Source organism: Nansenia antarctica, assembly GCF_963989245.1.
Source record: "Nansenia antarctica genome assembly, chromosome: 3".
Taxonomy (NCBI): Eukaryota; Metazoa; Chordata; class Actinopteri; order Argentiniformes; family Microstomatidae; genus Nansenia; species Nansenia antarctica.
Window position 1 is genome coordinate 83,076,212 of NC_137688.1, and position 72,089 is coordinate 83,148,300.

A 72,089-nucleotide genomic window follows, 5' to 3' on the forward strand; every position below is an offset into this window, starting at 1 on the left:
CACACACACACACACGCACACACACGCACACGCACGCACACACATGCACGCACACACACACACACACACACACACACACACACATCGCACACACACACGCACACGCACACACACACACACACACACACACACACACACAACACCCTGGACCTCCTGGCATCAGGTCCACATTTTAGTATCTTTATTTGCGTTCACATTTTACAATAAAATTCTTGAACACAAACATTATAGCTGCATCAGCATAGGACACTCGGGGCCCTATTATGCACTTCATAAGTCTTAAGCAATAAGACGAGGCGGTAGATCTAAACTTAAGACGTGGAGGCGTGGTCAAGGCCACTTTGCTATTATGCGTGCGGTAGTGGGCGCCTAAGACCCGGCGCTAAGCCCAGAAATTAGTCATGGGTGTGTTTTGGGCGTCTTCTCAATCAACCCAATCAGCGTGCCAGGTGCCATTCCCTTTAAGAACCGGCTGCGTTAAGTCATAAGCGCTATGCTATTATGCAGTTCATAGGCGCTAGACTTCATGCACGTTTTGAAACACGAGCGCGCCTCCGCGGTTTGCGCATGCGCGCTGACCCACTTCTTAAGAAGTCGGTCGGCGCGCATGCGCACACCGCGGAGGCGCGCTCGTGTTTCAAAACGTGCATGAAGTCTAGCGCCTAAGAACTTTTCAAACCACTTCTTAGCGCTAGGCGCAAAGTCAGATCGCATAATAGCAGGGGCGCCTAGCGCACTTCATTAACATATGAACACTCCCACAATGAGTAATATATGCACGGGAGTCTTACGTCTTATGTGTGGGCGCCTAGCGACACCTGCATAATAGCAGTAGCGCGTATGAAGCGCATAATAAGGGTGGCGGTAGGTCTTAACCTGGCGGTGCGTCTTAATTAAGACTTAAGACGGCAAGTTAAGAAGTGCATAATAGGGCCCTCGGTGTGTTTCAGTCTGAGTCTAAGACAGGTAACACCTTCTCCTCCATATTATGTGCTGGCTGCCAATTATTGCAGATAACACACACACACACGCACGCACGCACTCACGCACACACACGCACACATACACACACACACACACGCACACATACACACACTCACATACACACACTCACATTCTCACACACACACATGCACGCACCACACACACACACACACACACACTCACATTCTCACACACACACACACACACACACAAACACACACACACACTATCACACTCACACACACACACACTATCACACTCACACACACACACACACACACACACACACACACGCACACACACACACACTCACACACACCTTCACTCCTCTCCCTCTCTCTCTCTCTCTCTCCTTAATTGACTGTGGTTTGTATCTGACCTGAGGGTATCTTGTCATTACAGTATGGAGCTCTCATGATGAAGTACAGCTCTCCTATCTCCCTGTAGAGTAGTAACTAACACTCTGTGTACAGTAGCTCACCATTGTCCAATAGTATTATAAAGATAGCCTTGAAAAGTATCATTTATTTGTAGATTTTTTTTTTTACTATGATTGCCATTGCATAATTTTGTATTATTATACTCTTTTTTTACTGTATACTATACTGTATCCTCACAAACGTTGTCATTTGTAATAAAAAAATCATTTTTTTCCAGTATGATGACTCCTGTCTCCTGATTATGTTTACCATAGATCAGTGGTTCTCAAACCTCTCCTCAGGGACCCACAGCCGCTCCACATATTTGATCTGTTCCACCACCAGCACACCTGAAGTACAAAGCAATATTTATGATGTGTACTTGATAGGTTAATAATAATAATAATAATAATAATACATTTTATTTATAAAATGTACATATGAACTTTACATATGAAATCTCAGAGTGCTACAATTAAACACAGGAAGATAAAAAATAAAAAAGGTTGAATCAGGTCTTGGTCTTTGGTCTTTATTGTTATTGTCATTGATATAGTACAGGTACCATACAACGAAATTTGGGAGGGGGGGCTCCCCTGGTGCTAGGAAAAAAAAGACTAAAAACAAGAAGGGAAAAGAGCTGGTTTACATAAATAAAGGCTATGTACACTATCCACTATACTATACAAATAAAACACTGTGCTGTACTCTATGCTATGCTATAAATATCCTAACATTTCCTATCTCTGAACCTTATGTACACGAGGGTTGTCATATTGCACATAGTGTTATTGCACATACATTTAAAGTGTCGCAGTTTGCAGGTTTGTCGCAGTTTGCAGGTGGTGGAACAGATCAAATATGTGGAGCGGCTGGGGGTCCCCGAGGAGAGGTTTGAGAACCACAGATCTATGGTAAACAGTGCTAGATCAACCATCTGTTAATCTCAGGACCAGTTCTACCTAAATTACCTCCTGTTTACAGCAACCCTTAAACGAACCCTCATATCCACACACATTAAAGAAGCAGTGGGCTAAAATGTAGTCTAGAAACATGAGCTCAGGTTATACCAGCTGCGACTTTGGTCACAGCCGGGCTGGTCCTGTGAGACCCCTGGAGGTGACCCCTGGACTGACCCCTGTCCTGTGAGACCCCTGGAGTGGACGCCTGAGCATGCTACTATGGTCCTATATCGAAGTGGTTGTGTCATTTGCAGATGTGCGATTCTCTTTGGGGGACCCAGAGACATACTGTAGATGGAGTATCCAGAACCTATTCGAAGGATCCTCGAATATCAATGGATATTCGTGGGACTCGTTGTTTTTTTTTCTCACTCCCGACAAAATTGCCCCATGTTTCTATATCAGATGTTTCGAAACTTCGTGGATATTCTGGGGGATGAATTGCGGATCTTGAATGTGGAGACAGTAACAGGGAATGCTCTCAACCTTACATCAATATAACATTTCTGACAAGGAGGAAGTAACTTCGATTCCCCCCCCATCAATACGTTTTAATGATCAGCATCATCGTACACCAATCCCTCACACGCGTCGTTGGTGACAGGGGGGAGCTCAGTCTGCTTGTTAGTTGACTAGATGGAACAGTTTAGTTCTGTCTGAACATCGAACTAGAAGCTTAGAATATCTGTCTTGTTTTTTCATGTTTCACACCTGAAAGGATGCGGGAGAGATTGTCTCTCTCCTCCGGGTCTCCTAATGGCTCTCCCGTCCGGCTGCTGTTGCGGTGGTGGTGAACGACGATAACGCGCGGCTCCTGAGAGAGAGAGGTGTGTGAGAGGGAGAGAGAGAGAGAGAGTGTGTGGGTGTGTGTATGTATGTGAGTGAGAGCGAGAGAGAGAGAGAGAGTGTGTGTGTGTGTGTGTGAGAGAGAGAGCGAGAGAGAGAGTGTGTGTGTGTGTGAGAGGGAGAGAGAGAGAGTGTGTGTGTGTGTGTGTGTGTGTGTGTGAGCGAGAGGGAGAGCGAGAGAGAGAGTGTGTGTGTGTGCGCGCGCGTGTGTGAGAGGGAGAGAGAGAGCAAGAGAGTGTGTGTGTATGTGTGTGAGTGAGAGTGAGTGAGAGAGAGACAGACAGACAGAGAGAGAGAGGCAATGGCACGGCCGTCCTAATGGCTTGCCGGCCCGGCTGCTGCTGCGGTCTGGCCGAGGACAACGCGCGGTTCCTGCTGCTGGCCCTGCTCATCCTCCTGTACCTCCTCTGCGGCGCCGCGGTGTTCTCCGCGCTGGAGCAGCCCAAGGAGCGGCAGGCGAAGGAGCGCTGGGCGCAGCGCCTGGAGAGCTTCACCCAGACGCACAACCTCAGCCGGGCCGCGCTGGAGACGCTGCTGCGGTCCTACGAGGAGGCGAACCTCGCCGGTGTCCGTGTGGACGCGCTCAGGCCACGCTGGGATTTCTCCGGTGCGCTCTACTTCGTCGGGACCGTGGTTTCCACCATAGGTAAGAGATATCTTAGTGGATCCCAACTACGTGATTTCTTGTCCTGTTTCTTAACTTTTAATATAGATTCGCTTCAGATGTTTTAGAGTAGGTTTTGATGCCAAAAACCGCTTTTACGCACGGGCGGGGAAGTGTCAGTGTGATGGATGATTCGGTTAGGATAGGTGAAGCACTTTTTCTTCTTTTTGATCTACTCCAACAGTTTGGATTTGAAATTACAATGAGGTTAAAATAGAGATTCCCAGCTTTTATTATTTATTTATTTTTCTGAGCGGGGCAGTCCCACTCATATGTGACTGCTGCTGGTGTTTCTGGACACCTCTCGGAAATGAGAAAGACGTCAAATTCGTCTTTAAAGTTTTTTTTTTTTTTTTTGCAGGTTTTCGGTTTTTTAGCTAACATTCAACGCGAAGATGTGGTGTACCCACTCGTTATTTTTCCGAACAGTTTTACGTTCATTAAATAAGTGTAATCTATAACACAATTACTTCGTTTCTTGTTGTTTGATGGGGATTCATTATCTTTGATGGGGATTTTCTGTGCTTAGTGATTTCCGGTGTAGCAACTTTCAAATACTCATGTCGTCTTCAATTTGTTTCCGATTTCAATGTATGATGCATCATTTGAAAGCTTACAATCTGTAGTTTAAGCACATGTAAAAAACAGAAAAATGATTTCACCTACAGGTAGCACTTTTCATTGGCCTGTGTCAAAATATTATTTTTCATTGTTATTGGACAGATATAGTGAAGACAGACAGGAAAGTAAGGAGAAGAAGGGGGAGAGGGCTTGGGGACGGATTTGACCCCATACCGACATGGGCATAATGTGTGCACTGTAGATCGCGGTGCTAGACCACTGGACCACCACAGGTCATGGTGCTAGACCACTGAACCACCCCAGGCCATGGTGCTAGACCACTGGACCACCCCAGGCCATGGTGCTAGACCACTGGACCACCCCAGGCCATGGTGCTAGACCACTGAACCACCCCAGGTCATGGTGCTAGACCACTGAACCACCCCAGGTCATGGTGCTAGACCACTGGACCACCCCAGGCCATGGTGCTAGACCACTGAACCACCCCAGGCCATGGTGCTAGACCACTGAACCACCCCAGGCCATGGTGCTAGACCACTGGACCACCCCAGGCCATGGTGCTAGACCACTGAACCACCCCAGGCCATGGTGCTAGACCACTGGACCACCCCAGGCCATGGTGCTAGACCACTGGACCACCCCAGGCCACTCCCAGCTTTTATTTAATGGTATCTGTGTACATATTGGTTTCACCATTCAGAAATGTGTCGACAACACTTTTTATGTATAGTCCCCCTGTTTCAGGCTACCCAAAAGTGATGGGACAGATTTATCATGTCCATATTAAGCACTCATGTTCTTAAAACTCGTGAGCTTAGAATGATAAGGTTCTATCTCCGTTTAGGGCAGTTCAGAGATATTGAGCGTCAACGTTTTTACATTCCATTATGTTTTGTGACATGGATCCTTTTGTATTTTGTGAATTACTAACTCAAAAATTTCAACATTTTTAAAATAACACCACACAGGCATTAATAAACACCTAACGGATCAGATTATGTAAAAAAACAAAATGTTGACAAAAATGGAGATAGAACCTTATAATTCTAACGTCACGAACTGCCTGAAGTCTTTGGGCCATTGATCCCACCAGACGCTGGGTGTCTTCTCTGGTGAGGCTCTGCCAGGCCTTTGCTGCAGCAATCTTCACTAATAGAGTTAGTTAATTAAATGCACGTTTAATTGGATTTAAATCTGAAGATTCGCTCTGGCTAGTAGTCAGGAACGTAACACTTTTTGGCCCTGAAAAGCTCCCTCGTTTCTATGGCGATATGTTTTGGCTTATCGTCTTACTGTATGATTTGGTGAGGCTGCATTCTCTTGTTATGCACCCAGATCGTGGAATGCACTGCCAGTTTACATTAGGGATGCAACCTCAGCACATTATGTTCAAGTCAAGACTAAAAACCCATCTTTGGGAATATTGCCTTTAAATGACTAAATAATTCTATAGGATTATATAATGATTGGAGCACGTTGAGCTGCAACGTTTGCAGGAAAAGCGCTATACAAATAAAAGTTATTATTATTATTATTATTATTATGATGATGATGATGATGATGATGATGATGAAGCGCCACCATGGCAGTGCCATGTCATTAGTGGACGGGCGGCCTGCGTCCCTATGTCAGACAGATGGGTGGCCTATGTCAGACAGATGGGTGGCATATAAAGCTGGCTAAGGAAGTGGAGATATTGCGACAGTGACAGGAAAGATAGTGGCAGAGGAATTGGAAGAGGGTGACTTTGGACCTGCTCGCCAACAGCCAGAGCAGTGTGTTGTGTTTGCAATAATTAACACACAACACACACAATCGTAGCATCAACTCACCTCACTCCTCCTCCTTCCCGTCTCCCCCCCCCCTATTCCCCCCCCCTCCTCCCCCACCTCTCTCCCCCTCCTCCCCCACCTCGCTCCGCCTTCCCCCACCTCTCTCCCCCTCCTCCCCCACCTCTCTCCCCCTATCCCCCACCTCACTCCTCCTCCTTCCCGTCTTCCCCCCCCCTATTCCCCCCCCCTCCTCCCCCACCTCTCTCCCCCTCCTCCCCCACCTCTCTCCCCCTCCTCCCCCACCTCACTCCTCCTCCTTCCCGTCTTCCCCCCCCCCCCTATTCCCCTCCCCCACCTCGCTCCGCCTTCCCCCACCTCTCTCCCCCTCCTCCCCCACCTCTCTCCCCTATCCCCCACCTCTCTCCCCACTATCCCCCTCCTCCCTCCCCCCCAGGGTTCGGCATGACCACCCCGGCCACCATGGGGGGTAAGATCTTCCTCATCTTCTACGGCCTGGTCGGCTGCGCGGCCACCATCTTGTTCTTCAACCTCTTCCTGGAGCGCATCATCACCGTCCTGGCGTACGTCCTCAAGTCCTGCCACCAGCTCCAGCGCCGGCGCCAGGGCGTCTCGCCCCACGACGGCCACCGGGGGGCGCCACAACATCCGCCGCCGCGGGGGGGAGACAGAGACAGAGATAGAGACAGCCTGGCTGGGTGGAAGCCGTCAGTCTACTACGTGATGCTGATCCTGTGCGTAGCGGCCGTGGTCATCTCCTGCTGTGCCTCGGCGATGTACTCTGCGGTGGAGGGGTGGGGGTACCTCGACTCTCTCTACTACTGCTTCGTGGCCTTCAGCACCATCGGGTTCGGGGACATGGTGAGCAGCCAGAAGGCTTCGTACGGCGAGAATCAGGCGGCGTACCGCCTGGGGAACTTCCTGTTCCTGCTGATGGGGGTGTGCTGCATCTACTCGCTGTTCAACGTCATCGCCATCGTCATCAAGCAGGTGATGTTTGTGTTGTGTGCCATGGTGGGCCAAAATATTGGCACTTCTGTCAGATAATAATGCACCACTTGTCCCCTGAAAATTGCTGCAATTACAAATGCTTTGATATTCACATGTTTCTTTCTTTTGTTTGCATTGGAACAACGAGAAAAAAGCAGATATCAATCGCTTCCTGTAACCATGTGTGCAGGGGGGCTAATATTGATGTCCATGACTGTATAATGGCCTCACGATTTACTGCACCTTCGTTGAGTGCTTGAAGATTGCTGTTTTGTTTTGTTTTGTTTTATTTTTATTACATATTCCTGAATTTCTTATGTTTAAAAAACAAACAAACAAGGCAAGGCAAGTTTATTTGTATATCACATTTCATACAACAGGGGCAATTCAAAGTGCTTTAGATACATTATTTTAAAATACAGCAAGAGGAGCATAGTAAGAAGATTTTAATTTACAATGAATAAAAGCAAATATAAGAAGAACATAGATAAAACATGTAATAAGACAATAGTTAATGGATAAAAGCCATTGATAGAAGTGTTTGTGTTTAATCATACCTGCTGCAAAACATGATGGTTTTTAGCTTAGATTTAAATATTTTAAGGATTTGGGCCTGTTTGATCAGGTAAGGAAGTTTGTTCCAGGAGCATGCAGCAGCGTGACTGAAAGCTGCTGCACCGTGTTTTGTTTTCACTCTTGGAATGATTAGCTGATTAGTCTCAGCTGACCTTTGGGACCTTGCAGGAATATAGGGTGGGAGGAGATCTGATATGTATTTTGGTCCAAGACCATTTTGTGATTTGTATGTAATTAGGAGGATTTTGAATTAAATTCTCTGAGAGACTGGTAACCAGTGCAGGGATCTCAGGATTGATGTGTTCAAACGTCTTTGTTTTTGTTAGGACCCTAGCAGCGGCGTTTTGGATGAGCTGCAATTTACGAACAGCTCCTTTAGATAGGCCTGTTAGTAGACCATTACAATAATCAAGTCTACTCAAAACAAATGCATGGATGACTTTTTCGAGGTCTTGCCTGGACATGAAACCTCTCATTCTTGTAATTTTTTTACAACAAAAAAAATACGAAATCCAGCAGACACTCAACTGGTTGCTAAGGAAGCTGGACTTTCCCTGTTGCCGAGGCTGCTGCCGCTGCTGTCCGGCGCGGAAAAGGGGCCGGCCGCGTCGCAATGCCGTGATGCCTAGTGGAGCCGGACGCCAGCAGGTCTGCCGCACGGTCTCCATAGAAACAGACGCGGTGAACGAGAGCGAGGTGGAGGGGGGGGGGGGCAGGCGACTATCCGGGGAGATGATCTCCATGAGGGACTTCCTGGCAGCCAATAAGGTGAGGGCGGCACAAAACATTTACATTTACATTTTTGCCATTTAGCAGATGCCTTATTCCAAAGCGACTTACAATCGATACATTTGACTGAATCATATATCCACCAGTCGTAGCAGGAAGAGTAATCTTTCTCAGGCCAGCAGCCATTGGCAGTCGTCGTAATAGAAGAAGACACTGGAGAAACAGTACAAGGGGCGAAGTACAAATCTTAGGAGACACAGTATAGGGGGAAGCGGGTGTCTCAGGAGACGCAGTGCTGGGGGGTAGTAGATGTCTCAGGAGACGCAGTGCTGGGGGGTAGTAGATGTGTCAGGAGACACAGTGCTGGCGGGTAGTAGATGTCTCAGGAGGAGCAGTTAAGGTGTAGCCTGAAGAGATGGAGGTCTTCAGTCTCCGACGGAAGATGGGATGGCTCTGCAGTTCTGACAGCCGTGGGAAGCTCATTCCACCAGCGGGGAGCCAGTGTAGTGAAGAGACGTGACTGGGCAGCGTGACTGCCGTGTTGGCGTAGAGGTGGTGGGGCCAGTCGGCCAGCAGAGGTGGAGGAACGGAGTGAACGGGCTGAAGTTTAGTGGGTGACCATTGTCTGCAGGTAGTCTGTATTTGCTCTATTTCTTTCAATATTTCCTGTCTATTTAGACAACAAAGACCACTCATAACCTGCTGTAACCTCCCTCTAGTTCCACATCATTTGGATGTGTGTCCTGAGCATCTAATAAACTAACGTGTGCATTTGTCTTGAAAACATATTTCTAATTAATAATTGTATAAATATGTTTTAGGGCATTTCTGCTTTATTGGGATAGAGACAGTAGAGATTGACAGGAGGGATGGGTGAGAGAGAGGAGGGATGACAGGAAGGATGGGTGAGAGAGAGGAGGGATGACAGGAAGGATGGGTGAGAGAGAGGAGGGATGACAGGAAGGATGGGTGAGAGAGAGGAGGGATGACAGGAAGGATGGGTGAGAGAGTGGAGGGATGACAGGAAGGATGGGTGAGAGAGAGGAGGGATGACAGGAAGGATGGGTGAGAGAGAGGAGGGATGACAGGAGAGATGGGTGAGAGAGAGGAGGGATGACAGGAAGGATGGGTGAGAGAGAGGAGGGATGACAGGAAGGATGGGTGAGAGAGAGGAGGGATGACAGGAGGGATGGGTGAGAGAGAGGAGGGTCGATGGCCGGTATCGAAGCAGGGACCCTGCGGTGACGTGGCATGCGCCTTAGTGAGCTCCGCCACCACTACGTGACACATCAATATTGATGTTCACCTTCCCTGACAGGCTGATACTGGTCAAAGTCTACAGGTCTACTAAACTCAATACCCCCCTCCATAAAACCACACAAACCCACATGAAATGATGGTAGCACAAAGGCGCAAAGCAAACAGCCAATACCGTACCTACATGATTCCTGAGTTAAACCCTGAATAGGAAGACCATAAAGATTACACTGCAACATAGAGAGCTGTGCAGTATCCGTCTGGTGTCCATATGGTTGTGGTTAATTCAAAAAGCTAGCGAGCGTGCAGATGTCAGCTTTCAAATCAATGTCTACAAACAGTACCCATAACCAGCTTGCTAGCTGATTACTTCAGACCTATGAATGTGAATGTATTGATGCACATTTACTTTTACTGCATATTATCCTCCCCTTTGCTAAACATATAGCTAACACACTATAAGGACATGATGGTGATTGGTCTATTAAAATGAAGTCAACATGGCGTTAAGACTGGAGCCAATACTTTATATAGAACGGGGGGGGTAAACAGGGACAAAAGAACACAGGACAGACATTAGACATTTCCACAGTTGTTTATTCAACACACACATTGTACAAAGACCATACAAAATGCAGGAAAATGATACTTTACACTGGAGGGTTGAATTTTAAAGTGGTACGATTCAGCTGTAATCATTCAGATGTAATCATTAAAATATCCGCTAAACTACCCTAATGGATCTGTAGCCATTCAGCTGTGAAATGAGCTGACAGAAGATCATTATAACTGGAGATAATTTACACCACATCGATATCCCAATCCATGATGATCATATTCTCTGTGTAATAATAACTAACATCTGGCGGGCCTGAGCCTGTGACAGAAGGAGAAACAGGAAACACATGTTGCTCTGCTTCGTTTTGGACGTCGAAGGGACAAACACGTCCATAAGCTGGTATTCACCATAATTAACCCTTCAACACATAATCGTCATCTTTTGTTACACAGAAACAGATGCCGAAAGTAAGGGGCGGGGGGGGGGGGGGGGGAGGAGGGAGGGAGGGAGGGGTCTGTCTAATGATTGGCATGATCGTGGGTGGTGTTATATCTGTCATTCGTCTCACCTGTCAATCAATCATAACCGTCTGTCTGAGGTTAGTCAGGCGGCTGAATACAAGTTCAAGCACCTAAAGAGGCGGTTTTAAGATGTACAGCATTTCGGAAACAAAATGCTATCTTTGTGGTAAAGGAGGTAGTCGTGTGAGGATGCTAATGCTGCTAATCTGTGTACATCCAAAGAGACAAGGAAGTGACATCATCATCTCTGCGTTTTTCCGTCCCGTCGTCCCCAGGTGAACCTGGCCATCATGCAGAAGCAGCTGTCGGAGGCAGCCAATGGGAGCCTTCGGCCGTCCGGCTCGGCCCACAGAGAGAACGGCTTCTCGGGGGGGGTGGGGGCCCTGGGCGTCATGAACAACAGGCTGGCTGAGACCAGCGAGGACAGATGAGGCCTGGGGCGGGGGGGGGGGGCACGGACAAAGACACTGCAGATCAGACCGAAAACAACTTCTTCTAACAGAAAAGTCACCCGCTGTTAAAAGTATGCATGATTTCTCTATGCGCATCGGAAACTACATACGTCATGTTGTTGAGTGTCCGAAGATGGTTTGATTGTGTTTACAGGTGGATGGACAGGTGACTTCTCACTGTAGACCAGTGGTTTCCAAATAGTGGGTTTTTACTATTTAAGCTCGTCCTCCCCTATGGGTTATGTCTGAAGACGATTGGTTTTGTTGTTTTTCTTGGTGGTTGTGCCACAGGAAACCTCATTCACAGTGCATGAAGATAAAACAAAGACACTGCCCACTGTAGAGAGGAACCAATGCAAATATCGATGTTCAAGGTGTAGCATTTACCTGTCGTTTTTTTGTGTGCGTTAGGGCTGCTTTTCTTTTGGAAACACTGAAAATGTGAAAAGGTACAATATGCTATGTTTTCTGATAGCGGTAAATGTGTGCATGTCCGTGTAAACCGACACAGTGCATAGATGGTACGTTAAGGCCTGTCCTCGACCACGTCAACAACATTGAAAAAACGTTATTTGTCATAGCCATCTAGCATTATACGTTTAAGCATCTACTCGATAGACTGTTTAAATGGAGCCTACCCATCTCCTCATCTCATTCTCTGTCTCTAAGATATCACAGTATCACCTATGGTATATTGTACATGTTTTCACCTTCCCCTTCACCACCTTTCACTTTCATTCAAGCTTCTTAAAAGTTTCCTAATGGTTGTAATGACTATGTGAAATTGGTAACGATCAAGAAAAGGAAATATTTCATTTATGAACGTTGTTTTGGTCTAGAAAAGGCTTTTTTTATTTATTTTTTTTTTATTTATGTTTTTGGAGTGCCAGGGGTGTTCTAGGGGAGGGGCCAGGGGGTGTTCTAGGGGAGGGGCCAGGGGTGTTCTAGGGGCCAGGGGTGTTCTAGGGGAGGGGCCAGGGGTGGACTAGGGGAGGGGCCAGGGGTGTTCTAGGGGAGGGGCCAGGGGTGTTCTAGGGGGGGGGCAGGGGTGTTCTAGGGGAGGGGCCAGAGGTGGACTAGGGGAGGGGCCAGGGGTGTTCTAGGGGAGGGGCCAGGGGTGGTCTAGGGGGGGGGGCAGGGGTGGACTAGGGGGGGGGCCAGAGGTGTTCTAGGGGGGGGGCAGGGGTGATCTAGGGGTGGGGCCAGGGGTGATCTAGGGGAGGGGCCAGGGGTGTTCTAGGGGTGGGGCCAGGGGTGATCTAGGGGAGGGGCCAGGGGTGTTCTAGTGGAGGGGCCAGAGGTGGACTAGGGGAGGGGCCAGGAGTGATCTAGGGGTGGGGCCAGGGGTGATCTAGGGGAGGGGCCAGGGGTGTTCTAGGGGTGGGGCCAGGGGTGATCTAGGGGAGGGGCCAGGGGTGTTCTAGTGGAGGGGCCAGAGGTGGACTAGGGGAGAGACACCGATGCCTCTTAAATTCTTCTTATGTATATAGTATATGATATATGTAATATATGCCATTTAGATCAGTGGTTCTCAAACCTCTCCTCGGGGAGACCCCCAGCCGCTCCACATATTTGATCTGTTCCACCACCAGCAAACCTGATTCTACTGATCCTAATTGCTTTGTACTTGATTAGTTGAATCAGGTGTTCTGGTGGTGGTACAGATCAAATATGGGGTCTCCCCGAGGAGAGGTTTGAGAACCACAGATTTAGCTGACGCTTTTGTCCAAAGCGACTTACATCGCAGTGAGTGCACACATGTCAGTATATACGGTCCCAGTGGGAATCGAACCCACAACCTAAGCGTTGTTAGCGCCGTGCTCTACCACCCATCTGACCCACAGAGGACCACACCGGCTCTTACGCGTGCTGTCTTACATCTGATGTAACAAAGAAGGAGAGGCTAGCTGTAAAGGACACTGTTGGAGAGAAACAGAGTGCTACCAACACCCCCTCAGTCTCGCATGATTACAGTGATTAGACTCTGGGTTGGGAGATTATCAAGCCTACCCAGCACGCCTTCCTGTCGAGTTCAAAAGAGACGTTGTGATGATTCAGGAAAAAACCACGAGTTTGAGTAGTCCGTAATATGCAAGCGTCTAAAGAGAATCCGTAATCAAGTGCTTTTGTCTCAAGGCTGCCTCTCTCCTCTCTCTCCTCCGATGGCGATCTGTATTCAACAGCAGCACGGTTGTTGTTTTGAAGGCGAAGGTTTTCTGTTACCTGTTGCTCTGAATTGTTTATCGGCTGCCTGGAGTGTGTTGTGTGTGTGTGTGTGTGTGTGTGTGTGTGTGTGTGTGTGTGTGTGTGTGTGTGTGTGTGTGTGTGTGTGGGCTGGGAGACCAGGTTCACAGAGGGAAGCCAGCGTGCGTGGACGGTCAGCCCCACAAGCATGGACGTAGAGGGGACGCAGAGGGGACGCAGAGGGGTGGCGACCAACCTGAATTATGGATGATGCAGGACATCAAAACGCTTTGTTCTTTCTTTATTTTTTTCCGTTTCTCTCTGATCTCTTGAGGAGAAGCCGCTTTGGATTATTGTTTTTTTCTTATTTAGTATTTTGCAACGTTTTCACGTCAAACCCAGGAGAGAGACAGAGAGAGAGAGTGAGAGTGGATGGAACCGGGTTGTACAAATATGGAATGGAATGGAATGGACTTTATTTGTCATTGCTACAGTACAGGTACCAAACAACGAAATTTAGGATTTTTTTATTTTTTTATTTTGCCATTTAGCAGACGCTTTTATCCAAAGCGACTTACAATTACGAATTACAGGGACATTCCCCCTGGAGTAACTGAGGGCTAAGTGCCTTACCCAAGGGCACACTAGTAGTGGTGTGGCTTCAGGCGGGATTTGAACTCACAACCTTCTGATCACAAGTCCAACTCACTATCCACTAGACCACCACCACCCCTGAAAATTTAGGAGGGGTGGCTCCCTATAAATATGGACATGTTTATAATCTTGTCTTCCCATCTCCCTCCCTCCCTCCCCGTCAAAAGGCCTTGTGTGCTAGTTGAAGTGAAACGACGCAAGTCGTCAGGTCACAGTGGTTGGTTGAGTCAGTGGTCGTCTGAACAGAGCGCAGAGCTGAACAGAAGGTTTTTTTATAAGAATGAAAGCAACTGTATAAAAGTTATGTTAAGATCAATAAATCTATTTGAATTGGTTGGGGCTGTTTTCTTTACTGATGCAATGGTGCAATCATTATGATATCACAGTATTTGATCATGTTCAATATTCTGCTGCTTCACAGTGTACTCTGGTAGGATCGTAGCCTCCGGGAAACGTGTTCATATGACCTGTCACTGTGGGATGTTATACAACAACATTATAACATTAATTATTTATGATTTGGCACCTCACGGGAGGTACTCAAAAACGTCAACACACAGTCTTCATTTACCTCGCATACAGCTTATCCTTGTTTAGCACACACAGATTAATAGCTTTAATTCTTTCTTTTTTTGACTAAATTGAAGCTGTGGGATTAACCGTTTCCCACAATCTTCAAGCGACAGAGCCGCTTGCCAACAGGCCCCTAAACCCCAGATGAACAGGCCCCTAAACTCTAAATGAAAAGCCACTGGTGGATACACCATCTCTGGAAGACAATTGTGTAGGTTGCCATGGAAATCATACGTTCGGTTCTGTGGCATCCTTTGTTATGATTCAAGCCATCGACTGTGACAATATTACAAATGCATCAGAAACATATCCCTGAAAACCCTCAATAAATCCATGACATGTAATGACAACGTTTTTGGGGGGTTTGTTTGTTTTTTCTCCCTCTGGAATGTTCCTGTATGTTTAACAGTTTTATTTGTAATTGTTATTTTATTTAATGTTTATTTTATTTTATGCTATTTAATGTGCCTTGCCTAAAAATATAGAAGGAATGCTTACCTGATGCATTGTTGTTTTGTACATTTATGGACATTAATTTATCTTCTTTCCGACACATCAGAAAAATAAAATCTGTGACACACACAAACACACACACTCTCTCTCTCTCTCTCTCTCTCTCTCTCTCTCCATGTCCTCCACTCATCCCTCCTTCCCGTCTCACTCTGTAGAGATGAAATAGTTCTCTCCCTCCCTCCCTACCTCCGTCTCTCTCTCTCTTTCGCTCTCTCTCCCCACGTGTCCAAACCATGAGGGTAACACTCATTTTCTTGAGAAAACAAGATGGGGGTGTTGTGTGGGTAAGAGACTTCTAATCCCCTATATAATACCACCCACAACCTCCCTCTGTCGCCTCAGTGATAGGGTGAGTTTGATGGAAAACACACACGAACACACACACACACACACACACACACACACACACACACACACACACACACACACACACACACACACACACTAGGGCAGGGGTGGCCAACCCGCGGCTCTTTAATCCATTCATTCATTAAAAGTGAGTGGCTCGCTCTCTGTGTCTCAATAGGCATCGTTTTGGTTTGGCAATTCATGGCACTCGCCAGGCACCTGTCTTAAAAAAAATCCCCTGAAAATTGCATCTGAAACACGTGTTGTCATGTTGGTGATTTGATCCACAACGGTAACTCAACATCCTCCTGTCCTCGAGCGGGACGGAGGATTCTGCTCTGACTGGTCGCCTAGCAACGGTCCCTCAACAAGCCACGCCCACGGAGTAACGGTCATGTTCAAACCTTGTCCGTGATCGTCGTTAATTCAGGTGGGTTAAACAAACTGTATAAACGCCATAATACTGTTGGTTCAAATGTAACATATTAATGAACAAGTTCATGTCATGTTCTGTCAGTACAAACATGTTCTAATTAAATGTTATTTGAGTGAAAAACCCTTTAGACCTCACGTCACCCGCGATTGTGAAGCTAACTGTAACAAGCTAGTTAGCGAATGTTAAAGGGTACAACAACACAGCTAGTTTAATGTCAACCATGTCTCTATTCTCAATAATTTCTGTAATAATTTGTGTGTGAGTAAGTTATATTTGTGTGCAAGCATGTTTTTGATATTGTCAATCGTCTCACTTGTAATAGGTGAGCTGGTACAGGGCTTGACATTAAGCTTTTTCAGGTACTTGTCCTTCGGACAAGTGAACTTATCTTTTACTTGTCCGAGAGCTCAAGTTACTTGTCCAAATCCAAAGATTTTGAAAAAGCAATAATATGAATAATATATTATACTCTCACCGGCCACTTCATTAGGTACACCTTTTCAACTGCTTGTTAACGCAAATACCTAATCAGCCAATCATGTGGCAGCAACTCAATGCATTTAGGCATGTAGACATGGTCAAGACGATCTGCTGAAGTTCAAACCAGCATCAGAATGGGAAATAAAGGTGATTTAAGTGACTTTGAACCTGGCATGGTTGTTGGTGCCAGACGGGCTGTTGCGTGATATTATAGTGTCAATATGGACCAAAATCTCTGAGGAATGTTTCCAGCACCTTGTTGAATCTATGCCACGAAGAATGAAGGCAGTTCTGAAGGCAAAAGAGGGGGTCCAACCCCAAGGTGTGCCTAATGAAGTGGCCAGTGAGTGTATGTGTATGCAAATAACACATTTGACTACTATTGATTTGATAATGATGTATCCTTAATTTTCAAATGTATTCAATATTTTGTAATTATTTAAAAACGTAACCCCTAACCCTAACCCTTTTAGATTAAGATTGGCCACAAAAGGGATGAATATCTAGGAATATTTACAAAAAATGTGTGTAACTATAGTCCCTCCCCAATCTTATTTGCTAGCTTTTGGATAGTAGCCTATCCTATATTCAAATTGAGAAATCTATAATTAGTGTCATTCTGAAGTTCGTATTGCGATGTGCTGGTCTTAAAACTTCAAACCTAAAATATACGATCGCATCGAACTACATGAAAATAAGACATAGGCATTGAGAAGAAGCGAATATGCGTTCACGTGACAGGAGACCCACAACACTATGGCTGCGTTCGTAAACTCGCTCTGGAATCTGATCAGCACTCATGGAATGCCTTTTGTCCAATCACGTCTTTATGACGTTGAACGCAGTGTGCGCTCTGGCGCTCTGAGCGAATTTACGAACTATGAATGAATGATGAATGAATGGTCTTTATTGTCATTAATACAGTACAGGTACCATACAACGAAATTTGGGAGGGGGGGCTCCCCTGGTGCTAGGAAAAAAATACAAAAAACAAGAAGGGAAAAGAGCTGGTTTACATAAATAAAGGCTATATACACTATCCACTAAACTATACTATACAAATAAAACACTGTGCTGTACTCTATGCTATGCTATAAATATCCTAACATTTCCTATCTCTGAACCTTATGTACACGAGGGTTGTCATATTGCACATAGTATTATTGCACATTAATAATAATAATAATAATAATAATAACTGTATTTATATAGCACTTTACGTCAAAGTGCTTTACAAGTACAATAGGTAAAAAACAACACATTTTAAACAATATAAAAACAGCTATTTCAATTTAAAAACACACACAATTTCGCACCACAAATATAATAGGTAAAAACAAAAAAATTAAATTTAAATTTAAAAACACACATACATTACAACAGCACAAAAAACTGCCTATGACATGTAGACAACGCAAAACAGGTGGGTCTTTAGCTTATTTTTATTTTTAAACACTTCTACTGATTCAGCCTGTCTGATGTCTAATGGAAGACGGTTCCAGAGAGTTGGTGCCCGGAAAGAGAACGCACGCTCACCGATTGTCTTTCTTCTAACCCTAGGAATAATGAGCAGGGCAGAGCCTTGTGAGCGGAGAGCCCTTGAGGGCACATATGGGACGAGAAGGTCCTTTAAATAAGAAGGAGCAGTGCCATTTATAGCTTTGTAAGTTAGCAGGAGCAACTTGAAATCCGCTCTAACGTGGACAGGGAGCCAATGAAGGGAGGCCAGTACTGGTGAGATATGGTATTTCTTGGACCCAGTCAAAATGCGAGCTGCATTCATTTAAAGTGTCGCAGTTTGCAGGTTTGAAATGTTCACAGTTGTGTTTCAGTATTGCACTTGATTACAATCTAGTAGCTGCCATCAAATTGTCTAGATTGTCCAGGGCCTAGAACCTAGGTCTTTGCTGTGTTCAGGGCCTGAATGGCCCTAGGGTAGAAGCTGAGCTTCAGTCTATTTGTCCTTGCGGACATGGTCCTGAACCGCCTGCCCGAGGGCAGCCGGACAAAGTGTTCGTTCCCAGGGTGGGATGGGTCTCTGGAGATCTTGGAGGCCTTCCTGAGGCAGCGTGTGTTGTACAGCTCTTCCAGAGAGGGGAGGGGGGCGCCGATGATCTTCTGGGCCGATCTCACGACTCTCTGTAGCGCTTTCCTCTCTGCGGCTGTGCAGCTGGAGAACCACACGCAGATGCAGTAGGTGAGGATGCTCTCCACTGTGCAGCGGTAGAAGGTCACAAGCAGCTCCTGTTTGAGGTGGTATTTCCTGAGGACTCTCAGGAAGTAGAGCCGCTGTTGTGCCTTCTTGATGATGGCTGCTGTGTTGGTCTTCCAGGACAGGTCATCCTGTATGTGCACCCCCAGGAATCGGAGGGTTGAGACTCTCTCCACGTTCCCTCCATCGACGAGCAGGGGCTGGACCTCAGATTTTTTCCTCCTGAAGTCCACGATGATTTCCTGGGTCTTTGACTGGTTCAGCAGCAGGTTGTTGACCTTGCACAGCTTGCCCAGCTGCTCCACCTCATCCCTGTACGTCGTCTGCAAACTTTATGATGGAGTTGCTGGGGTGGACAGGGGTGAAGTCGTAGGTGTAGAGGTTGTAGAGGATGGGGCTCAGCACGCAGCCCTGGGGGGACCCAGTGCTGAGTCTGAGGGCTGTGGAGGTGTGGGAGCCCACCCGCACCCTCTGGGGGCGGTCAGACAGGAAGTCCTTGATCCATGCACAGATGGAGTGTGATAGTCCCAGGTCTAGTAGTTTGGTCACTAGCCTGTCTGGAAGGATGGTGTTGAAGGCAGAGCTGAAGTCCACAAAGAGCAGTCTCGCGTAGCTGTTCCCCCTCTCCAGGTGGGATAGAGTGGAGTGGAGAGTCGTCGCGATGGCGTCCTCTGTGGACCTGTGGGCTCTGTAGGCGAACTGGTATGGATCCAGGTTGGGCGGGAGGCGTGTGACTATGTGGGCCCGGACCAGTTTCTCGAAGCACTTCATGATGATTGGTGTGAGTGCCAACGGGCGGTAGTCGTTTAGGCAGCTCACCGTGCTTTTCTTCGGGACTGGGATGATTGTTGAGGTTTTCAGGCAGGGTGGGATGGTGGCCTGGGACAGGGACTGGTTGAAGATGTTGGTGAAAACCCCGGCCAGCTGGTCGGCGCAGTCCCTCAGCACCCGTCCCAGGACGCCATCCGGCCCTGAGGCTTTTCTGGGGTCCACCGCCTTCAGCACGCGTCTCACTTCATGTTCTGTGAGGGTGAGGCTGCTGAGAGCTGGAGAGAGTGGTGTTTGTGTTGTGGTTACCTCCGTTCGCCCCTCGTCGAACCGGGCGTAGAAGGAGTTCAGCTCTTCCGCCAGCAGGGGGTCGTCCTCCGCGGCTTTGAGCCTGTTGGCTCTGAAGTTTGTCATGTGCTGAACCCCCTGCCACACCCGCCTGGAGTCGTTGCTCAGGAAGCATTCCTCAATCTTCTCTCTGTGGTCTGCCTTGGCCTCCCGGATGCCACGGTTTAGGTTAGCCCTGGTGGTGCTGTACAGCAGTGTGTCCTTCGCTGAGAAGGCGTTGTCCCTCTCCTTGAGCAGTTGTCGGACCTTCTCAGTCATCCATGGCTTCGTGTTGGGGTAGACCCGGACACGTTTGTCCACGGTGGCTGAGTTGGTGCAGTTCACTATGTGGTTCAGAACCGACGACGTGAACTGTTCCAGGTCCTCATGCTCATATTCCTGCCATGAGGTGTCATTCAGGCAGATCTGCAGTGGAGCGGACCCTGCTGGCCAGGTTCTGTGACGATGACGATAACGAACTACGAGAGACTGAAATAGCGAGAATGAGGCGCGGCATCGCTTTGCTTGCTATTTTTTTTTACTATTCAGATCGGAAGGAGGAATTCATGTTTGCAGATATTAATACATATTGATTTCTTTTTTTGTTTTGACTTGTCCATCGGACAACTGCAGGAGGAAGTCCACTTGTCCGAACATAAAATGTACTTGTCCCGGACAAGCGGACAAGCCTTAATGTCGAGCCCTGTGGTAACACAATTATGCCAGTGAGAAAAAGGAAAATTGACATAACAAGGAGCTTTTTTGGTCAAAGGGCAGCAGACACAAGTACAGGGACACAGGTGAGGTCTTACAATACTAGTGTTTTAACAGTGCAGTTAATTTAGAGTTGAGAATAGCTGAATCTGTAATGTTTTGTTTCTAATGAGATTGAACCTGCTAGGAAAGATGTAGATTACCACCTACATACTGTAGCTGTCTCCTTTATTCATTACCTTAATGTCATATAAGTCAATTGTATAGAAACAACTCACCAAAATAGACTGTTGCACAACTGATTTGGAACCCCCCCTCAACCCCCCTATTCTGTACCTTGCCATACCTTGGCTTTTGCTGAAATGACACCACTGATCTCGTAGCCTATTGGAAATGTATTGTGTGTGTGTGTGTGTGTGTGTGTGTGTGTGTGTGTGTGTGTGTGTGAGTGTGAGAGAGGGAGTGCTTTTGCGAGCCCGCATGTATGATGTGGCTCTTTGGGGTACCCCAATCATTTTGGGAGGCTCTTAGTCTCCGAATAGTTGGCCACCCCTGCACTAGGGTCTCTACCTGCCTGGCTCACACACACACACACACACACACACACACACACACACACACACACACACACACACACACACACACACACCCAAAGCCGTGAGACAAGCCGACTAGTCCCCGTGTTGTCCAGCAGGGGGCGCCCCACACCCAGCTAACACCGTGTCCAGCAGGGGGCGCCCCACACCCAGCTAACACCGTGTCCAGCAGGGGGCGCCCCACACCCAGCTAACACACCGTGTCCAGCAGGGGGCGCCCCACACCCAGCTAACACACCAACCCGTCCTCGCAGCCCAGCCGGATCAAACAAGGCTGCATTCCAGACCTCTAATGTTTAGCGACGTTTGCCGCCTCCTTGAATAAGAATCACAACCCCCCAAAAAACTACGAATCCCATGAAACACCATCAGCCCCTCGCCGTCCATGTCAACATGGCCGCTGTCAGTCAGACAAAGAGAGAGCAGTCTCTTATTAAATCACATTAGAGAGGCGAGAGAGAGAGAGAAAGAGAGAGAGAGACAGAGAGAGAGAGAGGAGGAAGACATTCTTCTGGACATTGTGGAGAACTGGTGCATTTACATGTTTACATGTGTCTCGTCGGGGATGAAGGAGACAACTTCTAGTTGAGGAAGGACCCAAAACAGAACAGTTAAATGCTGTGGTGGACGGAGGCTCTACGCTGCAAGATCCAGGTAAGATCTAAGCTACTTAGCTTAGCTTAGCTTCAGCTACAGCCTTCCCCCCTGCAAGGCTTAGTTGCCAGGCAGTAGTGCTGCTAAATGACTATATATTTATCATTTACTTACAATTCCCATTATACTCATATAGTCGCCTCCGTTTAATGACACGGTTCCTAAATGTCACATAGATCAACTTTCTGGATATGTAGCCTAAGCTAGCCCCGTCCAATGCAAGGAAGTGATGTTAGCTTAGCATAAGGTGTGTGTGTGTGTGTGTGTGTGTGTGTGTGTGTGTGTGTGTGTGTGTGTGTGTGTGTGTGTGCGCGCGTGTGTGTGCGTGTGCGTGTGTGTGTGTCTAGACAATTGAAGTGTGTGTGTGTGTGTGTGTGTGTGTGTGTGTATGTGTGTGTGTGTGTGTGTGTGTTGTGTGTGTGTGTGTGTGTCTAGACAATTGAAGTATGTGTATGTTATGACAGGACACTGCCACAGTGTCTGCTAGTTTCAGCTCTCTCTCTCTCACACACACACACACACACACACACACACACACACACACACACACACACACACACACACACACACACACACACACAACTGGCAAGAATGTAACTATGGACTATAACCAAATCAGACTGTCTGGGTGATAATAGCTAGCATGTGCCCATCTCCATCATGACCATTGGTCACCATGCCCATCTAGATCATGACCATTGGTCACCACCAACAACAACCAGAGACAGATGTTTGTGAAAAACAAACTTCAGAACCCTTATTGGACAGTAAGGCAAATCGCTGAGTGTGAGCTCTACTGCTTAGCTCTGGCTGATCATAGTAGATCAGAGGAGTTATTTAGTATATTAGTTGGGTGTCTAACATGTATTTGTACGCAGACGATTTGTTGTTTTTCTCGTTGTTTTTGACCCAAGAGATTTGGTTCTGGAGGGTTATTCCATCAACGTCCCTAAAGGAAAACCTTATGGCTTATTTTTTGATAAGAATAAACAAATTAAAGTAAGCCTGGGATTTTCCTTTAGCGACGTTGATGGAACACCCCCCTGGTTCTACTGTGGTTGTTGTGATGGGTGCCGTCACCTGAGTCACCACGTTGATGGGGGTAGTGGTGCTCTAGTGGATAGAGAGCTGGTCTGGTGATCGGAAGGTTGTGAGTTCAAATCCCGCCTGAAAATACCACCACTAGTGTGCCCTGGAGTAAGGCACTCAGCCCTCAGTTACTCCAGGGAGACTGTCCCTGTAATTCGTAATTGTAAATCGCTTTGGATTAAATGCGTCTGCTAAATGGCAAATTCTAAGTCTAGAAAAAAAGTCTAGACAGACAGCAAAGTCTAGACAGACAGCACTTCATCATCATACGCCTCTCTCTTGAGAAATGATATATAATAGGACTTTTAGTTGAGTTCTCTGAAAGTAAGTAGCCTAGTAGTTAGGTTACCATTCCAACTGGTCAACGATCATTGATGAAAACTCACTCACAGGAGTTCTAGTTAGTTAGGCAGGCCAATGTTTTCCACCTGCCTTTGTAAATCATTACACAGGTTACCCCCAACTGATTGTGGATGTTGCAACAAGTTTGAGTCAGTAGTATAGAAGACTCATAACGTAACAGTGACCCTGAACTACCCTCTTATCCATAGTAGAGAGAGTCTTGGACCTTTTGCCCCGGACAGGGTAACCAAAAATGGTTGTTTGGCATAAAAGAAAACATTGTACCTTTTTTGGGCTGTGAAGCTAGCTTCAAATGAAAGGTATAGCATACCTGGTGAAATGCATTCTCTCTCTCTCTCTCCACCCCCCGCTCTCTCTCTCTCTCTCTCTCTCTCTCTCTCTCTCTCTCTCTCTCTCTCTCTCTCTCTCTCTCTCTCTCTCTCCTCTCTGTGTCTCTCTCTCCCCCCCCTCTCTCCCTCCCCCCCCTCTCTCTTTCTCTCTCTCCCTCTCTCCTTCCCCTCCTCTACCTCCTCCCCTCCACACCACTCTCTCTGCTGAGCAAAAAAAAAAAAGATCCATAAACGGAGAATTGACCGGTGCTAGTCAGCAGTATTAAAACGTCCCCTCTCTCCCAGGAACCACTGCACCACCCACCCGCCCGCCCACAGGGAAGTAGGGACCTGAAGCCTGGCCGGCTTGACTCCCAGGGTTTAAATAACACACGTCCACTCCCGGGAGGGGGGTTGCCCTCGACATCCTTGATGGCGGTGCACTTGCGGCTGAAGTTATTAATGTTTATGGAGAAGGAGTCCCGTGTTACGGTTGCAGCGTTTATGTGGTGCGCTGATTTATAGCTGAAAAGTGGCCAGTCTTTCCCAGATGCCCCGTGATTTTCAACTCTGTAGACGCTGTTACCCAGTTGTGTAGCAGCTAGCTACGCTGGAGGAACGCGGTTCATTTTCATTTTCATTTTGTTTTAAAACCTTTTATTTAACCAGGAGGTCCCTTGAGATTTCAAATCTCTTTTTTGAGAGAGACCTGCCTGGCGAAGATAGCACACCAGGACGAGTACAAGGTTACTCAATTTGGAGAATAAAGCACAATAAAAACAGACATGGGACAACAGATGAATATTATAAAAATCCATCTTAGGAACTTAGCGATTTTGCACTCTTCTGTCACACAGTTCTTAATAAGGGGCGTTGTTTCATAAAGAGTGCCTCGCCAGCTGTGTGACAATGGACGTTCACACTTTGCGAAGACGTTTGTATTTGTTGACTAGTTGTTATCTCACAGCAAGTAGTCAGCTGTGGCCACTGTGTCTGTAAGACATTGAATACCGGTGCGTAACTTAATCTAGGCCTACCTAAAAGTCATCTTTGTAGAATTGTCATTCTGCAGGGCTAATTTTTTCCAGGCTTTGATTTCAGGACTTCGGTTCATTGGTTTGGCAGCTTATTAGTGGTTATCACCTCTTAAAGGTATGGAGTGCTTTTCTTCAAAACCGGAGTTTTGACAGAAAAAGTCCCCTGCCATATCTTGCTCCCCTTCGTATGATTCACGCGTAGCTGTGCTGTGGTTGTGATAGACAGGGGTGCACATAACTTTTTGGGGCCAGTGCTCAGAGGAGCACCTAGGGATGCTGCTTGGTGCTCCCCGAGCTCGCGAGTCACGACCCGTCCCACAGGATGGATAAAAAAGGGATACATGGATAACTTATATTAGCAAAACGACATTTATTCATAAATAAAGATGAACGAACAAATGATTGTGTGCAAAACTAAATAAACAAATGCAAAATCAAATGACTGCTCTTTAAGCATGAAAGTCTGTCAGACTCCTTTAAACACAATGAAATCAACTGACATCTCTTTAAGCACTAACTGAATGTCTGTTCTTTAAACACACTGAAATAAACGGACATCTCTTGAAGCACTGCTCTGTTCTGTAAACACTGAAATCAACTTTTCAACAAAAAGTTACAGCCTAAGCATTTATTTATGCTACAAGCTTAATCGTCATCATCACTGCTCTCTTGACTGCTGTAAATTATCACTGTCCTCATTTTTTTTTGGTGCGCAAAAGCGCCTTCATGCGGCTGATCTGCCGCGCAGCATGCATTTTGGCGACGCATGCGCACTGGCGCACCAGTTATGTGCACCCCTGGTGATAGAGACATGAGCCCTTTCATGTTCTTTATGCGCCTGAGTCTCCTAAACACGTAGAGACCAACCCCGAGTCGATCAATGATTCCTACGATGAGCTATGGTAACTTTACCGCACCTACCCCCTACCGGTGAATGCCTAATTTTTGCGGTTTTCCGGAGGTATTGTGCGGTAGGTGCGGGAGAGTTACCATAGCTCAGCGTAGGAAGCTCTGATCGACTCGGGGTTGGTCTCTACTTGTTCAGGAGACCCAGGCGCATAAAGGACATCTGGCTCATGTCTCTATCACAAGCATAGCCCGAGCTACGTGCGACTCACGCGAAGGGGAGCAGAATATGGCAGGGGACTTTTTGATGGGTAACATTTTTTACCTAATAGATATCACCATGAAACTTCCCCAGTTGATTACTTGCATTGAGACAATCATTTTTTGTATTACAAGTTTTCAGAAATGTTCTGTTTAAATATGCAAATGATGCATTATCTACTTAAAGTATGAGTTAATTTGCATATCTTTAAAGAACATTTGGACCACAGATTGGATAAAGACAGTAATTAATTACTATACATCCCTAGATTATTATTTGATGTGATAGACCTTGTTGGACCTTGTTGTTGGTAGTTTAATACCTTATCCCCTCTTAAAGTATGGACTGCTGTCATTTAAAATGTGTGTTAGCCTACGTTCTGTACGGGAGTGGACCCGAATGCAGGACACTGAGGCGGAGGCAGATGAACAGTTACATTTATTTAGCCCACAAGGCAGTGAAAGCTGTAGGTGTATGGAGTCCGGTGGTAGGTGTGGTCCACAATTGGGAGATGTTTTCTGATTTCTGCCGCCCTCAACAAAGTTCTCCATGAGTCCAGGTTTTGGGGTGACACCAGGTTTGAGTTGGAGTCATCATCAGAGCAGTGGATGATGCTGTCCATCATCAGAGCAGTGGATGATGCTGTCCATGATCAGAGCAGTGGATGATGCTGTCCATGATCAGAGCAGTGGATGATGCTGTCCATGATCAGAGCAGTGGATGATGCTGTCCATGATCAGAGCAGTGGATGATGCTGTCCATGATCAGAGCAGTGGATGATGCTGTCCATGATCAGAGCAGTGGATGATGCTGTCCATCATCAGAGCAGTGGATGATGCTGTCCATGCCGCTTTCTTGGCAGGTTGCTGCTGCATTCACCTGAAGTTGGATCCATCATTAGACTTACACTTACTGCTGATGATGTGGGTCTCTGAAATAGAGGAATACATCTAGTTTGACATTAAATTACCAACCTTATTCTAAACTAAAATATTGTCAGGGTGCAGTAATTGGGGCAGATCTCATTACAACTTAGAGGGGCTACAAACAAGGAATCTTCTGTAAATTTAATGTAAATTAAGTTACATTAATATTACTACAATATAAAACCCTGTCTCAAGCCTGGGTACACAACAGGCTACTTTGCTAGTTTAGCTAGCTAACTAAAGTGTTATTAACTATAAATAATAATAATGCATTTTATTTGTATTGCACTTTTCATTCAAAAGAATCTCAGAGTGCTACAGAGTAAAAAAAACTAAAACATAATAAGTTAAAAACATAGTAAAAAAACACAAAATAAATCACAAGAATGAACACAGTTCAACAGTCAAAGGCCTGTCTTAAAAGAGTCCAGGCTCTGTACTGCCCTTAGCTGGCTAGGAAGGCTGTTCCACAGGCTCTGTACTGCCCTTAGCTGGCTAGGAAGGCTGTTCCACTGGCTCTGTACTGCCCTTAGCTGGCTAGGAAGGCTGTTCCACAGGCACGGCGCAGCCGAACAGAAGGCTCGGTCCCCCATGGTGCGGAGCCTGGTATTGGGGACCTGGAGGAGCAAACTGTTTGAAGACCTGAGGGTGCGGGTGGAGGTTTGTGGAGTGATGAGTTCTTGTAGATATGGAGGTGCGTGTCCGTTGATGCATTTGTGGGTGAGAAGAAGGACTTTGTAGTCAACCCTGAATGAGACAGGGAGCCAGTGTAGTGAGTGTAGAACGGGGGTATGTGCTTGTATTTGTGGACTCTCATCAGGATCCTGGCAGCGCTGTTCTGGATGTATGGCAGCTTCTGTATGCTTTTGCCAGGAATCCCGATGAAGAGCGGATTGCAGTAGTCAAAGGCATGGACAAGTTCTCTGCATCTAACAGGGTTAGAGTGGGACGGAGTTTGGAAATATTTCTGAGATGATAGAAGGAGGTTTTGCACAGGTGTTTTATATGGTCACTGAAGGTCAGGTGAGGGTCAAACCTAACCCCCAGATTTGAGACTGAGGAGGAGAAGGGGATGACTTGACCCTCGAAGGTGAGCTGTGATATGGGCGAAGACTGAACCTGGTGTGGGGTGCCACCGTGCCAACAAGAAGAGCTTCGGATTTGTTACTGTTTAACTGAAGGAAGTTGTTGTTCATCCATGCCTTTATCTCCTCAAGACAGGTGGTGAGACATGGCATGGCTGCAGAGGGGCTTGGGGCAGTTTTAATGTAGAGCTGTGTGTCATCAGCATAACAATGGAAAGACATCCCATATCTGGTGATGACACGACCGAGGGGGAGCATGTAGGTGATGAAGAGGATGGGGCCGAGAACCGACCCCTGTGGAACACCACAGGTAACAGGGAGAAGTCTGGACTTGCATCCTCCCAGTGAGACGTATTCAGTCCTGCCAGAGAGATAGGACTGAAACCACTTCAGTGCAGAGTCTGAGAGTCCAATGGTGGTGTGGAGGCACTCTAGGAGGATAGTGTGATCCACCATGTCAAATGCTGCTGTCAGGTCCAGGAGGATGTCATCAGCAGTTCATTCGTCACCCTTAGCATAGCCGTTTCTGTACTGTGGGCTGAGCGAAAGCCTGACTGAAATCTTTCAAACAGGTTGTTGTGTTTGAGGTGATCCTGGAGTTGGGAAGCAACTTCCTTCACTAGCACCTTGGACAGGAAGGCAAGGTTGGCGTATGACTTGAGCAGAGCAGTGGGAATGGGGTCCAGGGCGCAAGTGCATGATTTCATTCCTCTAAGGATTTCCATAATGTGGCTCTGTTGAACCTCTGTGAAACATGGGAGAGATTGCAAACTCCCAGGCGAGGGGTTGGTAGCAGAGGGAGACAGAAAGGAAGAGCTGGGCATCAGAGGAAGGCTGACCTTGGATCTGAAAAAGTCAATGAAGCTGTTACATCGCTGCTCTGTAGCCTCAGTAGTGGGAGATGGTTGTGGCTTCAGGAGATGATTTATGGTGGAAAAAACTAGCTAGCTAGTTATAATAATAATAATAATAATAATAATAACTTGCATTTATATAGCACCTTTCAGGGAACCCAAGGTCGATTAGTTATCTAACCAGCTAGATATACATTACCACTAACTCTAAACTAGCTTGCTAGCTAAAGTTACCTGAGGTAACTTACCTCTAAATATGGATCTGGCTGGGGCTAAGTTAATTTATTTGAGGAGGTAAACACACACTTTATTTGTTTTAAGCACTTTGAACAAATTACTTACCAACAAGGCATCTGCCTATGGACCTAGTGGTCACCAGCAACTAGACTCACTCACTGAACATGTAACTACAGAGATATGTGAAACCTGGACATAAACAAAACCTTCAAAAAGGGTTTAGGCAAGGCAAGTTTATTTGTATCGCACATTTCATACGACAAGGACAATTCAAAGTGCTTTACGTACATTATATAAAGACAATACAGTAAGAGGAGTATAGTAAGATTTTTATTTTATTTTATGTTATGTATTGTATGTTTTATTATCCATATTCTAAAGGCTTGCTTAGATTAGTTTTAGATCTTTTTTTACTGATAAGATTTCTATTCTGGAAAGTTATGGAAATATTTTAAGTAGATCATGTATCATTTGTATATTTAAACATAAAAATTCAGAAAACAATAAATGTACCCATCCATGGGTTTGACCTTTCATCTGCCTCAGTGTCCTGCATTCGGGTTCACAAAAAAAAGAAGAAAAAAAGTGCCCTGCCATATTCTGCTCCCCTTCGCGTGAGTCGCACGTAGCTCGGGCTGTGTTTGTGATAGAGACATGAGCCAGATGTTTATGCGCCTGGGTCTCCTGAACAAGTAGAGACCAACCCCGAGTCGTTCAGAGCTTCCTACGCTGAGCTATGGTAACTCTCCCGCACCTACCGCACAATACCTCCGGAAAACCGCAAAAATTAGGCATTCACCGGTAGGGGGTAGGTGCGGGAAAGTTACCATAGCTCATCGTAGGAATCATTGATCGACTCGGGGTTGGTCTCTACGTGTTTAGGAGACTCAGGCGCATAAAGAACATGGAAGGGCTCATGTCTCTATCACAACCACAGCACAGCTACGTGCGAATCATACGAAGGGGAGCAAGATATGGCAGGGGACTTTTTCTGTCAAAACTCCGGTTTTGAAGAAAAGCACTCCATACCTTTAAGAGGTGATGACCACTAATAAACTGCCAAACCAAAAGGTCTATCATATCAAAACATAATCTAGGGATGTATAGGAATAAAATAAATCACATCTAGAATTTGCCCACCCAGATGGTAATGAAATGTTACATTTTGGGGCTTGGCCCAAGGACTAAGAAAGAGAGACACAGAGAGACAGACAAGTGAGTGAGTGAGAGGGAGAGACAGACAGACAGACAGAGAGAGGATGGACGTGGACTGTTCAAAAAACGACACCTCATATCCCAGAGAGCTTTTGAAGGACAGCTGATTCGGAACGGTCATGTGGAATGTCGGAGGGCACGTGACCTCATAAAGGACATCATACAAACCTATTGAAGGATGTATGTACGTGAAATGATCGTCACGAGGTTGCAGCTGATGTCTCTCCAGATTATTCAGCGGATGTCTTCGTAACAGCAGCTCGTGTAATGCCCTCTAGCTACCATGTCTCTTTGATACTGTGTTTGTGTATGGAGGTGTTCACGTTATCAGCTCATGAGTTCCAGACTCCTCTATAATCTATATCTATCTATCTATAGATAGATATATTTATATATATCCACAGCCCCACCCCTCGCTATCAGACAATCTGTTTTATGCAGGCATGCATGCATGCGTGGGTGCTGTCGATCATAGCGAAGTCTCTCTGCTCTTGCTGGAGGGCTCGGTTAAGTACGTGTCATAATATGACACATGTTATGTATGCACGTATGCTATTTGCGGTACAATGTGTACTATCTCTCTCTCTGTGTGTGTGTGTGTGTGTGTGTGCGTGTGCGTGCAGTTGCATAGAGAGGGGGGGGGCCGATCTGTCTGATATTCTATACGACCATGACTCATCCTCGTCCTCTTCAAAGAGCGAAATATGGAGGTTGGCCGCTAAGGATGGAAATTTTTCTTGGCGTTTTTCCCAAGTCGCACTCCTTCATAACCCCCCCCCCCCTACCGCTTCTCCTCAGTGTTTCTCCTCTGTCTTTCTCTCTCTCCCTTTCTCCCCCCCCCCCTCTCTCTCTCTCTCCCCCCCTCTCTCTCTCCTTCTCTCTCTCTCCCCCCCCTCTCTCCCTTTCTTTCCCCCTCTCTCTCTCTTTTCCCCCTCTCTCTCTCCCTCTCTCTCTCCCTCTCTCTCTTTCCCCACATTTCTACCTCTTTCTCCCCCCCCTCTCTCTCTCCCTTTCTCTCTCTCTCTCTCTCCCTTTCTCTCTCTCTCTCTCTCTCTCTCTCCCCCCCTTTCTCTCTACCTCTCTCTCTCCCACCACATGTGTTCTTTCGCACACATACCGCCTGCTCTCTATTTCGATCTCCTCCCTCCTTCACATGAAGTCTGTCCATATGCCCCCTCCCCCCGCCGCCCCCCCCCCCCCCTCCACTCTCTCTAAAAGCTTCTTAAAGGCTGGCAGAATAATCCATTTCATATCTGGGCTGCAGCTGCTGAGGCTGTCCTCTGAAAGCATGACTCTGATGAGGAGATAAGGTATGTGTGTGTGTGTGTCTGTGTGTGTGGGGGGGGGGTGGGGTGGGTGTGTGCAGTATGGAGGGATTTTCTGTGTATTCAAGACTAGTTTGTACTTGTAAGTATGTTTGAGTGTGTGTGTGCGAGTGTGCGAGCGCGAGTGTGTTTGTGTGTGTACGGCCTGTAACTTCCTGTAAAAGCCAGATCTGATGGTCTTCTGTGTCTTAGCCAATCACAGAGAGGATCACATGAATCAGCCAATCACAGAGAGGATCCCAAAACTGTACAGCTTATTGCGTGCTGTGCCCCCCGACATCCGATTGGCCCGTGAGGTGGATTGACAGTAGGGGTGGGCATCAATGATCGACGATCGATAATTGATCGATAAGGATCTTGGTCTATCACAAAATATTTTGCTCGATAATTTATTTATTTTTTATATTTTTTTTTTTTTATAATAATAATAATGGAAATTAGTTTGTCCACGTGTCACCAGATTGCGTTCGTCTCTCACCCCTGAACATGTTAACATGATCATCTTTCTGAACAAGAACCAGTAGGCCTGACGCCTACAGTCTCTCGCTGGAGTTTAAATTTAAGTTCTTAAGGACACTAACGTTTTCAGTCATCCTCCTATTTGTGAGTAACTGTTTTATTACTGCTCCTATGGTGAGTTACTTATTTTCTATATTTTTATTTATAACGTAAAATGTGTTTTTAAGTTAAACAATTTAAGCTACTCACTGCCTTGTTTAAGAGGATTGTTATCTGACTGTAGTGTCTAGTTTGAATGTGAATGAATGTGTGCAATAGCAACACAAATAACGTTTTTTCCCCAAGGAAAACAAAGTTATTTTTTATTTTTTTTTATGAAAAAAAAGCTTATCGATAATTGATCGTTAATTCTTGCGATTATCGAAAAAGAAATTTTGATCGTTTGCCCAGCCCTAATGACAGCTGTCGAGGTCATAACAGACCAATCAGCAAACAGCAGAGTGAGACTCAATAAGCTCAGGACAACGCTTAGGTTGTGGGTTCGATTCCCGCTGGGACCGTATATACTGACACATGTATGCGCTCACTGCATAAAAGGATCATATATTATGACCTAACCCTAACCCATGTGACACGTTCTAATGCTTTGGTCCTCATGTCGGGATCCGACGGAACGATCAGACTTTTCTCTCGAAAAATGTGAATACATTTCGGCGTTGTTGAAAATCAACGACACGCCGCTAGTCGACTAACACCGTTGTTTTGTGAGCCTGCTAACAAAGTAAAGTAGTGTTCTAGTTAACTAGGTAGCAGTGGGGGATTACTCACCCAATCCATTGAGTTGCAGTGTTTTGGCTCGACTAGCGAGTGTGTGTTGTGATCAACAACATTTTTTTTTTTTTTTCACTGTTTCAAAAATAAAAGTGGGAACATTTTGATTGGTTGCCGACTTGCGGCCCAAATGACCAGACTGTGTCACATAGACTGAAAACATTTGCGCACTCACTGCAATGTAAGTCGCTTGGGATAAAAGCGTCCGCTAAATGGCCTATTATTATATATTATATTATTACTGTAGTCAAGACATTACATGGATTTGCCCCATTGTTGATGTTTGGTGTTGATCTCTGCTCTCTCTCAGAACTGACCCACACCTGAGAATAACTCTCTCTGTTTCTCTCTTTCTCTCTCCATCAATCTTTCTCTTTCTCTCACTGTCTCTCTCTCTTTCTCTCTGTCTCCATCTCTCTTTCTGTCTCTCTCTCGCTCTCTCTCACTCCATCTCTCTCTCTCCCTCTCCCTCTCGCTCTCTCCATCTTACTCTCTCTCTTTCTCTCCATCTCTCTCTCTGTCTCTCTCCATCTCTCCCATCTCTCTTCCATCTCTATCTCCCTCCCCCCCCCCTCCCTCTCTCTCCATCTCAGGATGTCTCAGTACACAGACGAGCCTCGCTTCACCATCGAGCAGATCGACCTGCTCCAGCGCCTGCGGCGGACGGGCATGACCAAGCCGGAGATCCTCCACGCCCTCGACACGCTCGACCGCCTTGACCGCCAGCACGGACACAAGTTCGGCCGCCGGCCCGCTCCCCACCCCCACCCCTCCTCCTCCTCCAACAACAACAACAACACCTCCTCCCTCCTCTCCTCGTCCAACAATAACAACCTCGTCCACGCGTCGACGCACTCGTCCTCCACGCACCACGCCGTGGCCACGCAGACCAGTTTCCAGGCCAACGGGGGGCTGCTGTTGGCGTCGCCGACGGCCGCCGACTACGACACCTCCTCCCCCCCGCCGCCCCCCCTCCCCCTCCCTTCCCCCGGCGGGGGGGCCCTCCCAGGCCCCTCCCCCTCCCTCCTCGCCCCCGGGGCGGCCGGTGGCGGCGTCTCCTCCTCCTCCGCGGCGTCTCAGCAGAACGGGGGACGTGGAGGAGGAGGAGGAGGAGAGGGTGGGGGGGGGCTGGTCGCCATGACGAACGGGAAGCTGTCGTCCTCCCCGCCGCGGTTCCCGGTCGGGGGAGGGGGGGTCAGCATGATAACGTCTCAGGGGGGGTACGCCTTCGAGCCCAGCGAGGAGGACCTGGACATCGACGACAAGGTGGAGGAGCTCATGAGGTGAGAGGAGGAGGGGGGGGGGGGGGAGGGAGGGAGGGAGAGAGAGACCACTTCCTGTCTGGGTTGGTGACATCACTTCCTGTTTGGGTCAGTGGCTCACACTCATTAAGGCAGTTAAGGGTTAACTTCTCACATACATACACACACACACACGGCCCATCGTCACGCGTCTTTGAGTTCCAAACTCAGTCACCTGATATACACACACACAGACACACACACACACACACACACACACACACTTACAAGTACAAACAAATTCTGAATACAGTACACAGAAAATCCCTCCATGCTTGTGCACACACACACACACACACACACACACACACACACACACACACACACACATTGTGTTGTAGTGAGATGTGGTCCTCTTGGTGAATGGGGTCTAATGGGCCAACGAGGGTGACAAGGCTGTTGATGTGTTGGCGTGTGAGGCTGAGGGATGATTCTATCATTCTATCATTCTATGATTCTCACACACGTTCTTTCCACGAAGTGGAATCAATATAAATGTAAATGAGAAGGCAGTGTATTGTGTGTGTCTGCGTGTGTCTGTGTGTGTCTGTCTGTGTGTGTCTGTCTGTCTGTGTGTGTGTTGTGTGTGTGTGTGTGTGTGTGTGTGTGTGTGTGTTGTGTTTGTGTGTGTGTGTGTGTGTGTGTGTGTTATTTCTTCACTGCTCAGCAGACGTGTCACAGAGAGAATGCAGTCTGCTCTCCATTTCCTCTCTCTGTCTCTCTCTCTTTCTCTCTCTCTCTCTCCCTCTGTCTCTCTCTCTCTCCCTCTGTCTCTCTGTCTCTCTCTCTCTCTCCCTCTCTGTCTGTCTCTCTCTCTGTCTCTCTCTGTCTCTCTCTCCCTCTGTCTCTCTCTCTCTCCCTCTGTCTCTCTCTCTGTCTCTCTTCCCCTGTATCTCTCTCTCTCTCTCCCTCTGTCTGTTCACATTCACGCTTTCTCTCCCTGACAATAAAGTGCAGCCACTCACACACACAGATTGTCTCTCTCTCTCTCCCCTTCCCCTATCTCCCTCCATATGACAATCTGTCTCGCTCTCTCTCTCTCTCTCCCTCCCTCCCCCCTTCCCCTCTCCCTCCTTCTCCACTTCCCCTCTCCCTCCATATGACAATCTCTCTCTCTCTCTCTAACTCCCCCTCCCCCCCCCTCCCTCCATATGGTTGCAGGAGGGACAGTGCCATTATAAAGGAGGAGATCAAGGCGTTCCTGGGGAACAGGCGTATCTCTCAGGCCGTGGTTGCCCAGGTGACAGGTCAGTGGTTACCCCGGGCGACCGTCCATCTGTCTGTCTTCAACTTGAGTCTCTGTCTCTCACTCACCCCCCTCCCCCTTTCTCTCTCTCTCTCTCTCTCTCCTCCCCCCATCCCCTGTCCCTTTCTCTCTCTCTCTTCCCCTCTCTCCCTCCGTATGACCATCTCCCCCCCTCCCCTCCTGTCCCTCCTCCAGGTATCAGTCAGAGTCGTATCTCTCATTGGCTGCTACAGCAGGGGTCGGACCTGAGCGAGCAGAAGAAGCGTGCGTTCTACCGCTGGTACCAGCTGGAGAAGACCAACCCCGGTAATGCCCTCCTCGCCCCCCCCCACCACCAGCAGCCCCCCCAGGACCCCCCCGCGGCGGCCCATGACCAGCCCCCCCACAGCCCCCCCGACAGCCCCCCCACCCTCCCGTCTGTCCAGTCCCTGTTCAGCTGCTCCACGCGCTCCATACACTACTAGAGACCCCCCACCCCCCCAAACTAGAGACCCCCCCATCCACTACTAGAGTCTCTCCCTCCCCCAAAACCGATCAATCAAGGTTTTTTTTTTGAGAGAGAGAGAGAGAGAGAGAGAGAGAGAGAGAGAGAGAGAGAGAGAGAGAGAGAGAGAGAGAGAGAGAGAGACCCCTGTGGTATAAGCTATAGTCCCCCCCCCACTATATGATTTCTATCTATCTGCGGTGTTGCACTTCCTGTTGAATTATAGCTGCCTTGTCCAGTATTTAAACTGCCCCCATCCCTGAGGTGTTCCAGTCAGTATTAGACACGTCCAGCCCCGTTAACCCCCCCCCCCCCCCCCCTCTAGGGATGCTCCGATTTATCGGCCACCGATTTAAATCGGCCGATTTCACTCCAAATGACTCGATCGGTGATCGGCAAAAATGGCCGATCGCAAAAAACGTTTTTTTTTTTTTTTTTTTTTTTTTTCTTCCCTGGGGAAGACAGATAACTGAACAGAAAACATAGGAGGACGTAACAGTATGTAAACCATGAAGGCCACGTTTATGATGTCTTTTATACAGCCATATCGACTGACTTGGGCTTCAGGCCCTAACTGGGTGATAGGCCAGACCTTTACTATGCCATAAACATGGGTCTGCGTTTGCTTGGTGCCTAATGGATCAAAACTTTTGTCTAAAAAGCAAAAAATATGTAGGCTATCCAGTCAGTAGGCATACAGTTATGTATTTTAATTTAAAAAATCGGTATCGGTTGATCTTGAGGAAAAAAATCGGTGATCGGTATCGGCCCCAAAAATCCAGATCGGAGCATCCCTACCCCCCTCTACTGACCTGTTACATAGGTTTCTGTACCCCCCGCCCCCCCCACCCCCACAAACTGTGTCAGACCCCCCCCCAAAAGACCTGTTACATTCATTTCTGTACCCCTGCCCCGGCCCGTCCCCACAAACTGTGTCGCCCCCCCCCCCCACCTCTCTGTTCCTGCTCCATTGTGTGTTATGTTGTTATGTCTCATTGTGTGTTCAGAATGTTTCCCTGCGTCTCTGCCATTTCCTATATCTCAGCTCCTCTAAACTCCGCCCCCAGGGGGCAGAGCAGCCAATAAGCTACCACGGTTCAGTTACCTGGAATATATCACTTATCCATTAGCCAGGGTGGCTGGCTATAACAGTCCTAGCAGTTGTACTATGTAACAATACTCTGTAAAAGCGCTTTAGAGCACTTAACAAGAGAGAGAGAAAAATTAAGTGCTCTTTAAAAAAATCCTATTCTATGATTTCTACTCTATGCAGCAGTGGCTTTTAGGAAAATACTGGTTGTCTCGATCTCTTGATATATTCTATCTACTACTATGCATAGGCCTTAAGAATACCGGTGTCTGACTGTATGTTGCCATGGTGAAAAAGGAATTTTTTTTAAATAAAAGACAAGTTGTGAAACCAGTGAAACGGCTTAATTCTCCTCTCTGTCTTTTGTGGAGTGGGGGAGGGCTGGCGACCCCCGGTGGGCTGTGTATGTCACTGCACCTGGTGGAGTTCACCCTGAGGGGTCTTTGGGCGGGGGGGTCGGGTGGAGAAGGCGGGGGGCGGGGGCTGGGTTAAGGGGGTGGGGGTAGTGAACTCTGGACCTTGGGGGGGGGGGGGTCTTCTGTTGGGGTGATATTGTCACCCTGGTGGTTCATTGAGAGTTAATTGTAATCAACCTGGTTGTTTGTTCACCTGGTCAGTCTTTGATTAACAGACCCTCAACTAAACCATTCAAGCGGTTTATCTTAAGACACTCTAGCTAGCTGCCTTCAACAACCACAGCTTCACACCCCCGGATCCTTGTTTCTACATGACTACCGGTAGTACTGCAGATGAGGTGAAGGTATTTTGCTTTGGGTATAAATCATATGGGATCCATTCGGGCTGCATTTTTGAGTCTAGTCCTGAGGGGGAAGTTAGGTCAGTGTAGCGGTGTGGAAAATAAATAAAATGAAGAAAACATTCATGGATGATTGATCATGTGTAGCATCTTCTTATGAACCAAAAACACCTCTCCCTACATCTGTGTGTGTTTGTGTGTGTGTGTCTGTATGTGTGTCTGTATGTGTGGGTGTGTCTGTATGTATGGGTGTCTGTATGTGTGGGTGTGTCTGTCTCCCCGAGTCCCATCAGCAGTCATTGTGTCATTATGCTAGTGCTCTTCAATGGTGGCTCTAGGCCAGAGAGAGAGAGAAAGAGAGGCTGCTCTGAAATACTGTCCCCTGACCAGATGTCCAGCTCAACATGATTGACACGTCATTGCTAAAACGTAAGGTTTGTGTAGCCTAGCAACCCTCTCAGCCACCATAGCAACATACAGACACACACGTCGATGCTTTTTCGGTCGTTGAGGTGATGCGATGAGTCAGATAAAAACATCAGCACCTTTTATATCCGGTTCTACTGGTTGGTTCTAGACTGGCATTTGAAGTGGGGTGAGGGTGAGGTGAGGGTGTATCTGGCGCATTGGGTGTATCTTTTGAGTTAGTAAGGGATTAGATCAATATTTGACGACTTGTAGTCCAACGAGATGGTTGGTGACGTTGGGCAGGAGAAATGGCAACAACCCATGGTTGAGACTAGATTAAATAGCTACGACTAGCTACTTCAGCTAACTTTAGCAACTTAACAACAATGGGAGTGATCCTCTACTTTCAAGGTTATATATATATATATATAAAATATTGAACTCTCTCCTTTTTAAGTTGCAAAATGTTCCGCATTCATGTGGTTGCCGTTGTTGCCTCCTCTGCGGTCGTCCTGCGGTTAAGTCACGGTTGCGTGGTGGTTGTGTTCCCCAGGTGCTACCCTGACCATGCGGCCCGCCCCCATGGCGCTGGAGGACGTGGTGGAGTGGCACCAGACTCCGCCTCCCATCAGCTCCACCCCCGGAAGCTTCCGCCTGCGACGAGGCAGCCGATTCACCTGGAGGAAAGAATGTCTCGCTGTGATGGAGAGGTGAGAGGGAGAGAGGGGAGAGGGAGAGAGAGAGGGAAAGGGAGTGGGGAAGAGAGGGAGAGGGAGGGGAGAGAGAGAGAGAGAGAGGGAAGGAGTGGTGGAGAGGGAGAGGGAGGGAGGGAGGGGGGAAGGGAGAGGGTGGGGGAGGGAGAGAGGGAGATAGAGGGAGGGAGAGAGAGAGAAAGGAAGTAGGGGGAGGGGGAGGGAGAGAGAGAGGGAGATAGAGGGTGGGGGAGGGAGAGGGGGAGATAGAGAGGGAAAGGGAGTAGGGGGGAGGGAGAGAGGGAAAGGGAGTAGGGGGGAGGGAGAGAGGGAATGAATGAATGAAAGGGAGTAGAGGGAGAGGGAGAGGGGAAGGGAGATAGGAGAGAGAGGGTGGGAGGGAGGGAGCGAGAGAGAGAGAGAACCTCTATTACACCTCTACGAAGTGAAACCGTGTCGAGATTGGTGTGAGACAGGGAGAAAGGGATGAGAGGAGGAGGGGGGAGGGAGGAGTGAAGGACACAGAGGAGGGGTGGTGTGGAGGTGGCAGACGGCGGGGGGGGACACAGACAGCCTCTCACCTCCAACCAACACACACCCACTCTCACCTCCACAGTGACCTCACAGAGGGCTGTCTGGTGAATGATAATCACATCTGTGTGTGTGTGTGTGTGTGTGTCGGCAGCTACTTCAATGAGAACCAGTATCCTGACGAGGCTAAGCGAGAGGAGATCGCCAACGCCTGCAACGCTGTCATCCAGAAACCAGGTGAGGAGGAGGGGAGGGAGGGGGGGAGAGGAGAGGGGAGGGAGGGGGGGAGAGGAGAGGGGAGGGGAGGGGGGGAGGAGAGTAGAGGAGAGGGGGGGAGAGGGGAGGGGGGGAGGAGAGGAGAGGGGGGGAGAGGAGAGGGGGAGAGGGGAGGAGAGTAGAGGAGAGGGGGGGAGAGGAGAGGAGAGGGGGGGAGGAGAGGAGAGGGAGAGGGGAGGAGGGAGGAGAGGCGAGGGATGGGGGGGTTAACAGCTTTGGGGTACAACCGATTAATGGGACATAATTACTGATGTGTGTGTGTGTGTGTGTAGGTAAGAAGCTGAGTGATCTAGAGAGGGTCACGTCTCTGAAGGTGTACAACTGGTTCGCTAACCGGCGGAAGGAGATCAAGAGACGCGCCAACATAGGTAACGTTACGACCCCTCGGGGGGGGGGGTGTAGAGCTCAGCTGTGTGTATACAGGTGTGTGTGTGTGTGTGTGTGTGTGTGTGTGTGTGTGTGTGTGTGTGTGTGTGTGTAGAGCGCTCGGGTGTGTTATGGCGAGGTGTGTGTGTGTGTGTATATATATACAGGTGTGTGTGTGTGTGTGTGTGTGTGTGTGTGTAGAGCTCAGGTGTGTTATGGCCAGGTGTGTTTTTGTAAGAAGCAGCAATCCTGGAGAGCCATGGCATTGACGTGCAGAGCCCCGGGGGACACTCCAACAGCGACGACATCGACGCCAACGAGTTCCCAGACCAGGTAACCAGCCAGCCCCCCCCCCCCCCCAGAGACACACAATGGTCCCCTCCTCCAGGTTAACTTGTGTCTCAGAGCCCAGACCAGTGTGTTTTAGGGGTGATTCTTTTTTTTAAAACACAACATTTGAAGGGAAAGAACAGCTGCTAACTCCAAGTCTGGATCATTTGGAAGGTCACATAATCACATTTCAATATTTAGGGCTTTTCACCAGATGGCAAACGTTATGTGCAATGAATGTCCTCTTTTGAGTTTGGATGTTGTAGTAGTAGCAGAGGTGGGAGTAAGTCACACATGTGCAAGTCACAAGCAAGTCTCAAGTCTTAACCTTCAAGTCTCAAGTCTTAACCTTCAAGTCTCAAGCAAGTCACAAGTTACTGTGGTGAGAAGTCAAGCAAGTCAAGTCAAGTCATTGCTCAGGTCAAGCAAGTCAGAAGTCATAATGAAGTTCTGATGACCTACCCCCCAGTTTCCACATTTAAATCAGTTAAGAGACAGTGGTTATGAAAAGTTGAGTTTTATTTTTCAACATTCACGTAGCAAATAACAAGCCTCCTAAATTAACAACAACAGTATAAACTAAAACAAGTGTATAAAATAAATACTAAACTGAATACAAATCTGTACAGTAGTATTAGACACGTCAACATTTTCTTTCAAATAATCAAGTTTAAAACAGCGTACCTTATGGTTACTGCTGAAGTCACGTTTGTGTGCTACTTTGGATATGCAGCACAACTGAGTGGCATTGTAAAGTCTCTTTCATGCCATTTAGATGACCATTGTCAATGTGTGTGCATAATAATTCATAGTGTGAGGATGGTTATATTATGAATCATATGTACTGTACCTTGCACATCCATTTACATTGTCCTTGAAGGAAGAAATATATTTATGATACACTAATGCTCAATTATGTCAATGTTGCAAATTGTCAATTGTTGCATCTACGACGGAGGTCGATGGAGGTAGACATCCGAGGCTAGCTCAATGTAATGCATGGAACAGAATAAGGAATAGGATCAAGCACAAACAACTGGACATTAGTGCAGGCCAGCTCTTCCCTAGCAGTGCAATGATATACTGCATCTTTTAAATGAACAACAAGAGTGTATAAACTAGTATATAAGTATATAAAATAAATTGGCATCAACAGAGAAAAAATAGTTGGCATCAACTGTTTTATATACCGTATTTTCCGGACTATAAGTCGCACCCGAGTATAAGTCGCAGCAGGCCAAAAATGGGTCATGAAGAGGAAAAAACCACATATAAGTCGCACTGGACTATAAGTCGCATGGTTCAAGGGAACGGGCTTGGCGGAATCAGCGGGGAAAGAAGACCCTGTTGAGCTTGACTCTAGTCTGGCACTGTGAAGAGACATGAGAGGATTTGTAAGCCCAGGAAGGACATAATTCACGTTAAAACTTCTTCTGAAAGGTTAGAAATACTTAAATTATCGAGTGTAAAGCCAGGGCTAGCTAGCGCGTTGCTAACGAAGGTTAGCAAAATGGCGTCGCGGGAGCAAGCAAACAGGATGGAACAGCCTCTGAAAGGTAATAAATGACTTTAATATCGTGTATAACGTTCATAATAGCGTGTATAACGTTCATAATATAGTGCTTAATGTCCACATTGTCGAGTGTAACGACTATTTATCGTGTATAAGGCCATGACAAAGATAGCTTGGTGAAAAACGGAAGTAGTTAGGATGAAGGGCGGCCTACAAACAATGCAACATTGAACAGCCTCTGAAAGGTAATAAATGACTTTAATATCGTGTATAACGTTCATAATATCGTGTATAAGGTCCATAATATCATGTTTAATGTCCACATTGTCGTGTTTAATGTCCACATTGTCGAGTATAATGGCTATTCTATCGCGTATGTGGCGCTAGCGGAAGTAGCAAAATAGCCTCGCGGGGGTAACTTAGCAACATAGAACAGTCTCTGGAAGGAATAAATGACTTTAATATCGTTTATAACGTCCATAACATTGTGTATAAGGTCCATAACATCATGTTTAATGTCCACATTGTCGTGTTTAATGTCCACATTGTCAAGTATAATGGCTATTCTATCGTGTATGAGGCGCTAGCGGAAGTTACTCCTTGGTTCATGTCAGTCAGAGATTACCGTATGTCAGTTCATGTCAGTCAGAGATTATGAATTATTGATATATAAGTCGCACCTGACTATAAGTCGCAGGACCAGCCAAAGTATGAAAAAAAAACGCGACTTATAGTCCGGAAAATACGGTAATTGGAAAGTTTATTTACCTTTACAGATAATGTAATAACACAGGAACCTATGAAGTAAACCATGCCTCGTTATTATCATAAAACATATTTTGGAACATAAAATCGAACATTGTATCCTCTTCAATAAAAAAACAAAACAGATTCAATTAAATTAGGAGTATTACCAATTAATTCACCCTTCACTTCTGGTACAAGTTTGGAATTGCCGTTTTGGAGTTGTAGGTTTTTCTAGGCAACTCGTATTGGCCATCAAGAGTACAGCATGTCCTTAAATGCTGGCTTCTCCATTGTGTAACCCTTGAATCACCGCATCTCTTTTGCGATGTAACGTGTGAGCATAATGGTGTAGTCGTGTTACGTTATTGAAACAAGCTCCATCTTGTATCATTCTGCCGCTCTCTCTACCAAATGGACTGTCAGACTGAACATGCAGGTTACAATTAGCATAAAACCATTATGACGGTTTGCTTTAAGCAAATGATATGCCTTCTCAATAAAATGCATAATAGATTCGAAGCCAAGTCTAACATAGCTTAAACTTAACATTAGCTTTCTAGCTAACGTTTGACTAGCCTAAGTTAGACACATTCACGTACCTGTCTTTGTGGGACTTGTAGTGACGGATGAATGTCGACGTTGTGGTGGTCGTATCACACATTTTTGCTCTGCAGACCTTGCACACTGCTGTTCTTTTCTTTCTACTATCATCCACAACATAGTCTTTGAATCCAAATTTAACAATTCTTGGTGTAGCTCCCAGCCTCCCTCCATCGTTGATAGTTTCGTCAGTTGGTCTCCCTCTACTGGTTTGCTGCACGCACGCACAGCGTCCTCTAGGTTGCTAGGCAACAGGTCACGCATTACGCACCAATCATGTTTAAAACATAAAACATAACTTCTCAACATCTAGAAAAATGCAAATATTTAATACATTAAAAAAGTCAAGTAATTTCGAGTCATCTATCTCAAGTCTATGTCAAGTCTCAAGTCATTAATAAATACCAAGTCAAAGTCAAGTCGAGTCTTTTATCAACGTTAGTCAAGCAAGTCTCAAGTCCTCAAATTTGCGACTCGAGTCAATTCATGTGACGCGAGTCCCCCATCTCTGAGTAGTAGTAATAATAATAGTAGTAATGTTGTAGTAGTAATGTTTGGACTTTTCTTTTGAAAATGTGAAGACATTTCTGCGTTGTTGAAAATCAACGACACGTCGCTAGTCGACTAACACAGCTTGTTGTGTGAGCCTGCTAACAATGTGAAGTAGTGTTCTAGTTAACTAGGTAGCAGTGGGGATTACTCACCCAATCCATTGCGTTGTAGTATTTTGGCTCAACTAGCGACTATGTGTTGTGATTCTCAACAACGTTGGAACGTAGTTCCGTGTTTGGAAATCCAAGTCAGAACAGGTGTGGTTGTTGTAAGCCTGTCCTGCTCCTGCAGGGGTGTGAGGTGTCCATGTTTGAGAAGAGGGCCGTGACCAGACCCTTCGGATTCAGTCGACTAGACCTGTCCTCCCCCACACAGGTAGGTACACACACACACACACACACACGCACTAACATCCCAGACCACCACAAGGTCTTAAACAGTGATCTGTTGTGTCTTACTGTAAACACACAGGGTGCGTCTCAATAGTCTAATGCTGCGTCCTCCCTACATCACCTCCTCCCCTTTAACTGGCCCTCCCCTTTAACTGCTCCTCCCCTTTAACTGCCCCTCCCCTTTAACTGCTCCTCCCCTTTAACTGCTCCTCCCCTTTAACTGCCCCTCCCCTTTAACTGCCCCTCCCCTTTAACTACCCCTCCCCTTTAACTGCTCCTCCCCTTTAACTGCTCTGATGTGAGACACTGGTCTGCAGGTGAAAGGTCATACTAGGGTGAGAGGTCAGTGTTTACAGGGAGCTCACCTCTCCCTGTCTGACAGCCCTCTGAAGCCAGGGGGGTGTTCCCTCAACGTCGCTCAAGGAAAATTCAAGCTTATTAAGTCTCAGGAGATTTATGAGAAAATAAGCCTGTATTTTCCTTTCACAACGTGGATGGAACACCCCCCCCCCCCCAGGGTTCAATAGGTACTAGTGAATGTCGCTTTTTGGGTTTATGCTGCGTTCCGTTGAAAGTCAGAGGTGGAGTTTGTCTGGAACGCAGTTGCTTCTGTAACTTTGCGACAGTTTGAGGAAGCCCCGGATTGCTACAAATCTGCACAAAAACACGTACCGAAACCGTGACCCAAAAACCCAGGTTCATACCGAACCATGGGCCAACTGAACCGTTGCACCCCTAGTGTCTAAACGTGAACTAAACTCCCCCTCCTCCCCCCTCCAGGTGCCCACCCTGCTGCCCAGCTGGTTGGCGGCCTGGCCTGGCATGGGCAGGGGGGGAGGCGGGGGCGGGGCCTCAGGGCAGAGGGGCAGCTCTCTGATAGGCCGGTCCTCTGTGTCATCGGGGGCAGCAGAAGGTTCCAGACTGACGGGGGGGGGCGTGTCCTGGTCTCCCCCCTCCCCCTCCCTCCAGGACGACTCCACCAGTCACAGCGTGATCATGGCGGAGCAGCAGCATCAGGACCCCATCACGCTGGCGGTGGAGATGGCGGCTGTCAATCACAGCATCCTGGCCCTGGCCACGCACGGAGGGGTGGTGGGGGCCGGGGGCGGGGCAGGAAGTGACATCAAGACAGAGGTGCTGGACGACGACTGATACCGTGAGAGACGACTGGGGATGAGGGAGGAGAGAGGGGAAGGGGTGTCAGGGTGTGTGTGTGTGTGTGTGTGTGTGTGTGTGTGAGAGAGAGAGAGAACAGGGGGTTGAGGTTGCCAGCGGGTGTCTGTCCGTTCTCCACCACGTCTGTCTGTCCTGCAGCAGAGTAGGAAGACTTTGTTGGAATGTTAAATCACGACCAAAATAAATGCATAGGCTAGAAGACTGTCAAACCTATTATTACCTGCTCCACCCCTACCCTTCCCTCCACCCCCTTCCCTCCACCCCCTACCCCCATCCTTACCTCCACCCCCTACCCCCATCCTTACCTCTCCACCCCCTACCCCCATCCTTACCTCCACCCCCACCTCCACCCCTACCTCGAGCCCTACTGAGACTGTTCCAGAGGTAGGGAGGTAGTCTGTCTCCTCCTGGCTGGGAGTCAGAGTCATATATGCTATTGTCTGTGAGTGTCAGTAGGAGAGTAGATGGTTTATACTGTATGAAACCCTGCACAACAACGCCCCCTGGAGGAGGGAGGACCGCCCCCCCCCCGCCTTGACTTTGTTGACCCACTCTGTGTGTGTACGACACACTCCTCAATTACCCTCCTCCTCCTCCTCCTCCTCCTCCTCTTCATTCTCTCCTTCCTCCTTTCAGTTTGATTTCAGCCTTCTCTCCTCCTCCCAACAAAGTAGCAATGTGGAGAAAGAAGGGAGGAGTGGGTGAGGGAGGTTTTTTTTCACAAGCTTTTACTGAAGAGAGAATCATTATTCCCTTGAATATAATATATATTCCATATACTCTACTTAAGCTTGATATGTCTCGATACCTAATCAGACGTATGTTGTATTGCTCATCCAAGATGATCATTATAAAGTAGTTGAAACCTTAAAGTATGTTATAATGTAGAGAAACATCACCTTAGCATAGGAGAGAGAGAGAGAGAGAGAGAGAGAGAGAGAGAGAGATAGAGAGAGAGATGGACAATCACGATAGTGAGAGGGGCCTTAGGTGGTTGTCGAGGGGTAGTGTTAAGCATTTTCAAGCTGTACCCAAAGCCTTTGTTTTTTAGCTTTTAAACTTGATTTTATGGCAAAACGACCGACACATGATACTCATGGTGCTGAGAGGAGTTGAAGTAACTTCAACTGCCAATCAGGCAAAAAGGGTACATGAAGTGCACCTCCCTCCTATTCTTCGTACTGGGATTATTGCAAACGAGTGCAAGTGCATCCTTTTTTTTTTATTCTTTTTTTTTAATCTAGTTTCATGAAGCTTTATCTGCCATAAGCTGTTTATCTACGATTGTACTTTCTTTTCAAAAGATGTCACTTTAGGGGGAGTAGCTGTCATGGTGCTTTGGTTCCCTCCTCTCAGCCTATTGGTCATTCTGAGTGATTGAGAGACTGTCTAGCCAATAGGAGGAAGAGACTGATTTGCTGGCTGACACGGGTTCAAAGGTTAGGGGTCAGGGTTCTTTTGGTACAAATAAGGCCTATTCCCTGGCTCCCTTAGCCTACAAGCTAGTTCCCCTCAAATTGCTGCTTTTAATGTGAAATAAGTTATATGAATTAACCCTGTTTTTACTAACCTTAAAGGGACATTTCACTCCAAAAACTAAGTTTATCAGACATTTTTTTTATACTACACAAGAGATATTAGAGAGCGGGCCGGTCGTTCTCGTGCGAGTGAGATTGACGCTTGCTGATCTGTCCTCCGCCACCACCAGATAAAATGAGCGTATTGTTACACCACTTTTGAGGGGTTCTTCATCTGACAAACCTTCATTTTGGAGTCAACCTTCCCTTTAACGTCCTACAGTGTCTAAAGATTGACAGCCAAGCTGAACTGTTCTCCTGCTTCGGAGCTTGTGAGATCCTGAAAGCTCTGGCTAGCTACTTAGTGCTTTGTTCTGTATCGAATATGTATCTTACCAGATGAAAAATAGAGACAATTCTAAAGATCAGAGGCAAAAAAAGAAGAAAAAAAAGCGATTTTTAACAATTGTTTTTCCCTTGTTATATTCTGCCAAGCAGAAATGTATAGTATGAGATGAATGGCTTTGATTCATGAAATGCTTCTGTATGTTCTCTTGAGATTTTACTTTGATTTTAATGTCTGTATTTTACAGAATGTTTTTGTTTTTTGTTGTTGTTCGTTTTCCCATTTCTAAAAGATTTCACACTCTGCCTTGTGTGTTTGTATCGCCCTATCATACTCCTCCTGTCCCTCGAAGGCAAAGCCTCTTCCTTCAGGTTGCTGAGGTCTCTCTCTTTGCGCCCGGTCACTGAGCTAGTGAAGGGAACGAAAAGGACAGGCGATATCACTGAGAAAACGTTGAATTAATACATAAACCACATCTCTGAATTGATCTTCAGAAGACAAACAGGTGGCGAGGTTTTTATAGCTGTCCTCCTGAGATGTGTCAAGCCTAACAGGCGGTGAGCAGACGGCTGTTTGCGTAACACCAATATGGTGCTTTTAAATTCGTTGATTCGCCGGAGCGCACACTGGGTTCAACGTCAACCAAATCATTTGATTGGACAAGAGGCAGTCACGTGAACGCTACGGCGCTCTCAACGAATTTACGAACGCGGCCAAAGACTCAAACCGTCTGTTATAAATTCCTCAGAAATGTCTTTTAACTAGTAACTAGTAGTGTGGGCGAGGGGCGTTGCCTTGGCAACCCTGGGGAAAAACAGCTATTTGCCTGTCCATGTCAATATATGTGAATACATAAAAATATACAGAATATAATAAGAATAAATATCAAATAAGTTAATAAATCACTGTTGTATCCATTTGACAAAGTTTAAACAGGTCATTATGCTATCTCCTATTTCAGAATTTAGTGCCTTTTTTGGACAGTAGACTGTTCTGTAATAATATGTAGAAAACTATATGCTTTTGTTACATTTGTTTGAAAAACTTTTTTTTATCGGTTTATTTTTAGTATTGTACCTATTAGAGAATAAAGAATGATCAAAAAGAGGTCTGACTGTTATTGTGACGTACTGTACTTGCATCCATGGTCTCACAACCACACACACATCTTTATCCAGGTAGTGACTTGTAGAAATACATCTGTAAATCAATTAAGTTTTTTATTTGTTTCCTTTACAGGGAGATTATTGTCCAGATGATAAAAAAAAAAGAAAAAAATATAAATGCATTATAATACATGATTATTCTTTGGATTTCAGCATAGAATTACACACAACAATTAAATTAATCAAACCCAAACATGTGCTCAGATTTAAAGTCTTATGCGCATACTGTACATACACACACACACACACACATACACACACACACACTCACACACACACACACACATACACACACACACACACTCACATAGACACACTCACACACACACACACACACACACACACACACACACACACACACACACACACATACACATACAGACACACACACACACACACACACACACACACACACACACACACACACACACACACACTCACACTCACACATACAGACACACTCCCAAAACACTCCACAACAACCTGCAGCACTGAATCAACACATACAGAAATGATTGATGAAGATTATTATTAATAATAATCATGATAATAACAATAATAAAAATCACTATATTGATAAGTCAAGAGTCCAGGACATTAGCCAACACCAGAGGGACCACTGCCAGGGTTGAGACTGAGTGATGACAGAACTCAGGCCTCCATGACGGGGGGGGAGGGGGGGTCGAGCCCTCCCCCCCCCACATACAGTACATCCTGTAGCCTTCTCACCTTCATCATCATCATAAACCTTCACACCAGCTCCCCCCCTTAAGCCTAAGTGTCCTTGTGCAGTGGCAGTGTATCTGATCCAGTGCTTGCTATGGCTAGGCCAGGGGAGCACAGGGTGGTAGTGAAGAGCCTTAGGCAGACAGACACATGGCAGGGCAGGGCAGGCGGGTAGTGAAGAGCCTTAAGCGGGGTACACACATAAGGATTTTCGGATGGCTGAAAACGACAGAAAACGCCCGATTATCAGATGGCTCTTAACATTTTCCTATAACAAAATCCTGTGGTGTGAGGTGTGTTAAGAGTCAATCTCTCCCGGCAACCTGCTCGGACAATGGGCGTGGCCGGCAATCGTAAATGTCAAATGTGTTCAATACTTACGACCAGAAATCATAGGGTTGCCAGATTTTTGGGTGGAATTAGCGGTTTTAGACTGTGGTTAGGGTGGAAAATGTCATTTCCATCTGGCAACCCTGCTCGCGAGTCCAACTATAACGTGGATGGAATGTAGCCAATCAAGAAGCGAGCTGACTTCTTCTTTTCGTTATTCGGCACTTTATTTGCCCTGTCGCACATGGTACAGGTCAAACGTTGCGGCTCAAAGTGCTTTAATCATTATATAATCTTAATTTAATTATTTTGTAATTTAAAGGCAATATTAAAAGGATGGGTTCACGTGAGATTTCTGGCTTGGGGAACGAGACTAGAGAGTCTGGAGTCTGTCGTAACGAAAATCTTTATGTCTGTGGGGTGCTGAAACCACACCACACACAATACGATCAAGGCTGTTCAATCCAAGATTTTGTTTCTTCATGTGTGGGGTCTGTCTCAGATAAGATTTCGGTTAAGATTTAGAAAATCCTTATGTGTGTACCCCGCTTTAGGCAGAGAGACAGACCCAGGTAGTGACGGGGCAGCACAGGGTGGTAGTGTAGACCCATCGGCAGACAGAGAGAGACATTCCCAGGTATTGCTATAAGTCTGGTTGGTATGATGGGAGGGTTGTCATGACCACCACAGTAACCAGGAAGGGTTGCTAGGGGTGACCGCTGTCAGAGGTCACGTTAAGGCAAGGTGTCATATTGCTCTGACCTCTCTGGACCAGGGTTGCCATAGAAACAGGATACAGGAAATGCATATATATATATATATATATATATATATATTTTAAAAAAGTATTATAAACAAAACAGGTGTGTGACTCTTCAAAATAGTTTTCCTTGACAAGTCAGTTGCATCTGTGTCCTTGGGCCTTTATATATAATATCTAGGTGTTTTTAGCACACACAGTAGCACTCGATGAAACATATTCTTTTAAAACAGAACACGTTATTGTACAGTATAGATGGATATGGGTCACGTTTCACTGTGAGAGAGTTCAGGGGCACACTCGTCATAATAATACCCATGTGGTGTCTGAGCTGATCATGACTGTTTACCATGACGTCACAAAGTCTACGATCACCATGGAAACAAGGGGGGGGGGGGATCTCTACACTGCAGACATGACACCGAGTGCCGCAGTGAGGTCACTTCCCCATGTCGGGTGTTACGCAGTGTCGAGGCACGGGGGGGGCTGTTTCTAAACCCCCCCCCCCCGGGGGTACATAGTGAGGGTTTAGAAACAGTCCTTAGAACAGTCCTCAGAACAGTCCTTGGTCCACAGACAGAAGTAGTGTTGTTGTTGTTGTTGTCGTCCAAAAGTCGCTCCGTTTTCACTTTGTAACCGTACAGGAAGACACCCAGGACCTACGACTCTCTGACCTTGTTTCATCATCGCCACCGAGGGCCGGAGAGGAGAGAACTGGTGCCTGGAGGCCATCCAACGGTCTGGTGAGGTGAAGAGGGGACTCGTATGACAGATGGGTATTGCAGTCCCCCTCAGGGTGTGTTTGGGGGGGGGGGGGTGTCTTGTGGGGAGTGACGGATCATCGGATCATCTGAAGGAGCAGTAACCATGAATCTGCCTTGAACTACTGACAGAGACAGACTAACCTTTCTAACTCCTCTCATGGTTCCAGTCAGGATCCTAGAGTTGGTGGTGGTAGTCGTGACTTCCATCTTACCTCCGACCCTGACACACAACAACACATTGCTTGCTTACAGACACCTGGACGCGTCATCCATGGATCGACAGCCTGACTGTCGTTGGTTATATGAGTTCAGGCAGGAAGAGTGACTCTTCTGACTGGGTGGGTGGGTGTACGTCGACAAACAAGACCTGGTATTGGGTTGGGAGTCAACAGTGTAGAGTTTAGACTGCACCAGCTGTCTATGCATAAGGAGCACACGGAGTACGGTCAGAGAGTTCAGCTGGAGTCACTAAAGGCTGCTTATCTGATGACCGCTTTGAATTAGAGCTACTTGTGCGTATGGTTTGACTCAGTGACGTGGAAAGACGACGATGCACACAGGAAATAAGAAGAAGAACAGATAATAAGAAGCCTGAAGTGATCTCAAATACTTTTCAGTCTGTGCAAAAAAGGTGCAGAAGACGACTAAAACCGCCATCACATCCTTCACACACACCTCTTGTACACTCTTCTCCACACACTGACACACACACACACACACACACACACACACACACACACACACACACACACACACACACACACACACACACACATCCTTCTGAACAGGAAACCTTAGCCCCCTATCATCGATTACAACAGCTAGGTACAGACTGGATACCCACTTCACCATGGTAACACGATTCAAAACAGCCACCAAACAGAGAACTAAACGCTTCAGCACAACAAAACCACTTCAAGGCCACAACAACAATAAATAAACAACAACAGCCAATCACCATCTCCCAAATCGAAACCCCGCCTCTCTTGTCATCAGCCTCATATTGGTCGGCGACAGAGACTGTTATAAAGGCCATAGAACCAAGATTACAACCACGACTCCCACAATGCAATGCAAAGAGGACTACACCAATGATCTGATCCATTTACAATGCCTATAGCAGCAGCAACATTCTTTTCATATAATCCATTTGTGCAATAATCAATAATTATTCAGTAAAAATGTAAAAGGCTTCATCCGTTTCACATGAAAAACCTGTATGTACAAACATTAAAATATATATATATGTATATAGAGCAAATTAATAAATGTAGACCTCCCTCTTAAATCATAAAGACTAAAGGAATGGGAGTCAAGGAGCACGCCGTTCAGGTCCTTCATAGCTAAACCATGTGACCACTGCTAAACGCTGGCTGAGTCGACCAGTGTTAGGACACCGGAGCGCACCCAGGGAGCTCTCTCTCTGACCGTTCGGAAACGAACTGATTTCAGTTGAAACCAGAGCGCTGCTCGGAGCAGGTTTCCAGAGAGTATTTTTTACGAACGCACCACCCTACAGCTCCCGTCACAGGCCTGGGGCCTGCCCCCCCCCCCCCCCCCCTCTCACTGGGTGAGACGGCACCAACATCACAACAGGACAGGAAACAGAAGCTTCGTGTCATACTGTGGGTCTCCTGTAATGTGGAGGTCGGCCATCTTGTATGCCAGAAAGGGAAAAGCTTCTTACAGTAGATATCGCTTCAACTTGTAACCTGGAATGTAAAAAAAAAAGAAAAAAAAGACAAAGACTCAAAATCTTAGTTTGAAAAAACAGAGCGTGTGACACGGACACACAGCAGGTTTCTACCCAGACTTCAGTCATTACGTCAGTCAGGACTGTCGGCCTGATGCCTGACGTCCACCAACTACGGCTCACGTCCATGTCTACAACCCAGCACGCAATACCCCTTCTTCTTCCTCTCGACACACCACTAGGCCAGGCCACAAACCTCCTCTGTCTCACCAGAGAGAGAGAGGGATACAGTACATGTCTCACCAGCGAGAGAGAGGGAGACAGTACATGTCTCACCAGAGAGAGAGAGAGAGACAGTACATGTCTCACCAGAGAGAGAGAGAGAGAGAGACAGTACATGTCTCACCAGAGAGAGAGAGAGGGAGACAGTACACGTCTCACCAGAGAGAGAGAGAGGGAGACAGTACAAGTCTCACCAGAGAGAGAGAGAGGGAGACAGTACACGTCTCACCAGAGAGAGAGAGAGGGAGACAGTACATGTCTCACCAGAGAGAGAGAGGGAGACAGTACATGTCTCACCAGAGAGAGAGAGAGGGAGACAGTACATGTCTCACCAGAGGGAGAGGGAGACAGTACATGTCTCACCAGAGAGAGAGAGAGGGAGACAGTACATGTCTCACCAGAGAGAGAGAGAGGGAGACAGTACATGTCTCACCAGAGAGAGAGAGAGAGAGACAGTACACGTCTCACCAGAGAGAGAGAGAGGGAGACAGTACACGTCTCACCAGAGAGAGAGAGAGGGAGACAGTACACGTCTCACCAGAGAGAGAGAGAGGGAGACAGTACACGTCTCACCAGAGAGAGAGAGAGAGGGAGACAGTACACGTCTCACCAGAGAGAGAGAGGGAGACAGTACACGTCTCACCAGAGAGAGAGAGAGGGAGACAGTACATGTCTCACCAGAGAGAGAGAGAGGGAGACAGTACACGTCTCACCAGAGAGAGAGAGGGAGACAGCACATGTCTCACCAGAGAGAGAGAGAGGGAGACAGTACATGTCTCACCGGAGAGAGAGAGAGGGGGAGACAGTACACGTCTCACCAGAGAGAGAGAGAGGGAGACAGTACACGTCTCACCAGAGAGAGAGAGGGAGACAGTACATGTCTCACCACCAGAGAGAGAGAGGGAGACAGTACATGTCTCACCCAGAGAGAGAGAGGGAGACAGTACATGTCTCACCAGAGAGAGAGAGAGGGAGACAGTACATGTCTCACCCAGAGAGAGAGAGGGAGACAGTACACGTCTCACCAGAGAGAGAGAGAGGGAGACAGTACATGTCTCACCCAGAGAGAGAGAGGGAGACAGTACATGTCTCACCACAGAGAGAGAGAGAGGGAGACAGTACACGTCTCACCAGAGAGAGAGAGGGAGACAGTACACGTCTCACCAGAGAGAGAGAGAGGGAGACAGTACATGTCTCACCAGAGAGAGAGAGAGGGAGACAGTACATGTCTCACCAGAGAGAGAGAGGGAGACAGTACACGTCTCACCAGAGAGAGAGAGAGAGAGAGACAGTACATGTCTCACCAGAGAGAGAGAGAGAGGGTATTTTTAAGCCATGTCTTTGAGTGGATGTAGGCTAGTGTGTGTGAGTGTGTTTCCATAGCAGATCTGATGGAGAGAGTGTGTTCTTTGAATGTATGTTGCTGATGATGTTAATTAAGGGATGCAGTACTGTGACCAGAGAGAGAGAGGGACACAGTACATAATCTCCCAGTGTGCAACGTCTTACCTTGCCTGACTGGTCCCACCCTTAACACAATGACTCATCAACCTGCTCCCAAAACACCTGCTCTCCCAAAACACACCTGCTCTCCCAGACACACCTGCTCTCCCAAAACACACCTACACACCTACACACACACACACACAGATATTTGTCTTCTCCGACACTGTACAACATTGCTATGGGAAGTCTTTGACTCAGGGCTTCCCTACCTATCTCAGACACGCACGCACGCACACGCACACCCTCTCACAGGCACGTCCTCTGACACTCTGCAGTCCCTGAGATCACCTCACACTTACACAAGGCCTTCTCACACCAGGGGTGACTTTAAACCGGGTGCATTTAAATAAAAAGAAAAGACGAAAAAAGACAAAAACACACTAAGAAATATAAACAAAGAAATATGAACTCATTCATGAAGGCACATTCTGGAAGAGTCATTTCAGATGAATGAATGACTTCACAAAGGGAGACAACAACTTCAGTCCACAAAAAGAACTCATAACAACATTAGTTAAAAGACACAGTTCCATTGAGAGAGAGAGAGAGAGAGGGAGGAAGGGAGGGTGGGGTGGGGGTGAAAGGTCAAGATAGTTTGATAGTCCCCCAGCCAGGAACCGCCCTCTGGTTGTTTCGGAGGCTTCTAGAAGGTTAGAGACAAAAGCACTTGTAGTGATGTCAAACCAGGTGACTTTGTGCCCCCCTCCCCCTGTGAGTCACATCATACAGACAGCAGCAGTCAACTCTTCAGCTGCTCTGTCCAATCCATGAACCGGGGGGCCAGGGGGGTTCCGGGGGGGGGGGGTCCAACACTGCTCCATGCCTGGTTACCGTAGTAACATGTCCTAGCCTAGGGAGGAGGGTGGGAGGGGGGACACGCTTCAACTGGATGCAGGAGTATTATTGCATAGCTATGAGGAGGCACAGGGCCTAGACACAGAGGGTGTGAGGGTGTGGGGGGGTTTGTAGTCTATCCCAGCCAGGAGAGGGAGGGGTGTGTGTGTGTGTGTGGGGGGAGGGAGGAAGAGGGTGTGTGTGTGGGGGGAGGGAGGAAGAGGGTGTGTGTGTGTGGGGGGAGGGAGGAAGAGGGTGTGTGTGTGTGGGGGGAGGGAGGGAGAGGGTGTGTGTGTGTGTGGGGGGGGCAGTGTTTTGTTTCTCCCATTGAAGCCTGTTGTTCCTCCTCTCGCTGCTCAGCTGCTCCACGACTTGCGGTTCTCCCCCCCCCTCCTCGTTGCCCCTGACGACGACTCCCCCCCCCGAAGCACCACGGGGGCGTGGCCGGGGGCGGGGCCTAGGAACTCCCCGCTGCGCCGGTGCTCCGGGTTCCGTTTGGAACGCTCCTGCTGGCGGAACACCCGGTCCGGACGCACCAACACTCCGTAACCAGGGTTACAGTGGAAGTAGTGACGGCCTCCTACCGATCCGTCGTTTTTACCTGGAGGGATGGGAGGGATGAAGGGATGGAGAGATGGAGGGGAGGGGGAGAGGGGAGGAAAAGAGGAAGGTAGACAGGGAGGAGAGAGCTTGTTACCTTGCGTACAGTTGTGTGCAAAACAGAATCTGCATAGTTGTGGTACCAGTTTAGGGCAGTGCCCGAAAGTCCTGCCCAGGTTTTTAGTCTATCTATTAGAATGTCGTGGTCTACAGTGTCAAAGACGACGCTAAGGTCTAATAGTACCAAAACTGAGACTTTCCCAGAGTCGGTGTTTACACGGACATCATTCAGGACCTTAATAAGGGCTGTTTCAGTGCTATGAAGCCTAATGAAAGCCTGATTGAAAGTCATCGAAGAGATCATTTTGGGTCAAATAATTGCTAAGTTGATCGTGGGCAAGCATTTAAATAATTGTTCCTGTAGAGGAAAGGTTTGATATGGGTCTGTAGTTGTTTAGTGCAAATGGTTCCAGGCTGTTCTTTTTTAGTAAATGCTTGATAACTGCAGTTTTCAGGATTTCAGGGAAAATTCCTAAGGAAAGGGAGGTGTTGATTATTTCGCTTGCCACACAGCTAAATATGCTTTTTAAGTTTAGTTTGCTCATAGTTTGCATTTACTAGTCCAGTGAAATTCCTGAGCAATGGGTATTGGGGGATTTGTTAGTCTGTCAACAGTTTTGAAAAGGATTGATATTATTGTTTATGATCTTACAGAAAAATGATTGTCTGGTGCTTCTTATTTTCTAAATTATAGTTTTGAAGATTCTCTTTATAGATACCATAGTGGACTTGAAGATTTGTTTTTCTCCATCTGCGCTCTGCTTTACGACATTTTCTTTTTTGGGTCTTTACGGACGGGGCAGTTCTCCAGGGAGCTTTTTGCTTAACATAGATGCATTTGGACCTAATGGGTGCAATGTCATCAATGGTTTTTGTGATTTTTAAGTTGAAGTTGTGTAGAAGGTGGTTTACTGAGGTTAAAATAGAAGTTCTGGAGGGGGCGGGGGCTAGGGAAAAGGCCTGTGTGAACAGTGCATTGGTGTTTTCATTGACATATCGTTTGGAAATAGTTTGAAACATAGTTTGAATAACACACACCTGAGGGGGAGGTGAGCTCCACTCCCACCCAGATGCCGTCCGCGAACTCCGTGTTCCCCAGGTAGCGCACTGTCCCGCCCTTATTGGCCCCCACAGTCACGCACGCTCCCACCTTCAGCCAATCCGGCGGCTCGTACTCCCGGCCTCCGTCCTCGTCGTCCAGGACGATCTCTAGCCTCTCTAGGCTGCCTCCTCCACCTCCTCCTCCTCCTCCTCCTCCTCCACCCCCTCCCTCCTCTTCTTCCTCCCCCAGGTTGTGGTGGTGGTGGAGGGTTTTGAGGTCCAAGGTCCCCAGTAGCGTCCTCTGTGCCGAGGGAGGGTTGCCCGTGGCAACGACGTTGTTGTGGTTGGAGGGATTGTGGGGTGTTGGAGGACCACCACCGCCAGCAGCAGGAAGGGTGGCGGCCATTTTAGGGTGGTGCTGAGGAGGAGAGGAGGCCAGAGGAGGAAGAGGAACACCGTTCCTGTCAGCTGCTCGCTGCTGCTGTTGCTGCTGGGGGTTTCTGGGAAATGTATTTTCTGAAGGAGGATCACCACCCTTTAGTAGCCCCGCCCCTGCTGCCTCTAGGGGGGTGAGGGAGGGGGGGTGGAGGAGGAGGAGGGGGGGGTCACGGGGTTGGTCGCGGTCGCCGCTAGCGACAGCGGAAGTTTCCGACAGGGTCGCCGTGGAAACGCTAGTGGAGAAATAGCCGCTGGAGGCCTCGCTGAGGGGGCTGGGGGGCGTGTCATGCGGGTCATGCACGGACGTGACAGGAGGAGGAGGAGGAAGAGGAGCAGGAGTGGGAGGGGCTTCTGGGGACTCCCACTGTCTGTCATTGGTCAGGGCCGGGATAAGGTTCCTCCCTACCATAGCAACCTACAGGGGGGAACCATGGCAACGGCACAATCACACAACCACAGGGGAGAGAAGACACATGCAGCCAGCACCACCACCACCACCACAACACCAACCATAGCTTCCTACCACACATCAAGGCTGCGTTCGTAAATTCGCTCCGGAAATCTGATCAGCACTGATCAGTCCCTTTATGACCCAATTGGACGCAGTGTGCGCTTCCGGCGCTCTCAGAGCGAATTTACGAACGCAGCCGTTATATGACGGGTCCAAGGCTCTGCTGCTATTTATGCCAAACTGAAAAAAACATGTCCGACATCATCATCATCATCATCATCATCTACGTGTCCAGACATCATCATCATCATCTACGTGTCCAGGGGTCTGAGGAGACGGGAGGAGGTGGAGGTTCGTACCGGTTCTGTTCTGACCCGGCAGTCCTCAGGGCTCTGCATGACGATGCGCGGCACGTGCTGTCAGGACAGAGACGTTGACATGGTTACACACTGCTGGCATAGCAACAGAGTTACTGACATAGCAACAGAGTTACTGCCATAGCAACAGAGTTACTGGCATAGCAACAGAGTTACTGGCATAGCAACAGAGTTACTGACATAGCAACAGAGTTACTAACAGATTACGTACTGCTTAGAGGTGTGTTATAACAGATTATTTACTGTTTAGAGATGTGTCATAACAGATAATGTACTGTTTAGAGATGTGTCATAACAGATTAAATCCTTCTTAGAGATGTGTCATAACAGATGATGTACTGTTTAGAGATGTGTCATAACAGATTAAATCCTTCTTAGAGATGTGTCATAACAGATGATGTACTGTTTAGAGATGTGTCATAACAGATGATGTACTGTTTAGAGATGTGTCATAACAGATTATGTACTGTTTAGAGATGTGTCATAACAGGTGAAGTCCTGCTTAACAGTGTGTTCTTCAGCCCTGGTCCTCTGTGTGGCTGATTCCAGGTCAGTTGAGTGTGCTAAACCAAGGCAGGTGATTCACACAGCAGGATGTTGTATATTCACAGTACAGTGTCAGTATAGTTTGCTTAGAGCTTAAGTGTCTTCAGCACTGCATGGAATCTTCATTAAGTTTAGTAGACTAATCCCTTTTTACTTTTTATTTTATTATAATGTCTTCATCCATAAATGTAATGCAGTGTTCACACAAAAACTTTGTGAACTGTGCGACTTCCATCTTGCATTAATGAAAGACTTGTCTATATGGAAATGAAGTAGCAGGGCTTAGCTGGTCACCTGCCCCCCTACATCACTCTCAGATGAATGCTCTTTATACCAAAGACCCGTTCAGAATCAGCAAAATGTCAACCGGTAATTATTTATTTATTTTAAATAAAAAAGAAGGAGAGAGAGAAAAGAATCCAATCAGCTAGGAAATATATGCAGGGAATAATTTAGCGAAGGGGGACGACGTTTTCCATCCCATTAAGCCCGCTGCATCTTAACGGATCTAAACACAACCACTTATCTGCAGGTGTGCGTCTCGCTCGCTGTGTAAAAGCCATCATCAGGCGTGGCAGGTGGGCGCCTTTTCACGCTGCACAGCACAGCACACACGCTGAGACTGTCGTCTTTCTGAGAACCACAGTGCCTTGTCTAGAGGGCCTGTTATATAACAGTGTTTTAGTCTGCGGGAAGTAGCACTTAGTAGTAGGGATGGGACGATTATCGTGATTATCGTTAATCGCGATAAAAACACACGCGATAACTTTATCGTGGAGAATTTTAATTAGTTGAATAATCGTCATAATCGTATGTTATAAATACATAGTAATATAATTTTGATTTCTCACATGAGCCGCGCGCGAATATCCTCACAGAAATTTGTCTCGCGGGATTGTTCAGCCTGCACGTGACTGTCAAGTCAGCGTTGTCAGTCAGTCACTAGTATGCTAGCATACACCATGGCTGCATCGGCCCCGTGTCCATTGTATCCTCCGAATAAAAAAGTGAAATCTGATGTGTGGAAGTACTTTGGCTTCACAAGTCAAGAACGCCAGGATGAAGAGCCAACATGCCGAACTTGCCGGAGGAAAGTGTCTGCCCCGAGGGCAAACACGTCCAATTTGCATGTGCACCTCCGTGACCGTCACCCTGCGTTGTACTCTGAACTCCAGGTAAAATGAGCCTGGCTTTACTAGTTAGTTAACATGTGACTGTGACATTCATCTGAATGCTCGTTAGCAACATGAATCATGATGCACTGATAGGGCTTACACACCGGCAGTTCCGAACGCGGGCTCATTCGCCAGACACGCGAACGCGAACCGGCGTTCGGAACTGCCGGTGTGAAAGCCCTATGTGTGAACGTGCAGGCTATCCTACTGTATACATGCCCAGCTCATGTCACGAAAGTGTCCTTATCTAGCTCTCAAATGGATTGAAATGAATGGATACGGATAGACTACGGGTGTGTGTGGCCACGGCATCCTATCCAGTCAAAAATAATTTTCAATGTCATAGAATTCGTTAGAATAGTCTCCGTGAAAAACAAATCATACAGTGAATTAACATTAAGTAGACAGAGCATCTTTGATTACAGCTTGTGCAAAAGTGAACAAAATAATGACATGGTTGAAGTAATGAATTAAAAGTATATAATAGAAGTAATGAATTATGAATGAATGAATGAATGGTCTTTATTGTCATTGATATAAAAATACAACAAAATATAAGTTAAAGTGATTACAGTGTGTTTTATTGGCATTCTAAAGTTTTTTTTTTTTTTTTTTTTCTTTTTAAATTTTTTTTTTATTCTCGCGATAATATCGTGGATCGCGATTATTTTGCCCACGATAATCGTGACATGACATTTTCTAATCGTCCCACCCCTACTTAGTAGCAGCTTTAACATTTCCACTGGAATAACAATCATCTCTTTTCTCTCCACTCGAAATCAACATGATTCATTTAGGGATTTTCCAAATCTGATCACACCCAGAGTCCCTGAGCGATATACTAGAGACCCTACTACTACTACTACTACTCTCTCTCTCTCTCTCTCTCTCTCTCTCGTAACATGAGACGTAATGGAATGAAGCATCGATCTTACACAACTTCTTTCAGCCTGGAAAAAAAGAGACAGTTTCCCCAAAGGGGGAAGGGATGATTGAGTGTTGGGTTTCTGCCAGTCGCTCTTGGGTTGAAGCTTAAGACTGGGTTGTGGGTTTGGGAGGGGGGGCTTGTGGTGGGGTGCTAGTGGATAGTGAGTGATCATGAAGAAGGTCATGAGTTCAAATCCCACTTGGAAACACCTTTGAGTAAGGCACTTAGCCCTAACTACCTGTAGGGATTGGGGGGAGGGTTAGGGGGGGGGTCGTACCTGTAGGGATTGGGGGAGGGTTAGCCGGGGGGGGGGTCGTACCTGTAGGGATTGGGGGAGGGTTAGCCGGGGGGGGGGTCGTACCTGTAGGGATTGGGGGGAGGGTTAGGGGGGGGGGTCGTACCTGTAGGGATTGGGGGAGGGTTAGGGGGGGGTCGTACCTGTAGGGATTGGGGGGAGGGTTAGGGGGGGGGGTCGTACCTGTAGGGATTGGGGGGAGGGTTAGGGTCGTACCTGTAGGGTTGGAGGGAGGGTTAGGTCGTACCTGTAGGGATTGTGGGGAGGGCCGCAGCTCCTTCTTGTCCTCGCGGGCGGGGAACAGAGACTTCAGCAGCTTGGGCATCTGGGGCACCAGGGCCTTGACTGAAAGATAAGAAGCAGCAAGCCCTGAACGACCTGGGGGGGGGGGGGGGGTTGAGAGAGACGAGAGGAGGAAGGGAAGAGAGGGAGGGAGCAAGGAAAGAAGAGGGGGAGGAGGCGGAGGTGTGGAAGGCAAGGGGGGAGGAGCGAGAGAGTTAAGACAGGAAGTTGAGAGGAAGCCCAGGAAATGCCAAATAAAAGAAATAGACGCACACGCACACACGCACACACACACACACACGCACACACACACACACACACACACACACACACACACACACACTGAGAAGTACACACAGAGCTGGAGCAGGTCAGAGAACAAGCAAATTACTGAAACATCGATGGTGATATTATTATTATTATTATTATTATTATTATTATTATTATTATTATTATTATTATTATTATTATTATCGTCTAATCAGACATTATAATCACTGGATTATAAAGAAAGGAAACACATTAATCCGAATGATTAATTTCTCACATCCATTACAGTGACATTGTAATTGACAGAAAGAGGATTATAGATGTGAGATCAAACGAGCTAACCAGGAAATGACAGGAAGAGTTGTTATGGACAATGACACACACTGGCTAGGAAGGAGAAGACAGCAATAGTGCACAAGCTGAATCACCATGGAGACGTGAGGGGGGGGGGGGGGGGAGCAGGAAGAGTCAGGTAGGCAAGCCCAGGTGAACCTCAGGGGGGGAGGTGGCAGGTGGGGGGGGTAGGGTAGTCTCAGGGGGGGAGGTAGGGGGTGGGTGGGTAGTGTTCATTTCGACAGACTATTTTACATTTTGTCTTAGTCTTTAGACTAGTCTTTAGTTTGAGTCACATTAAGTCATTTTGCTTAATCGACTAAATATAAAATAGCCTGTCGAAATGAACACTGGTGGGAGGGATAGAGTAGAGAGAGAGAGAGAGAGAGAGAGAGAGAGAGAGAGAGAGAGAGAGAGAGAGAGAGAGAGAGAGAGAGAGAGAGAGAGAGAGAGAGAGAGAGAGGGGGGGGGCAGGGAGTTTGGGGGTTCCCTTGCTCTGGGTCCTGGTGTTGGGGGGGTGGGGGAAGAGGGTAGAGAGAGAGAGAGAGGGAGGGGGGGGACTTTGGGGGTTACCTTGCTCTGGGTCCTGGTGTTGGGGGGGTGTGGCGGGGGGGGTGGGGGAGGAGGAGGGTGAGGGCCTGGGCAGGGTGCGGCTGAACTGAGGAGAGGTGATGAAGATGTCCTGCTGACTCTCCCAGCGACTCTGGAGACACACAGACAACACAGAGGTCAGAGGTCAACTGGTGCATGATGGGACACGGGACACACACGTGACGGCAGCTGGCGAAAGCGGGAACAAGTCGGCAGCCGATCAAATTGTTCAGACTTTTATTCAGAAAAATGTAAATAAATGTCTGCGCTGTTGAAAATCAATGACACGTCGCTAGTCAGCTAACTAACTAACCGCTTGTTTTGTGAGCCTGCTAACAATGTAAAGTAGTGTTCTAGTTAACTAGGTAACAATGTAAAGTAGTGTTCTAGTTAACTAGGTAACAATGTAAAGTAGTGTTCTAGTTAACTAGGTAACAATGTAAAGTAGTGTTCTAGTTAACTAGGTAACAATGTAAAGTAGTGTTCTAGTTACAGTAACTAGGTAACAATGTAAAGTAGTGTTCTAGTTAACTAGTTAACAATGTAAAGTAGTGTTGTAGTTAACTAGGTAACAATGTAAAGTAGTGTTCTAGTTAACTAGGTAGCAGTGGGGATTACTCACCCAATCCATTGCGTTGCAGTGTTTTGGCTTGCCTAGCGAGTGCGTTGTTGATTTTCAACAACGTTGACATTTATTGACATTTTTCAGAATAAAAGTCTGCACAACTTGATTGGTTGCAGACTTGTTCTCAGTTTCACCAGTTGCTGATGATCCCAGCGTCTGGTACGTGACCAGGACTCACAGGGGGGATGTTGAATGGCAGGACGGCACAGGCACCACTCACCTTGTTGTCATCCAGCATGCAGTTAGACGACAGGTCCTGTCTGCTACCAGACAGCTGAGGAAGGGGGGAGAGCGAGGGAGAGAGAGAGAGAGAGAGTGGTTATATTTCTCTTGTAGTATATTTGCCACCACAGATGGCATGGACTAATGGACTAGCTTGTCTTTCGAGGTTTTGAAATAAAAAACACTTGCATGTGTGAGAAGGTTGCAAATGTGTGAGGAGGGGTGGGACAAAATATTTATACGGCGATTATCGCATCGTGCGATACAATTAGCGATTCACGTCGCAAAATACCGATTTTTGGGAGGGGGGTGACAAGCTGCGCACGCGCATTGTAGAGCGGAGGTGAAACAACAACGGTGAAGAAGATGAAATGGCGGAAAGCGGGGAAAAACAAATACGAAATGCGCCTCTAGCCTACAAATCTTAAGTCTGGGACCATTATATTTCAAAGCAAGGGTTCCTTTTAACTACCCTAGGGCTACGACTATTTACCAAGTCTATCGCTGGGTTTATCTGCAAGGACCTTCGCCCGTACAGGGTAGCTGAAAATGAAGCTTTCCGCCGAACACTTGGAGCCACGATATCAAATACCGTGTCGAAAACATTTCACTGAAACGACTATTCAGAGCATTATTATGTAGTCCTTCCTTTGAACATTTTAACTCCTGTTTTCTGAGCAGTTCCAGTTAGGTATAGGTTAGCCGGTACCTTTTGGTACCTTATTTTGTATGAATGAAGGCAGGTACACATGGACAAGTTGCAGTCAGTGTGTGTATGTTAGAGACACTAAGCTAAGAGTAAGAAAGATGTAGGCTAGGCCTAATTTATTGTTTGTTTCATTGTTTACAACTAGCGATAAGAAAGTGAATGAATAAAAAACATAATTCCAGATTTTTTGCCTTTATAATGGTATTTTCTCTTCAGTTAACACAGATATCGTGATGTATCGTCGATGAATTGTCTTACGATGTATCGATTATCGCAGAATCGCTGTACCGTGATACTATCGGTATCGGGGTCAAAATATTGTACGGTTATCGTATCGTGAGTTACCCTGCGATTCCCACCCCTAGATGTAAGTGTGTGAGGATGATGACAGTGTGTGAGGAGGATGACAGTGTGTGAGGATGATGACAGTGTGTGAGGAGGATGATGACAGTGTGTGAGGATGATGACAGTGTGTGAGGATGATGACAGTGTGTGAGGATGATGACAGTGTGTGAGGAGGATGACAGTGTGTGAGGAGGATGACAGTGTGTGAGGAGGATGACAGTGTGTGAGGAGGATGACAGTGTGTGAGGATGATGACAGTGTGTGAGGATGATGACAGTGTGTGAGGATGATGACAGTGTGTGAGGATGATGACAGGGTGTGAGGATGATGACAGTGTGTGAGGAGGATGACAGTGTGTGAGGAGGATGACAGTGTGTGAGGAGGATGATGACAGTGTGTGAGGAGGATGACAGTGTGTGAGGATGATGACAGTGTGTGAGGATGACGACAGTGTGAGAGGATGATGACAGTGTGTGAGGATGATGACAGTGTGTGAGGAGGATGACAGTGTGTGAGGATGATGACAGTGTGTGAGGAGGATGACAGTGTGTGAGGAGGATGACAGTGTGTGAGGAGGATGACAGTGTGTGAGGATGATGACAGTGTGTGAGGATGATGACAGTGTGTGAGGAGGATGACAGCGTGTGAGGATGATGACAGTGTGTGAGGATGATGACAGTGTGTGAGGATGATGACAGTGTGTGAGGAGGATGACAGTGTGTGAGGATGATGACAGTGTGTGAGGAGGATGACAGTGTGTGAGGAGGATGACAGTGTGTGAGGAGGATGATGACAGTGTGTGAGGAGGATGATGACAGTGTGTGAGGATGATGACAGTGTGTGAGGAGGATGACAGTGTGTGAGGAGGATGACAGTGTGTGAGGATGATGACAGTGTGTGAGGATGATGACAGTGTGTGAGGATGATGACAGTGTGTGAGGATGATGACAGTGTGTGAGGAGGATGACAGTGTGTGAGGAGGATGACAGTGTGTGAGGAGGATGACAGTGTGTGAGGAGGATGACAGGGTGTGAGGATGATGACAGTGTGTGAGGAGGATGACAGTGTGTCAGGAGGATGACAGTGTGTGAGGATGATGACAGTGTGTGAGGAGGATGACAGTGTGTGAGGAGGATGACAGTGTGTGAGGAGGATGACAGTGTGTGAGGATGATGACAGTGTGTGAGGATGATGACAGTGTGAGGAGGATGACAGTGTGTGAGGAGGATGACAGTGTGTGAGGAGGATGACAGTGTGTGAGGAGGATGACAGTGTGTGAGGAAGATGTAACTGTGTGAGGAGGATGACAGTGTGTGAGGAGGATGACAGTGTGTGAGGAAGATGACAGTGTGTGAGGAGGATGATGACAGTGTGTGAGGAGGATGACAGTGTGTGAGGATGATGACAGTGTGTGAGGAGGATGACAGTGTGTGAGGAGGATGACAGTGTGTGAGGATGATGACAGTGTGTGAGGATGATGACAGTGTGTGAGGATGATGACAGTGTGTGAGGAGGATGACAGTGTGTGAGGAGGATGACAGTGTGTGAGGATGATGACAGTGTGTGAGGAGGATGACAGTGTGTGAGGATGATGACAGTGTGTGAGGAGGATGACAGTGTGTGAGGAGGATGATGACAGTGTGTGAGGATGATGACAGTGTGTGAGGATGATGACAGTGTGTGAGGAGGATGACAGTGTGTGAGGAGGATGACAGTGTGTGAGGATGATGATGACAGTGTGTGAGGATGATGACAGTGTGTGAGGATGATGACAGTGTGTGAGGAGGATGACAGTGAGGCAGGGTTACCCTGTGTACGCTGGGGGAGCTCAGACTCCTCCTGCTGCCCTTCCCTTTGCCTGCAAGGTGCTCCTTCACTGCCACCTCCTATAACACACACACACACACACACAGTCACACACACACACACACACACACACACACACACACACACACACACACACACACACACACACACACACACACACACACACACCTTTAGAGAGACAGCAGCTAATATAATATATGCCATTTAGCTGGCTGAAGCTTTTCTCCAAAGTGGCTTACATTACAATGAGTACATTTCAGTACATATGGTCCCAGCGGGAAACCAACCCACAACCTAAGCGTTGTTAGTGCCATGCTCTGACTGACACACAGAGGACTAAGATGATAGTATTCTATGACAGTCTGTACGATGTTTTAAGTTGGGTCTCTGATACTACATTCTACACACTCTAGATCAGGAGATCAATCCATCCATCAATCAATCAATCAATCAGTGTGAAGCAGAATTCTAAGAACACAATGATTGGACATCATTTCTGACATCATCCCTGTGGGGGGAGGGAGGAGTCTGGGGTGACATCATCCCTGCGGGGGGAGGGAGGAGTCTGGGGTGACATCATCCCTGCGGGGGGAGGGAGGAGTCTGGGGTGACATCATCCCTGGGGTGGGAGGAGTCAGGGTGAGCTCTGACCTGTCGGAGGCGGTCCAGGGTGAGGATGTTCTCCACGGCCAGCACGCTGCGCAGGTACTTCTCTATGGCCGCCTCGTTGCCCTCCGCCTTGGGGTTCTCTGTGCTGGCGGCCAGGCGGGCCAGCGTCTCCCTGTCCTCTGACCCCTGGGCGTCCTGGGGAGGGGTGGGGGTGAGACGTGGGGGGGGGTCAGCACAGCTGCATGACAAGCACAACAACTAAACTAAACATGGCTGGTTCCTTGGTTAGACAAATGCCTCAATGGACAATCATTTATCATTCTGATGATAGAACTGGACTAAAACAGAAGGTGACACCCACAATGAAGGTGACCCTCTCGTCTCACACACTCACACTCACTCTCACACTCACTCTCACACTCACACACTCACTCTCACACTCACTCACACACTCACACTCACACACTCACTCACTCTCACACACTCACACTCACACTCACACTCACACTCACACTCACACTCACACTCACACTCACACACATATCAATGACAATAAAGACCATTCATTCATTCACACACTCACACTCACACTCACACACTCACTCACCCTTACCCCAGGACACCACCTCGAAGGTGACACAACCAAGGTGACCCCTCCTTCTCCTTCTCCTTACCCCAGGGATGTTGGACACCACCTCGAAGGTGACCCCACAGCCGGGGATGGTGCTGCGCGTGGACATCCTCTTCAGCAGGTTCTGGGCGAAGCCCTGGCGCCCGGGGTTGAGCTGCACGCAGATGCGCTTGCGCAGCACCAGCTGCATGTCTGCGGGGTGACTCAGCTGCACCACGGCGCGCACCGTCAGGTAGACGCGCTGGTCAGGCCACGCCCCGCCCCGGCTCAGCTGGGGACAGTCATGGATGGTGGAGTCCCACGACGCCTCCGCCTTCACCTGGGGGACGACGCAGGGGTCAGAGGTCAGGGGTCAAAGGCCAGAGGTCAGGGGCGGTCAGAGCAATTTCATTTCATTTCAAACCTCTTATTTATTTATTCTCTTAAGGACAATTGAGGTCACCCTCATTTCCAATTTCGAAAAAGACATCCAGATTATTCAGTTATAAGTTATTCAACAGTTAACAATAAACATAGATAAATCAAAGAATCAGTTTACACAGTAAACATAAGACATAATAAAATATAAAGATATAGATAAAGTACAGAATAATGGGGAAAAAACACTAAAAACAATTGCAAACTGTTGCAGGCAGATCAGCAATTCCATTTCTAAAACTCCTAAAGGACAACGGTGCATTCCTCTTCAGCGTGAGCTGCCAGCAGCAAGGGGCGTCAGAACAACAGGCTGACTTTGCAAGTTGGGTCTGTGTGCGGGGAACCTCTGGTGTAAACCAGTCATTTGAGCGTGTCAAATAGGGTCCATAGTTCCAATCAAGGAATGATGTAAGATCCTGTCTAGGGTTGCAAAACTCCCGTACGTTTTGGGGAAACTTTCCGATCATTTCAAGTTCTGGAAACTTTGGGGATTATTAGAAAGTTTCCCAAACGTATGGGGGGATTGGGGATTGTGCAACCCCTATCCTGTCTAAAAGCTCGTACTAGTCGTTTTTCTAAACCATGTGATTACTCCCCAAATCCGCCACGCCTCAGGGTAAACATCCTAAAACTACCACCACCTAGCTTACGATGGACAGAACGCATTTGCGAGCTGTTTTCATATGATCCGGACAACGATTTTGAGGTAAAATAAAATCTTGAAAGTGTTGCTTTCTTCCGAGTACAGCCATCACAGGTAGAACAGGTAGAAATGTGGGGAACAGGTGAGAGAACATCCCATCACACACAACCTCTCACCTCTCCATCCTACTGTTTGACCTCTCACCTCTCTGTCCTAGTGTTTGACCTCTCACCTCTCTGTCCTAGTGTTTGACCTCTCACCTCTCTGTCCTAGTGTTTGACCTCTCACCTCTCTGTCCTAGTGTTTGACCTCTCACCTCTCCGTCCTAGTGTTTGACCTCTCACCTCTCTGTCCTAGTGTTTGACCTCTCACCTCTCTGTCCTAGTGTTTGACCTCTCACCTCTCTGTCCTAGTGTTTGACCTCTCACCTCTCCGTCCTAGTGTTTGACCTCTCACCTCTCTGTCCTAGTGTTTGACCTCTCACCTCTCCATCCTACTGTTTGACCTCTCACCTCTCTGTCCTACTGTTTGACCTCTCACCTCTCTGTCCTACTGTTTGACCTCTCACCTCTCCGTCCTAGTGTTTGACCTCTCACCTCTCTGTCCTAGTGTTTGACCTCTCACCTCTCTGTCCTAGTGTTTGACCTCTCACCTCTCTGTCCTAGTGTTTGACCTCTCACCTCTCTGTCCTAGTGTTTGACCTCTCACCTCTCTGTCCTAGTGTTTGACCTCTCACCTCTCTGTCCTAGTGTTTGACCTCTCACCTCTCTGTCCTAGTGTTTGACCTCTCACCTCTCTGTCCTAGTGTTTGACCTCTCACCTCTCTGTCCTAGTGTTTGACCTCTCACCTCTCTGTCCTAGAGTTTGACCTCTCACCTCTCTGTCCTAGTGTTTGACCCCTCACCTCTCTGTCCTAGTGTTTGACCTCTCACCTCTCCGTCCTAGTGTTTGACCTCTCACCTCTCTGTCCTAGTGTTTGACCTCTCACCTCTCTGTCCTAGTGTTTGACCTCTCACCTCTCTGTCCTAGTGTTTGACCTCTTACCTCTCTGTCCTAGTGTTTGACCTCTCACCTCTCTGTCCTAGTGTTTGACCTCTCACCTCTCTGTCCTAGTGTTTGACCTCTCACCTCTCCGTCCTAGTGTTTAACCTCTCACCTCTCTGTCCTAGTGTTTGACCTCTCACCTCTCTGTCCTAGTGTTTGACCTCTCACCTCTCTGTCCTAGTGTTTGACCTCTCACCTCTCTGTCCTAGTGTTTGACCTCTCACCTCTCTGTCCTAGTGTTTGACCTCTCACCTCTCTGTCCTAGTGTTTGACCTCTCACCTCTCTGTCCTAGTGTTTGACCTCTCACCTCTCTGACCTAGTGTTTGACCTCTCACCTCTCCATCGTAGTGTTTGACGATCTGCAGGTCAAAGAAGTCGTCCTCGTCTTCTCCGCTCAGCGTGGCGTCCCACCCCCCCGCCTCGGGAGCCTCCAGAGCCTCCTGGGAACTGAAGTCGTCCGCTGGAGAGAGAGGAAGGGAGGGGAGGGGAGGGGAAGGGAGAGGAGGGGAGGGGAGGGGAGGGGAGGGGAGAGGAGGGGAAGGGAGAGGAGGGGAGGGGAGGGGAGGGGAGGGGAGAGGAGGGGAGAGGAGGGGAGGGGAGGGGAGGGGAAGGGGAGGGGAGGGGAGAGGAAGGGAGGGGAGGGGAGAGGAGGGGAGGGGAGGGGAGGGGAGGGGAGAGATGGGGAGGGGAGGGGAGGGGAGGGGAGGGGAGAGATGGGGAGGGGAGGGGAGGGGAGGGGAGGGGAGGGGAGGGGAGAGATGGGGAGGGGAGGGGAGGGGAGGGGAGGGGAGGGGAGGGGAGGGGAGGGGAGAGGAGAGATGGGGAGGGGAGGAGAGGGGAGGGGAGGGGAGAGATTAGATCAAACGTTATTGTCATTGCAGAGTACAAGTACCGACAACGAAATGCAGTTTAGCATCTAACCAGAAGTGCAAAAATGGATATAAAACATGATATAAAAACATGAGTTAAGGTAGCTATGTACAGTTAAGGTAGCTATGTACAGTAGGTATATACAGTTACAGTAGCTATGTACAGTTAAGGTAGATATGTACAGTTAAGGTAGATATGTACAGTTAAGGTAGCTATGTACAGTTAAGGTAGCTATGTACAGTAGCTATGTACAGTTAAGGTAGATATGTACAGTTATGGTAGATATGTACAGTTAAGGTAGCTATGTACAGTTAAGGCAGTGGTTCCCAAACTTTTTCAATCAGGCCCCCCTTGGGTAATTGGAAATATTTTCGAGCCCCCCCTAACCCGGTTCCCACCTAGATTGATATAATTAATTGTATAAAGTTGTAAAAACATTACATTTTCTCTTCTAATAATAACAAGACACATACAGTATATCCAACTATAGTTTTATATTTTATTATGGTTTGAAAAGGAACATAAGTGCTTGGCAAATGATCCTGTGCCACTGAAATATTCAACATATCAACATTAACTAATTTCTACTGCATCACTATTCTTACTCCTCACATTTCTATCACAATTACGATCAATGACTTGTGTGTGCTTGCTTTGCCTTGCAAATCTTCTCAAAGCGGGGTTGTTGTTTTGAGACTGCCACTCTCAGTTCATTCTCAATGTTCAACTTCGACCTGTATTTGCTTTTGATAGCAGCAACAGCAGAAAAGCCTATCTCACACAGGTACGATGTTGCAAAAGGCAGCAGTATTCCCACAGCTTTCTGTCCAATGAGAGGGTAGTCCTTCTCCACTCCAATCCAAAACCCAGCCAAAGTCGTGGATGTGAACTGCAGCCTCATGGTTGACTCTGAAGTCATGTCGATGTACTGTTCCTCTTCCGCAGTGCTGAACATGGCAGGTGGTGGTGCAACAAATGGATCTCTAATCCAGTCGTATTTGGCACTGTCATCCACAGAGAAGTATTTCTGGAAGCTTTGTTTCAGGGCTGAGATGTGCTCTCTCATACATGGAACCACTGTGCTCTGCAGCTCATTGGTCTCGATGAATGCCTTCAGATTCCCAAATGAGTCGATGTCCCCCTGTTCAAGTCTCCTGCCCCACATGTCCAGTTTCCGTGTGAAAGATTGTATCCTGTCTGCCAGATGTGGAAGGTGTGTGTTGTTGCCCTGCAACTGTAGATTCAATTCATTGAGCTTCTCAAACATGTCGCTTAGGTAGGCCAATTTCATGAGGAAGTCTTCATCATTAAACTTGCTGGCAAGTTCGTTCCCTTCCTCCTCCAAGTAGATTCGGATCTCATCTTTCAGCGATAGCACCCTGGACAGCACCTTTCCGCGAGAGAGCCAACGCGACTCGCTGTGAAATAGCACGGCTGTGTGCTCGGAGCCCATCTCCTCGCACAAAGCGGGAAAAATGCGAGCTTTCAGTGGTCTTGTTTTTATGTAATTGACGGTGGTGATAACATGAGACAAAACGTCATTCAACTCTGGACTCAGCTGCTTTGACGCGAGTGCCTCCCTGTGTATTATGCAGTGAGTCCACACTGCTTTCGGTGCAACGCGCTTGATGAGCGTCTGGAGCCCTCCCCGTTTTCCTGCCATGGCCTGGGCACCGTCGGTGCATATCCCCACACAGTCCTCCCATTTCAGATCGGCTTCACTCAGGTATTTGTCTATGATTTTGAA

At 47.4% G+C, this 72,089-nt stretch overlaps 3 protein-coding genes across 4 annotated transcripts in view; 2 read left to right on the forward strand and 1 right to left on the reverse strand.

Moving 5' to 3' along the window:
- Positions 1-3,529: 3,529 nt before the first annotated feature.
- kcnk13a (potassium channel, subfamily K, member 13a) lies at positions 3,530-11,310 on the forward strand (the record flags this gene model as incomplete). 2 transcript variants are annotated; one of them, XM_080525639.1, is made up of 4 exons in its annotated part: positions 3,530-3,857; positions 6,684-7,237; positions 8,330-8,581; positions 11,155-11,310. In XM_080525639.1, the coding sequence occupies 4 exons, from the start codon at positions 3,530-3,532 to the stop codon at positions 11,308-11,310; spliced, it is 1,290 nt and encodes a 429-aa protein (XP_080381765.1). The 2 variants fall into 2 exon arrangements, with proteins under 2 accessions (XP_080381765.1, XP_080381766.1); XM_080525640.1 differs by having other exon boundaries at positions 8,333-8,581.
- Positions 11,311-21,607: 10,297 nt separating this feature from the next.
- hmbox1a (homeobox containing 1a) lies at positions 21,608-45,064 on the forward strand (the record flags this gene model as incomplete). Its single annotated transcript, XM_080527663.1, has 11 exons — positions 21,608-21,790; positions 33,221-33,380; positions 33,516-33,910; positions 35,090-35,175; positions 35,370-35,480; positions 38,467-38,623; positions 39,291-39,373; positions 39,685-39,780; positions 40,017-40,111; positions 43,812-43,895; positions 44,693-45,064. Exons 2-11 carry the CDS (start codon positions 33,222-33,224, stop codon positions 45,062-45,064), a joined length of 1,638 nt encoding a protein of 545 aa, XP_080383789.1. The 5' UTR covers positions 21,608-21,790; position 33,221.
- A 10,304-nt stretch (positions 45,065-55,368) lies between these two features.
- The window catches only part of kif13ba (kinesin family member 13Ba), a gene marked incomplete at both ends in the record, with an annotated part of 76,947 nt that continues 60,226 nt past the window's right edge, over positions 55,369-72,089 (reverse strand). Inside the window, 11 exons of the mRNA XM_080527664.1 lie at positions 55,369-55,613; positions 56,711-56,918; positions 57,021-57,566; positions 57,962-58,018; positions 61,171-61,301; positions 62,382-62,511; positions 63,245-63,298; positions 66,109-66,186; positions 66,779-66,931; positions 67,411-67,686; positions 69,808-69,932. Coding sequence (XP_080383790.1) covers positions 55,369-55,613; positions 56,711-56,918; positions 57,021-57,566; positions 57,962-58,018; positions 61,171-61,301; positions 62,382-62,511; positions 63,245-63,298; positions 66,109-66,186; positions 66,779-66,931; positions 67,411-67,686; positions 69,808-69,932 — 2,003 coding nt within the window. The remainder of the gene's footprint in view (positions 55,614-56,710; positions 56,919-57,020; positions 57,567-57,961; positions 58,019-61,170; positions 61,302-62,381; positions 62,512-63,244; positions 63,299-66,108; positions 66,187-66,778; positions 66,932-67,410; positions 67,687-69,807; positions 69,933-72,089) is intronic.